Raw genomic sequence first — 72,089 nt, forward strand, 5'->3', positions numbered from 1 at the left:
AGAAAGATACAAACAAAGTTGAATGAAACCATACACAAATGACTCCAATTGTCGAAGTTGTTTATGTGTCTTTCCCCGCTGGCATGCATAAAGGAAATTCAAGAGGATCCAAAACCATATAAATAGCATGCACATGCCATTCTCTCTCAACACATCACAAAGACACAAACAAACACATTGGTACTTCTTTCCTTACATTAGTGATCCACATGGCTCGCTTGAATTCTGTTTTACTCACCACTCTACTTGTTTTGGTATGCTATTCCTCAGTCTTGGATGCCCGAAAGATTCTCAAAATTGAGACACAAGAATTGCTCTCTTTGAAGGGTACCCCACCTTCAATTGAGGCCAATGGTTATCATCACAAGAATGGTAGTGGAAGGCTCGTTGCTCATCTTTCCAATGAAGAAGTAGTATCTAATCCCAGCCCCGGTGAAGGACACTAGTGAATGAAGTGATGTCTTAATCTTATTGATCCCACATAAATATGCAACTCTACTTTTGTATCAAATAATCAATGACAAAACTAAGGGTCATATGTTTCTTTGTAACCATAAAGTTCTGACAATATCCTTCTTCTCTATGTTACATTATAAGTTTCCTATGTAACAAAAATATATTATAGTATTTGTGCAATACAATTATTCAGAGGTTTTATTGATCTTGTTTCCTAAGTTCAAGTTAATAGTGGGGTATATAATAGAAGTGTCATATCCCCATCCTCTGCCTCTCAATCAAGGCATGCTTTTTAGTACCGGAATTTTGGTCCGGAAATAGAATATGTGAGGAATCTGGATTGAAAGGTCACATCTCTCACTTTATTGTGGTGACTTTTTTTATTCTAAAAAAGAAAAAGAATGATATGTGTGATTTTTTAATCAACATGTAATGTTTTTTTTTTACTTTAAAAAATTAATAACAAATAACTTTTTGGTAGGCTTAAAACCCAAACTTAATTTAGTCGTTTTATTTTTGGGTTGACTTTATATAATCTAATTACTTAATTTACCTTAAAACACATGAAGCAAATTTCCCGTGATTGAAACATGGGAGGGATAATGATATACTTTTCCATACTTATAATCACACACTTCGCCCACTTTTAATCTTCTTAGATGGGTCTCTAGTTTACACATAACAGATCATATGTGCAACGATCAATTTTATTTTCTTTTTTTTTAAGGAATCAATTTTGTTTTCTAATGAGTCAAATATTTTGTATGCATTATTGAAGGTGTTTTTGGACCAGCTCGGGTGCAGTGGCTAGTGCTCATAACTTTTTGATAAATGCTTGAACTACAATTTCTACATTTGATCTCAAAATGTCAAATTTCGTTCTGTCTTTCTGCGGGTAAATGATCAATTTTAGTCTTTAAACTTAAATATTTATTATTATTTTAATTATCAAAGTATGTTAATATTGTCATTTAAGTTATACAATTTTTTAAATTTTAGACTAAAATGAATGGCCAATATACTTTCGGTGACTTTTTTTTATCATTTTATTATTTTTTGAGACCAAATTAACAACACCTCATACTTTCAAAAACGAAATTCATCATTTACTCGTCTTTTCACTGATTCCCTAATTTTGAGAATGTAAGACTCGTGCATAAATGATAATTTCGTTCTACAAAGCGGTGTGCATTTTCCTTTTAGATAAAGGGTTTTACTTATATTAAAGGGGTAAGAAGAGAATCTAGATAATATATGATGATGGTCTCCACAAATTGGCACCCCAGTGTATATTTTTTTCATTAATTAAATAAATCAAAAGGGGAAGCATGGCTATCAGACTTGTCTCAGTGAGAGAATCAAATCCAATTTAAGCAAAGAGAATGTGTGTTGAATGGAAGATTCTATGTAAAAAGTGACCATTATTTGTTTTAGATTTAGGACTTAGGAGGACAAACGTTCTTTGGCATCAGATAAATGGTCTTTAAGGTCACATTACCCGTCATTTAATTATTTTTCAAGTCTCCAACATTTTTTCTATATTTATATTATGCCATTTCTAATGTTTTATTTTTAAAAAAATATTTTATATTTTTTAAAATATCATTTCTATGATATGCCAGTATGGCTAAAGAAAAACAAAGGAATGGAAGTTTCTATGATATGCTGATTAGAAATCTCATTTCACAAACAAATTCAAAGTCCATCACTTGATAACCAAACCATAACAGGGGAGTACAGTAGTGATGACATGGGACACCATAAAGTCAAGGATAAATCTATTTGTATTCTCTCTTCTTCTTTTTTTCTTTAACACTCCTCTTTTTTCAGAAATTGGTTTCTAGAATTGTTTTTACATTCTGAAAACTAATTTTCATGATATAAAAGAGAGAGATGAGAAGAAGAAAAAATCAAATAGAACCTCCCTTCAATCAATGCCATCATAATGTTAAGTGGTCCAAATCCAAATTTAAAATCCACTAGGCCCATCAGCTACGGCCCTTTAGTGCTTATAATATCAAAATCTACCAATGCATTTTAACTCTTAACATTATTTTTTTCCACTATGATATAACCGTGAAATATTCATTAATTTTATGAATGACTCATTTTTATTGAAAAACTTTTCTGACCACTTTTATGAAGATTTACACTCTCAATTACTTTTTTGTTATGAATTTTTCTTTAAGATATTTAAGTTAAGTTTCATTCAATGAAGTTTCACCAAAGAAATATCAGTAATCATTATTAGTTGAAAATATATTATCATTAAGATGTCCACTATTTTTATTTTTTGGTTAAAAATTTAATTAAAAAATTAATAAAAAAATGTTTTATTGAGAATCACGGTGAAAGTGTACTAATAACACTTTTTCACAAAATTTTATTTTTATTTATTAATCAATATTATAAGGACTTAATATTTCTTTAAAAACTTCATCTATCAAAACAGAAAAGGAGAGTTGAATCCAAATCTTTAACTAACAAGGGAGACCTGCAGACCAATTGTGTGGTGTGCACAAGTTTAATTAAGTTCTTAAATTGTCATTATGCCAACAGCCTGCTCCCTTTGTTCTTTTTATCAGTTATATCTTTACCTCAATTAGAAACTGAATTATAATTTTCTCAATCTCAAGATAACATTATTTATAATGGTAAACGAAATACTAAAGGAATGAATGAGAAAGGATTCATTTAATAAAAACTAACCACTACATATTGTAAATTATAAGATTAAAAAAATATTATAATTTATTTTAAAGAGAATTAAGAAGAGATATAGTAAGGGTCTTCAAAGTTTCAAACCTCTAACATTTTATTCAGAGAGCCCATCCCATATTTACGGTAGCCATGAGGCCCATAAGCAATAAGGAACTAATTATCACCCACATCAATTATTGTCTCAAGTGTGCATACAAGTGGCTTCTTTCAACTTGCAATAGCCAATGATCTCACCTTTTCTTTCTTTTTTGGTCGTTAAAATCCATTATACCCGGACACAACTATATCCCATAAAAAAAATATGTACCCGTATTTTTCTATTCTTAAAAAGTGGAACATTATTCCACTATCTTTTATCTGCCAAACTTTTTATTTTGTCAGCTGTGTTATAGCAAAAGAGCATTGTCCTGTCACACCAAAGTAAAATCTCTATTCAATGGCCCTTTATCAAAATGTGAGAATTATGCTAAGCTGACCGTACCATTCACACAACTGAAATTTAAATAAAGCCCCCCAACATGTAGAAAAATTAAATATATATAATTATTTTCTCTTATCTAAAATAATAATCGTCTTAAATTATTTTAGTCGTATCAAGAAAAAATAATAATTAGATAAAGAAAAATAATAATTTTATAAAATTAACCTTATATCATCATTAATTCATTTATAAATTTTATTGTCCATCATTAATATTATAAAAAATAATTAATGTTATATCAAAAAAACTAAAATATTAATTATTATGAGATAGTTTTTTTCTCTTCCACAATAATTATAATAAAATTAAAGTATACATAATCACCTAAATCTACCCCTTGCCACATGGACCAAACGTTATCAAAGTAAAAAAGTTTGACCTTCAATTAATTTCCGGTAAAAGAAAACTTTCCAAGATTTTAAAGGCATGAATAGCCCCCTTAAGATCTTATGGTTCTTGCCCACTTTCCACTCCCACCATGTGAATGAATCGGAGCCCAATGTAGACATTACACAACAATCACTTGCATTGGGAGAGATATTTGCAACGGTTGGGAAGCATTACACGAAGATGCATAGATACAATACAAAACCATCAACAAGAATCACATCTCCTTTATGGGACAAAGAAAGGTTTGCAAATATTGTCTTCACATGCCCCTTCAACACCGACTTCGTTGAATAAAGTTTGCTTCACATGTGGGGCCCAGCTAGCTTTCAATACATTTGCAAAACCCAATGTACATCGTACAACAACTACAAGAGTAGTCCCCATAGAAATTAGTTAAGCCCATTAAAAGATACTCACATCTAACAAGGACAAAATTGGAAATCAAGCGATTTTTTATTTGTTATTCAAATTTAACCACGACAAAGCAGCATTCCGTAGGAGGAATGAGGAATAATTAATAGCTAAGTTGACAACACATAGATTTGGAGGCATCTAAAGGCACAACAAGTGGCATGTGAAAATAAACTCAATTGGGTCAAAAATAGGGGAATTGAGCAGAACAAAGATTAATAAAATAAAATATAAAAAAGAAAAGGAAAAGAGGATTATAAAATTCCCACCTATATATCATTATGTACATATTATAAATTATAAAATGCAGTGTTTACTAAAAGATGCATAACAGCTAGACAATCCCTGTCACCGGCCTAATAATAAAATTTTGGGGGGATGTCTCTTTGATAAATCTGGCATAAAATTAAAAAAAAAAATCCAAAGAAAAGGGCAGTTCCCAATGCAACGGTCCAATGGCTTTTTCTTTTCAAAATGACCAAAATACAAATGGACAAAGATGCCCCAGTGAGTTAGCCTATAGGCAGAGTTCAGTCCCCACAACAAGGCCCCTTCATTTCCCTCCAAAAATTTCTTTTTCACTAAGAAAATAATGAATTGCCTTCCAGTTCAATCACCTGAGTTGTGGGGTCAGTAAGTGCTTGCAGCAACTACCTTTGCTTTGTTGAAGTTATTTTTTTTTTAACCTTGGTTTGGTGCTGTGAGAGGTACACTTGACACTGTAAAACAGTTTTACCAATCCTAAACCCTGGAACTACTGTGAAAGCAACTTGTGGATCTGATTCCACTTCTGAATAGAGGAAGACTTCATCATTCACACTTTCCATGTACACATCAGAGAATCTGCACCCTTTCCCCACTTGGAAGATTGAAGCCTGAGGCTCATAGGAGAAGGCCAAGCAGTGTAGAAGCCACACCCTCTTCGCCATCTCGGCGAATGAGGCAAAGAATTCAGTGTCTGGAAACCCTCCTGCATTCACAAGGTTCCTATGACTCAGGTTGCCAAAAAACGATGACTCCATCTTGGGATGGACAAGTCTCGAATACTTGACCCGGCAAAACTTTGCGAACGATGATCTTGGCTTCTCGGCTAGGTAGTACTTTGCCTTCATTGATTTCATCTCATTGAACTTCCCAAAGAACCACTGTTGTCTCCTGTTTTTGTCTAGAAGAGACTCGCTTGAAAGGGCGAAGTTTGGAATGTGGAATGCATCAAACATTTCCCTGCAAACAAAGGCCTCGATCGCAAAACACTTGTGATCTTCCGCCATATAAACCACATTCTGCTCGATGGCGTCGACCGTGGCATCAACGTCCCAACCTGCATATCTCATCTCATCAACAATCAGCCTCACAAAGTTGCGAATGGACCGGACCGTGTGGCGAAGAACCGTGATGAAATGGCTAGGACTTAATCCTGTTATGTGAAGATTATCAAGCCCGGATAGTTGGCCACTTTGATTCAATCTCTTCTCGATTGCCTTGTTCTGCCTATTAGCTTCCTCCAACTTCTCCCTAAGAAAAATTATCTCGGAATCCTTGAGCCTCACCTGTGACTCCAACTTCTTCCCCATGATCTCGTAGGTTTTGATCACACCCAGCAATTCCTTGGATTCGGCCTCGAGTATTGCAGTCTTGGGTGAAGGATCAAACTGTTTCTTCAAGTAACATTGCTTTAGCTCAGATAAGTTCTTCAACTCAGACACTAGCAATTGATCAGCAGCTTCAATGCCATCAGGGTCAAAAGGTGACTGAGCATACTGCAACTCAGCATATGCAGCTTTAACAGTTGAAATGCTAGCAAAAAGCTTTGCCAAAAGTGCTTCATTGGCCTCTCTCTCTTGAAGGTCTTCATCATCATCTTCATTGAATGACTCAGACCAATTCAGTGTAGCCTTACTCTTACCAATGTTCCCTTCATCCTTGAGATTTGCATCAGATATAACATTCTTCAATCCATCAACTGAAGCAATTCCAATCAGTGCTTTGACATGAAGAACCTTCGCAAAATTGCGTGCCAACTTCTTTCGCGGGGTCACGGCCGACGGCTTCACTGATTCCATCTGCACAAGCAACCACCACCACCACCAAAGTTTCCAAATACAGATCAGAAATGTGATTATTGAAATGTATATATGTATATGCAAGTGGCAATATCTTTAAAGGGTTTTCACGAGGACAATAAAATAAAGTGTTATAACACGATGGTGATCATGATTAGCATGTTCAAGCAAAAGCTATTAACAAAAACAAAAGGGTAATGCTTTAACACATAGATCGAGGCCCTTTAGTAGAGGAAGGAATTTTTCTTTTTGTAATACTCCATCTATTAAAAATTTATTGTATAACCAATTTTTAAAGAGTGTCAAAAAGCAGTTTCTAACACGCAATGTGTAGGAAGCTAAGAGAATAGAAACCGAAGGCCAAGGATCTAAAGATACATTAAAAAGCTCAAAATTGTAGTTTATCCACGTAATACTAGGCATCCTGTCCATCATGGCAATTTGCAACATGATTCTTAAACACAAAACCAAGGTCTTACGTAACAAGATTGAATAATTAAAATTAAATAATAAATAAATACAGTTTAATAATACTGTGAAAAAGCAAAACTTTAGGAGTAATAGGTCCTGATTTAACACCACCTCCAAGCAAGAAAACAATATCATCATTTCAACATACTTTATTTCATCCTAATTTCGCTTCAAGGAGTATTGAGCAATAGGCTCAACCAAATGGCCCATCAATCAATTAATCATAGCCTCTTTTATTCTATAATAATAAGTAGCCGGTGAATTAGTTTTCTTTGGCATGAATTATTATATAAGCAATAATAATGATTAAAGAGGGTCTCCATCAACCTTGATTTTCCATTCACTTCCTATGTTTTACAAAGGAATGGTAAAATCAAATTATAAAATCAGTTATATTACAATTTTTGTAGGGCAATCATAGGATCTAGGTAGATCATAGTTGAATTGCGACTCTCAATGAAACCAGTTTAAAAAAACTGACTACTATTCTTCTATTGAATATATATATATATATATAGGCCTGATTCATAATCCTTAGGATTCCCTGAGTTATGCATATCCAATACCACTATCTAGCCTGCAGTAAGATAGTACTTAGCCAACAGTGTCAAATATAGAACACATATGAAAGTGAATATATACATGTCTGACATGGTATATCTAACTTTATTATCGTGACAAATGGAAAATGTGTTACTACGGAGCATGTATCAAAAGGGGGGAAAAAGTTAGTGAAATGTTTTCCCATATAACTAAGGACCTCACCAAGAAAAATTAAAATTAATAACGCAACAATTTAGGTATTATTTTTAAAAAATTGTCGCAAATTTTTTTAACCCCAAATTAGTCCTGAAAAGGTAATATTTTTAATTTTTTGTGGTGCAAGTAAAAACGGGACCATGTAAAATAACATAAACACATGTTATAGAGAAGACATTTATATCGCCCAAAAATACGTGTGCTTAGTAGGCCGGCAAGAGTTTATAGGGGAAAAGAGAAAAGGAAAAGTAAAATGAAAATGGAATGCCATTGTCTCACAAAATACCATTTTTATTTTATTTTTATCCAAGTGAAGAAAAAACTGGATTTTTGTTTTAAATAATTTTCCTTTAAACAATTAAAAAAATCTAGTCATTTTTTCTTGTCTCTTATTCCTTTGTACCCTTTTTACATCCATACTCAAAGTGTACATGTTTCTTAAACAATAATATATATTCTATAAAACAAATAAAGACAAGAAATAGTTTAGGCAAATAGACAATGTTATGATTGTACATCATAGTTAGGAGAGATAATTTAAATTTCCCGTGACTAAAATCACGGCCTCTGAGCACTTGTACTGTGTACAATTGTACCATAACGGCGAAAATTAGAAAGCTGTAGAAGAATATTACTACCACTTAATTACCACTAAATTATTCTTTTTAACTGTTAAAAATTAAAAATATAATAAGGCGTAACGTTTCTTATACAAAAGAGTAGTATATTATTACCATTATTAAAAAGTAAAGAAAGAGAGATAAAGGTGAATCCAAATATTTTTTACAGAGAAGAACTGTGCCACATACTGATATCTTTCCAAAGTTAATGTCATTTCAACATCCATTATGTCAGACGTTCACATGCCTATCATTAAAAAAGATCAAAATATTACAACATGAGAGATTCTTCGTGCTCTAAAAAAATCCATATTTTACCTTCCAAAAAAACACGGGACAAGAATTCGAGACACAAAAAAAATCATCCCAAAGCAAAAAAATTTGAAATTTAATTTGCAGTTTCACAAGTACCATACTCCCCCACACACATTACAATTTAAAGCACCCCAAAAGTCTCAAACGCTGCCAGAAATCATGCGTTAACATTGCAATCAATGGTTCAAAACAGACAAAGAAACAACTAATAAGTATGCGTAAATGAAGCATTCTTATGCCATTGCTTTCCCTTAGCCACGGCAATTTTTTCCACTAATGGTTACATTTTGCGACCAACATTACCCGCACCAATTATAACAAATGTTTTCTTTAGAAAAATATTTCATAGAATAAATAAAGGCATGAAATCATGAATTAGATTTTGTGAAAAAAGAAAAATCCCAAAAGTAGAGAGTAGGGAGAAATTAAACGTACCTTGAGAAATATCGCGAGAAATTGAGGGGGGGCGAAGCTGTCAACTTCTCGTCATTGAGAAACGTACATCACAAGAAAACAGAGAGAGAAATTAAATATGCGATTATTATTTATTTATTTTTTTGTTGCTCTCTAACTCCGAATGCGACCCTGAGAGAAACACCCTGTAACCAAACACGGAAGAACCATCAACACCATCAAAGAGAAAATACAACAAAAATCAAAAGGACTTTTCTCCAAACTTGAAAAACAACAACACACCCGAAAGAGGCAAAACAATGAGCTCCAGTAACAACAACAACAACAACCCAAAAAAAAACATAGGATCATAAAAAATGTGAGCAGCAAGAGACCCAACATGAAAAAACTCTCAAAGATGAAAACTTTCCCTTTAGAAGATAATAAAAAAGCCATTTTTTGCCTCCAAAACCAAACCAAGACACCAGAAGACACTGGGAAAATGGCATGGTAAACTGCTAAAACTAGAATGAAAGGGTTAAGGTTGTTTCAAGGTTTACCTTAATATAAAGAAAAAAGTTCCTAGAAAGAAGGGGAAAATGAAGCACTTGGGTGTGTGTGTTTGTGAGCTTGGAAGAGAAGGGAAAAGACTGTTGAGCCTGAGAAGAGGGGACTAGGTGGGGGTATTGGCAGGGACAGAAATACCACAGCTGGAGTATAGAGAAAATTGTAGAGAGAGAGAAATTAATGAGAGAGAGAGAGAGAATGAGAACTCTAGAGGGAAATAGAGCTGGCAGAAGAAAAACAGAGGAGGAGAGAGAGAAGGAGTAACAAAAAGGGACGCAGATGATCGTAATCCGTCTGAAGTCCCAACCTGACTTTTGCGAAATTAGAACGCCACGAAGGTCCAGTCATTTTTTTAATAAATTTTAATGTCAAAAAATGATTTAAATATGTACTATTTTAATAACATTTCATGGTCTGAAATTAATTTTATTAAAATTCAAAATAAATATACTTGATCTTTTGAGTTCGACTCTAACGTTCGAATTCAAGTTAGACACAATTAGAAAAAAATTAACGTAAATGTTTTTTATGTTAAAATTAATGATTGTGCATTGAATCATGTGAATCCATTAGAAATTAGATGTGTTTCGATTGCAGTGGCATCTAATTGAATCTACATCTAATTTTCTAATTCAGTGTCTGTTTTAGATGGATGTTAGTAGAATTAATTTTCGATGAAAATGATTTTGCTTAAAATTAATTTTAAAATAATGTGATTTATGTTTCAACATCTTGTCATAAAAGTAATTTAAAAGTAAAATTCAGTATAAAATTTTGAATCCCACACAACAAAAATTACTCAAAGATACTTCAACACATAATTAATTTTGAATTCATAATTTATTATGATTTTTCTTTAATGCGAAATCAAACATATAAAAATATAATTACAATTCATTTTTCAATGTAACTCAATTGGTCACTCATATAGTTTTTATGTTTATGACATGGTTGCCTATTCAAACATACTCACCATAATTGATATAATGTTTAAGATAAGAATTTTTTCATTTATGTTAATTTGTCATTAAATGACAGTAAAAAAATTACTTTAATGCATAGTTTATTTTTTTCTTTTGTTTTAAGAATTGAATTTGAGGTTAGTGATTGAGTTAAAAATTATGTTTAAGATAATTACTAAGTAGTTACGTGTTCCGGAATAGTGTTCCTTTCTTAGGTTAGAGGTCTCCTATTCTCGAGATAAAAAGTGTATTCTCTTTCTACTCTTGGGTGGGATATGGGTAATATAGAATTTATTAATAATGATAAGATCTGATTATATCTTATTTCCATATTTCACATAGACAATAGATAATTTAGATAAGATATAATTACATATGGTTGACATATAGTTATGATATGATTAGGATATAGATTAAGATATGATAAGATCTCCTAAAATTATAAGATAAGGCGTTGATAATCAAAGTGGATAGACCTTTTGTATTGGAGTGAGGTCGATCAACCTATACCTATGAGGTTGGGCATGTGATTGGTCGATTGGGATAAGCCCAGTGGAGATCAAAGGACACACAACACATTAGCTTTAAGTATAATAGTGCAAAAAACTTAAAGCATGAAATTCATAGCTCATTGAGCTCGACCCAATGGAGACTTGACGGTATAATATGTAAACAAGTTGAGTTAAACATTTACAATTTAAGATTGGTATGTGAAAAAATGGAGTGCACATGTTTAGTTTATTATTTAAAAAAAATGTTAGTTATACATTTTTTTATTATTGATTAAAATTTGTTAAAAATTATAAAAATACGTAGGTTCCACACCTTATTTAACGAGTTTTATAATTTTATGATTTTAATAAATTTTAACCAATAAAAAAGCATGTATTATATAATGTGTTGGAGAGTAATATGTTACTAATACTTTTCTTTATTTAAATGAAAACAAAATTAAAATTTGGGCTTGACTTTGTTTAAAAAAATTCATTGACTTAAGTATCTCATTTTACAATTTTTTTTCCTGTGTTTTATTTTTAATCTTTAAAGCACTTTAAATAATATTTTTAATAATGAAAAAATTTATTTAAAACATCATAAGAACAAAATAAAAATAAAAATAAAAATAATTTATACTGACTAAAAAAATAAAAAATTCTATAAGAACTAAAAATAAAAAACCCTAAATTACAAGAAATAAAAGATATTTAATTCTTATATTTATATAAGGTTTTACATTTATAGAGTTTTTGCTGACTTGAATATAAGCTGCTGGATAAGTAACATTATGTTTATGTTTTAGTGTAACTGGATGACAACAACTATCGTCAAATTTCTCTTGAATTGCCGGTATTAAGATAACTCTAGGCTCAACTAACAAACGTTAAGTCTACACTATTTTTTTTTTCGTTTTTTTTTTCTTTTCAAAAAAATATTTTTTTAACTAACTCTAATTTTTAATTTAAGCGTAAATTGTGAAATTCTTTCTTGTCTCTCTTCTCTTAACCCGTTCCGTAATCTTAACCGACTTCATAATGTAATTTCTAATTTAAGGCAATGACGAGCTTGATTAACCAACCCACTATACAAATCTTAGTATAAATAAATAAAAAATGGATCTGATCAACTAAGACTAGAGGTGTGAGTCGAGCAAGTTAGGCTGACAAAATGAGTTGAGCTTAAAATTTTGAGTGTAAATTAAACACGATAAACTGAATCATGGTTCAAAACCCCAAAAATTTTGAGTGTAAATTAAACACGATAATTTTGTATCAAAGTCAATTCAAATTAATCATGGTTAAGGTTGCCGTATTAATGATTTTCAAAGCTATACTGAACTTTTTATCTAGGCACCGTTTAACTTTTATTTTATTTTATTTTTTACTTTTAAGCTTTCAAAATCTTGTTTTTGACTTTAGTGGATTTTTTTTTTCCTTCCTTGCATCTTTCTAATTCATTATAATTAATGATGACAGAGCTACGTGAGGGGGCCATGACCTCCCCAAATTTTAAAAAGTCTTTATTTTAGGGCCTTTGTTTGGTCCCCTCATGCATGAGTCTGATCCCAATCATCTTCAACTTGTTATGCACGCATGCAACGTTAGAACTTAGAAGTTGGAACAGCATTTTTAATAATCCGATTGAGGAAAGAACTAGTACACATATATATGTCACTAATTTAATTAGTCTCCTCAATTCTCAGATTTAATGCTGCTAATTAATCACATCCACACACTCCCATCCCATCTTCTACCATCAAATGTCACGTTTTCCACACACACACACCAAAAAAAGAGAAACACTCACTGTCTTTGGTCCATCCAAGGATAAAAATTTTGTTGAATTTGGACCATACTATGATGAAGCCAAGGACAGGGTAACAAACTATCTATGAATCCTCTCCACCTTCCAAGCAGAGTCTGGGAGTCTGGTGGCGCCCTATGACACAAAAAAGCTTTGCTTTCTCTTTTTAAATGGTCAAGTTCAAATATTAGAACTCTTACCCTCTTCTTGCTCTAAGCCATTTGGCATATTTGTTGGTTAATTTGAAAATCGAGATGATACAAAATAAATCTGAAGTCGTGTATAACACTTTCAGATTGAATCAAATTTCGGGGTTCAACCAAAATTGTTCAATCGGATAAAATCAGAAGATTATAATTCAAGAGTTTTGTTTTAGTCTTGTATGTTTTTTCACACCGTTATGCTTTCTGAACCAGAATGATTATTTATGATCAAAGAACAGGTGGTTATTGGCGGTTGTTGGAAGTTTTATTTTTATAAAAACTGTTGGCGGTTAATGGAAGTTTTATCTTTTTAAAAACTGCCGTTGATGGAAGTTTTAGTAACTTCCATGTAACTTCCAACCGTTGATGGAAATTTTAGTAACTTCCATGTAACTTCCAACCGTTGATGGAAGTTTTAGTAACTTTCATGTAACTTTCAACCTTTGCCTAAACCGAATATCTCGTTATTACATTAAAACAAGCGTGCACTCTTATTTTAACATAATAAAGAGATCAATTACACTAAAATGTCCAACAAACCTCCCCCATTTTAGTGTAATTACCGATCAAATTACCAAAGTCATAACATACCACAAACTACTGCATAGATGAAATATCGTGACGATTGAATTTCATCTTAGCAAATTACACGTTTCAAATATTCGAATATCTGGGTGTCACTAAGGATTGAACCCTTTCTATTCATAATGAATACATGAAGATAATCTGCACAATAGTTTATAACATTACTCTTGCTCGACACTAGTTTTACTAGCCTGTGTCCCTATCCTTCATAAGCATATCAAAGCCAAGTCCTAGCTTCTTGAAGCGGCTAAACCTCATGCTTATATAGGTAGTCCTTTTCTTTCTTGCATCTGCAAATGCAATTTTTCAAAAGAACCATTGAGAAGTTATACTTCAACCTCCTTAACTTACAGAACCGAACACATTCCTTTTGGGATACTTTCGATGATGTGTTCCAATCTCTACATGTTAAGCTTTCCACATTGAATTCAACACCTAATGTCATATTAGATGGAAATTGGGTATCTTAACATAAGAGATTTCAGATGGACTTTAATCCTAATCCCACAGCCGACCTTTTCACGAGATCTCTACTTAACCCTTTGGTTAAATGATCGGTCAAATTATGCTGAGTTCTCACAAACTCCACTGATATCACACCATGCATGATTAACTCTCGAACCATGTTGTGTCTAACACCCAAGTGTCTAGACTTCCCATTATACACTTGACTATATGCCTTAGCCAAAGTTCATATGGGGTAACCTTATTCCTTTTGTTAGGAATTCGGTTCAACAAGTAACAAGCTATCAACATAGCCTCACCCCAAAATCCTTCACTTAAACCCGAATAGGATAACATGGAATTCACCATTTCTTTCAAGGTTCTATTCTTCCTTTCGGTTACACCATTCTGTTGTGGTGTATAGGGAGCTGTAGTTTGATGTATTATTCCAGTAGATTGAAAATAAACCGGATCATAATACTCACCTCCCCTATCCGTACGAAGAGTTTTGATTAGCCCATTTTGATGAAGTTCTACCTCTTTCTTATAAATTTTAAATTTATCAAGAGCTTCATCTTTTGTATTTAATAAATATACATAACAATACCTTGATGCATCATCAATAAAAGTAACAAGCTATTTTTTATGACTTAATGATGGAGTAGCATGCAAATCACACAAATCACTATGAATAAGGTCTGAGACTTTAGTCTCACTTTTAACATCCTTAAAAGGTTTCCTAGTGATCTTGGTCAACATGCAAGTTTTGCATTTTTCAATGTTCATATCAAAAGGAGGAATCATACTTGTTTTTGACATATCTTTTAATCTTTTGTAATGAACATGTCCTAATCTAGCATGTCAAATTTTTGATTTTGTCATATTAGTTATAGAACTACATGAGGCCATACAAACAAATTCATGAACAAAAGGAACATCAATGTTTAATTTAAACATTCCATTACAACGATAACCAAATCCAACAAACGAACCATGTCTTGACAAGATGTACTTGTCACTTTCAAGTACTTGCTTGAAACCACAATTATTTAAAACCATACCAGACAATAAGTTCTTACGAATACCAGGTACAAATAAGACATTATTCAAATACAAACTTTTTTTCCGGAAGTAAAAACTAAATTCACACAACCTAATCCTAGGATTGGTTCAGTTGCAACATTGCCCACCTTCACAATAGAGCCATCATCGATTGGTCTAAATTCCTTGAACCAACGACAATCTTTGCACACATGGCTTGTTGCTCCCGAATCAAACCACCAAGCAACGTCATCATCCTTGTTGCTTTTCAGGATCATTAGACCCACTTGGACCAGTCTTGTTCTTTCCTTTGAACACCCGGCAATCCCTCTTTAAATGACCAAGTTTCCCACACTTCCAACATGACAATTTTGTCTGTTTGTTTGGACCTTTGTTCTTATTTCCTTGAAATTTTCGTTTGTTACCTTTAGCATTGTAATTTTGCTTAACTGTTCCACTTTCCTCTACCATATTAACAAAAGAGGAACCTGCTACGTTTTTATCATTGACTTTGTCAATTTCCTGAGCCCTCAGCGACTCCTCAATCATGAAATGACTACCGAGTTGAACCAGAGTCAACTCTTCCTTCTTATGTTTCAAGGTATGCTTGAAGTCTTTCCAAGAAGAAGACAGTTTATCAATTATAGATGAAACTACAATGGATTCATCCATTTTCAAATCATGTTGATTAAACTGACCCAAAATCCGCAGCAATTCATTATATTGTTCCATAACAGGCCTCGAATCAATCATTTTGTAATTAAAGAAATTACTAACTAAGAATTTGTTACTTGAGGCATCTTTTGCCATATACTTGGATTCAAGAAAGTCCCATAATTCCTTAGCAGACTCAACATTTTGATAAATATTAAAGAGAGAGTCAGACATACCGTTTAGAATGTGTCCACGACAAATGTAATCGTCGTTCTCTCATTTCGAACGTTTCCTTGTTTGATCTAGAGTTTCGTCTTCCATATACACCGGCATCGGTGTACTCAGCACATACACCACATTCAATGTTGTCAAGAGAAAGTGCATCTTCTTCTGCCATCTTCTGAAATCCTGCCCTTCAAACTTGTCCAACTTCGCAAACTTGCTTGTCATCTTCGAACTATCGTTCGTCATCTCGAAAGATTTGATTCAATCTTTTGTTGGTTAATTTGAAAATCGAGATGATACTGGATAAATCTGAAGTCGTGTATAACACTTTCAGATTGAATCAAATTTCGGGGTTCAATCAAAATTGTTTAATCGGATAAAATCAGAAGATTATAATTCAAGAGTTTTGTTTTGGTCTTGTATGTTTTTTCACACCGTTATGCTTTCTGAACCAGAATGATTATTTATGATCAAAGAACAGGTGGTTATTGGCGGTTGTTGGAAGTTTTATTTTTATAAAAACTGTTGGCGGTTAATGGAAGTTTTATCTTTTTAAAAACTGTCGTTGATGAAAATTTTAGTAACTTCCATGTAACTTCCAACCGTTGATGGAAGTTTTAGTAACTTCCATGTAACTTTCAACATTTGCCTAAATCGAACATCTCGTTATTACATTAAAACAAGCGTGCACTCTTATTTTAACATAATAAAGAGATCAATTACACTAAAATGTCCAATAATATTTAGTTCAAATATTAGGTTAAATATTCATAAAAATAACTTTGTTGCTCGTACCGATTGTACTTTATTCAAATCAAATTGTTTTTCACATAATTTTTTTTGGAATATACAAATTATAAAAAAAAACTTAATAAAATGAACTATTCTCAGGACAGTTGGCAATTCTTAACGATGCATTAATGTCCCCTTTGTATAGGTGAATGGTCGAAATAGAATTTAATTAATGGTAGGAGACCGACAAGACAGTGTAAACAAAACAAAAATAATACATCTAATCAAATGCAATTAAAAAGCATCTTCTTATATTCAATTTTTCTGTGCAATATTTTTTTTGTCATTGTCTTGAATATAAACATCAAGTTATATCTTATTGAAGTATAATTATTTTATGTTGATAGTTCGCTAGCATCTGTCATTTAAGTAAGCCAATTATATGCGTACCAACTTGTAGCGAATTCAGATAGTTTCAAAAGATTGATTATAAATATATTAACAGAATAAGTCTAGTAAAAAAAAGAAGTCTCTCATAATAGAGTGAATAAAAGTTTTAACTTTTGTTAAGAGATGCGTTTATATTTAATAGTTCATCATAACTTAAATAAGATTATCTTTAAAAGAAAATATATGTTAGAAACAAAAAAAAATATAATTAAAGAATAAAACTCTGGAACTAATGCAAAATAAATCACCTGTATAGAATTTATTCAACAAAAAAGAGTAAAAATATACTGAAATTAAATATCAGATTAATTAGCGATTCTTATGGGAACATACTAGCCTACTAGTTTCACTTTACATATAAAATATCAGCTTATATTAATAACTGGAGATTCTTATGAGAAACTATATATTGGCCTGGTTCACTTTATATAATTACTTTCGTTTTGTTTCTTGGTTTGTTTAAATCATTCATCCAATCCAGTTTGATGCTACCAGCAATTTTTGTAACTTTGTTGAGTGGCACTCTGGTTGACACTGAAATTTTATAATGAGTGGACTGCCGAGAATGTGTTTGGTCGACCAGAACACATGACATGAAAATGGGTTGGCATATAAAATAAAATTAATTTCCTATTCAATGCATGCAAGCAATATTTAATTGAGGGTGATAACTTGAATATTCCATTCAATCGGGCAAGAGCGTGCAATATTAATAATTAGTGTACGAATATGATTTGAATGAAATGATATGTGAGAATAACGAGGAGTATGATCTACTTTAGATAATTTTTCTAATAAACATATGTAGAAAACAAATAAGAAAATAAAATGACTCCATGCATGATTTAATTAAAATGCCATGTGAGAGTGATCATATTGGTAATAATAACTGCAGCCTAATTTAGATTAATTTGTTAACAAATATTTTTTAGGAAAAGAAGATAAATAAAATAAAATAAATTTTTTATTTATAAGTTAAAATAAGTTATGATTTTAATTTTTTTATTTTAACATATTTTACCTTTTTTATTTTTTTTTCTATATAAGTATTTATCTATAAGTTTATATAAAGTAGCCTTACAACAATGATTATGATAATGTAGTAACACTTGCAATGATAATAATAATAGCGAGAGAATGAATGTTAAAATAACAACATAGATTACTATAATAATGGTTGTGGTAAAATTACAGCACTTGCGGATAATGAGGTAGTTTCTATCAACAAAATCGGTAGCGGGTAATTAATACATGTGTCCGTCCTGTTGTGATCCTTATATATACCTTAAGGCCATTCAACCAATGAGACCTCAATATCCTTGGACATTTTTCTTCAACATCAAACTAGATCAAATATATATTGTGACAATGGACTACTAAACTAATTGGGTGGAAGCTGATGCCTTAACTATTAATATTATAACCTTGACTAATATCAAAAAAAGTTTTCTTTTTACAATAGCATTAGCATGTTTAACACTGCCAAAGGTCGTCGTCACTGGTTATGAGACCTAATTTATGGATAAGGATTTTCAAACCCTACTATATATAAAGGTTGACTGTCATCTAGCATTTTACAAGCTAACTATGCGATTGTTATAACACCCCTATAAGATATAAGGTCTAAAGAAGCATGGACCAAGTACGTAGTTGGATCATGCATAACAAGTCTTCTGCATAATGCCTTTTTCACCCCACCCCCCCTCCAAATTAAAAGATGACCTTTTTGGATGACATTTGGCATTGAAGGATTTATTCGCGTGGAAATAAGAGAACCACCATAGAGGGTCAAGAACTTTAAAGAAGTGGAAAATAAGAATTTCCTCTTGGACACATAATTAATAAAAAAAAAAACATTTTCCTACCTCGTGTCGAGGCCACCAAATAAATGATTGCCGTATGGCACTACAAGAGTATCATCTTATGATCATTGAAGTCAAAGACCTTGTACTTAAGAAGATCAAAATAGGTGTGGATAATTAGGGGTGAGAATAGGTCAGATCAGACTTTAAAAGATCTTAGTCTAGCCTACGCTGAATTTTTGAGGTCTGAGTTTGACTTATAGTCTATCAAAGACTTTTATTTTTGCTCGATCTGACCTTTTTAAAAGTCTGGCTTGACCTGATAGCTTTTTTAAAAGCCTTCTTCACATTTCACATTAATATTCCTGGAATAGAAACGTAATAGAAAAGTTAAAGGAAAATGAAAACCAATAAAAAAATAATGAGGAATATAAAGAGACACATGACTCACACCTAAATTGTAATTAAAGTCTTACTTGATTATAGGAATGGAAGTTATGGAATAGTAATGTGTAAGCAAAGTCTGTTAGTTTCAAAAAAATAATTAATTGTACCCAAAAAATAATATAAATGAATATATATATATATATATATATATATATATATATATATATATATATATATATATATATATGCTGATCTATCAGGTTTATAAGGCTTTTTAATAAGCCTAAGCCTGATCTATTTAATTTAATAGGCTTTTAAAATAGTCCGAGTCTAACCTTTTAATTAAATAATTCAGTCCAGGTCAGGCTTTATGTAAGTCAGGTCGTAGGCCCCTTTAGGCCAGTCTGACTTATTCTCACCCTATAGATAATTAATGTCCAAAAAGGAAAACTAGCTTCTGAATAGGAATGCCTTATTAGGTGTTATGGAAAGTTGAGAAATGAGTCTATTGCATATAAACAAGTGTTATCATAATCAAATTAGGCATTAACACGGTCAAGGTTCATACTAGGTCAACGTGTTAATAATTGAACAAGTGCCTAGGGGTGTTTATAAATTGATTCAATCCGATGTGTATCAAAAAAATCAATTCAAAAAACTCAAAAATCAAACGGATGGAAAAATTGGAAAAATCAAAATTTTTTTATTGGATCAAATCAAATTTGATTTTAGAAATTGATTCAAACCAAATTTATACATAATTATATATTTTTATTCAAATTTATAATATCACTCATTTCTATATTTATTTCTTACAAATTTATAAAATTATCATATAACTTATATCTATTTATAAAAAAATTATTGAATTAAAGATATTTTTACTAATTATTTGACTTAAGATGCATAAATATTCTATTATTAGTTATATAATGACATATAAATAAAATATTTGATATTTTAAATTATTTTTTTATTATATATTATACCTTTTATCTAGTACTTTCTAAAAAGAGTTGAAAAGTAGGATTAAAATAAAAAACTGATTCAATCCAAACTCTTTTAAATTAGATAAGATCGAATCGAATTAAAAATTTATTACCAATTGAATGATAAATTAACAAAATCAAAATAATTAAATCGGATGAATTTTCTCTTCAAGGTCAATCCAGTTCAATCCGCAAACACCTCTACAAGTGAGTCAATGATTGACTCACATGAATTAATACTAAATACTAAAAAAAATTAGATTTTAATTCCAAGATATTTATATACATAAATTATATCTGTCACATAAAAATCAAGTAAATACAATGATTGTAGTAGTATTGGTGATCATTCTTCTAGGAATACCAAGATCTAGGTCAAAATCCCATGTTATTTTCCCTATTATGCCTATTGAACTATGTTATGAAAAGGTGTTGCATGTTGGAGTATGTAGTTTGCCAACCTAGAGTTTTTTGTGACAAAGCTAATAGATTAGAATGTGTGTCAGTGTTTGAAAAGTGTGTAAAAATGGAACAATTTGATAATTAGATTCCTCTAGATCAATCCGTCAAGTTATGATTCAGATTGATTTAGAACTGAGTTAATGATGACAATACTAGGTTGTTTGTTGCTTCCATGCCTCTACATCTACCCCCAATTGCTTAAGGCTCAAATTGTCACCATAAAGACACTCAAATTGACATAGGACCAACTTAGGTTACTATCACAATAGTGTTTAAACAAAATTAAAGCTGGTTTGATCATCTTATAATTTACAAATGCTTGGATCATCACAACAACAAGGCACTCCCCTAATGACTCAAATTTCTCATCTTGGCACACCTAGCTCTTTTGTCAATCCAGCAATCTTAAGTGGTGCCACGTATATCAATTCTCCATCAAATAGGTCCAGTAGTGTAATATGCTGAAATGGTCCCGTCTGACCAAATACCTTTTAGAACCATGGTATCAATTGCAAGATCCCATATAACCACTTAAAACTTACACCATTTTTATGTTTGCTTATGCTCAAAAGTAGGTAATCCCTGTTAGTTTCTCCCCTTTGGTCTGGGCTACCAAAATATTCAATGGTTAGGCAGACAAACTCTACACTAAAATTACCTCATAATTGTGCTCAAATATTAAAAATATGACTCGTCCACATTTGAGCATTATAAATGAAATACTTACAATTATACCACTAAATTCACTTCCTTTTAATATACTATTACTCTACTAATTCTCACATTTACTTATGTGTTAGTATATTTTTTACAAATACTCCACTTTTTATCATTTTATTAGATTAATATTTGTACCTTTTTATTTTGGGTGCAGATATTTTTGTACCTTTTTTATTTACCCGAAACAAATTCAGTAAACTTTTTTAAGTATAAAGTTCGATCAATTGATTTCAAGTATTCAATTATATTTATAATAAATTATTCAAATAATCTCAAAAGACAATTTTTTTTAGGTATACAATGACCATGTTAAACCAATATCCATGACTTCATATATATGATTCAAACTTTCACCACTAAGGTGGGGCTCGTGATTCCTCTAAATACAATCTAACAATGCCTACAATGGCTAAAAACAAAAATGTTGCTAATAGCTTACGTAGCGCCTACGAAGTGAAGACAAGTGCGTGTTTCATGCACATAACGCACAGTATGCATGGGCACAATATAATATAATAAAATATTAAGTATTGCATTCCAACTGAAAATTACTACGTAACAGAACAACATGTGCTTACTCATAATTCAAAGGAATATGTATTTTTTCTGCAAGAGCAATGTTACATAAAATCTAAAACAACAACAACAATAATAATAATATATATATATATATATATATATATATATATATATATATATATATATATATATATATATATATATATATATATATATATATATCTGTAATTATAAGGACGAAAATGTTTTTATGATTCTTCTATTATTTGAAATATCCACAAAATAAATGAAAAAGAAAAAAAAATAATGTTTTTTTTATACAATTAGAACAACAAAGTTAGAATCTGGAACCTTGTGCAAATTAACTATCCTGACCCTCCTACTACTAGCTAGACTGACTTTAGTGGGATATAATTAAAATCATCACGTGAGTAATAAAAACTAAGAAAATGAGAGGGAATGAAAGAAATCTTTTTTGTTTTTTTATCCTTGTTTGTATTTTTTTTAATTTAGTTAAAATAATTTTTTAATTAGGGACATAGTGATTTCACTAAAAAATGTTGTTTTTCTGTCTTCACTTTCTTTTAAATTCCTCTTATTTCAAAAAAATCTATTTTTACAAAAAAAATAATTGTTTTTCTTATTTACACGAGAAGCATGGCTATAATTAGGAGGGCACACGAGACATGATATATCTAGATATATCTAAATATATCATTTCATCTATAAATTAATAGAAATAAATACTATTTTTAAAACTTTTAAAATTTAAAAAAAAAACTAATGGAAAAAAAGAATGACTAAAATTAATTCATAGTATTTATCTTGACCAACAAACATAATAAACACAAATTACTATATATTATCGTCATGTTTTCTATATTAAGCCAACCAGTAGAATACAGAAACGTTGTTTCTTAATTGCAGTAGTTTCTTAGTACCATGCAATTGGGCTGGTCAAAATGTACGTGCTTAATAAAGGGAAGACACGTTATACACTGCAAAACAAAGGACACAAAACTCATTGAATTCTTTAAGGTATACTATAGGGTTTTGTTTAAAGTATACAGTATATATAGAATATATATATATAGGAGCACACGCATGGGATTATGGATTACGATAACGATGTTGGTCGAGTTAAAGGCTCTGTCTGCAGGCAACAACAATCTTCTCCTTTATTAGGTACCAACCTATATGATTTTATAGGCCTGCATCTATTCACCTTCGTTGGGCTCTGGTATAAGTGTTTAAAATATACGACCATCAATGAAACCGACGAGCTTGAGCTTGAATTAAATTATATCGGTTATCTTCTTTTTTCTAGAAAATAATGAGGGTTGATTAATGGTTATTTTTATTTTATGTTTTGGCAAATTGAATATGTATTAGTAGTATTATATTATTTACATTGCTTATAAAACATGCAAAATTAGCTGAGTCACTCATGCTGAGACATGGATATCGTGCTAATTTTTTAGAAAATTATGAGGATTGATTAATGGTTGGTTTTGTTTTATGTTTTGGCAAATTAAATAATCTTCTACCATTTAATTAAGAGAATTGTTAGGTCATTTTTAAATATTAATATTTGAAAGTCAACGTTTACTAAAGATACCTCAAGAAGATACAAGTAGCATTTTAAATTCAATGTTAGAAAAAACATCTAAACAAGACTGTGTAAAATAAAGAATAAAAGATATAAGATTATACTATTACACATTCATTATCCATTCGACATTTATATTTTATACATTAGAATATATTGATATGCGATAGCCAATATGTTAGGTAAGAACTTGTCATTTAAGTTAAAGAGAAATATATCTTTATCAAATCAACTTCGCAAGCCAACCATGTTTTATCTTATCATCCCCGCTAACTTAATTTGAGTGGTAGAAGAAACCATTTTTAGATTGTTTCAATGGTAAGAATGAAACTTGCATACCCTTTGATAAAGATATTTTCAAGTCGTTGATTTCAAGTGATGTGTTGTAAGTGAAGTTCTTTGCGCAAAAACATAGTCTAAGTCAATCTCCATAATAGGTTGGTTGGTGCAAGAATGAATTATGTATTAAATAAATGGCACTTAAGTTATAGCAATGCATCCAAATAGGAGAAAAATAGGATATTGTATATGCATATGACAAAATATTATACAACCAACATGACTATGCCATTAAAAAGTCAAAGCATGATTCTCTTCGACCCCTCCTATAGACGCTAGGCTTATTCCAACCTCCTAATTGACAAACAAAGGTTGTTTTCTTGTCTATTAACAACATATTTGATTTTTCATCTCTGGTAATTGATGCATGATAGTGGGTCGTCCCACTATACTAGGCTCATTAGAATCACTTCCAACCTATATTGGCGAAAGGACTTCCACTAGAAACGATATTGGGCCTTTATTGTATTCAGTTGCATTCGGCTTTTGTTTCTTTTATCAAAAGAAGGCAAAGCATGATATAGAGATGTCAACTTAGATAAACTCAACCCATTCAAGTTAATCCAATAAAATTTTGAGGCCATGGTAGTCTACAAGCCTAATTCAACTTCAACCCATTGTAGATTGCAAGTTGGAAATTATTTTATGCACCTCTCATATGCTTTATGCACCTATTTCGGAAAAGTCTTTTCGGTGTTAATTTTTACATTTTAGAGAAGCCTTTCCGGTATTTAATTTTGCATTCCAAATTAGGTGTTCCGGAAGTTTAAAAGAGATACAGGAAGCAACATTGGAGGTGCAGAAAGCAACTGCCCTGCAAGTCATGTTGTAATTTTTTAAGTATTACAAAGGTTTATGCCCTACGTTGCTAGGCTTAACTTATTTTAAGTGTTTATATATCAAAATTGTATTAAAAACTTTCAAACAGGTAAGTAGTAGAAGTGGGCTCACGCCCATAAGATATTAGGCCTAGTGGGTCTAATGAAGTGCAGTTTTTTTTTTTAATTTGCACCCCTGTGCATACAATAATGTTGGTGATCTTTGACATTGCAAACAAGCCGAACATGTTGAACAATAAACTTACTTTCTTCATTTTTTTTAAAAAAAATCCAAATTTATACCAATAATAATATAATATAAATATAAAACTATTAATTTACTATTGTATATATATATATATATATAATAAGGAAAAGGGGAGTGTAAATGGTAACTGCCCATGAATTTTTTAAATTCGTGCACATTAAATAATGAGTTATTTGGGTCTGTTCATCACAATCGGCCCATTTTAACACATCTAACAATGTGTTCTAACGAGACAAAGCAATTTGTTTCTCAGAATATAAAGTTTTTATCCAAAAAGAAAAATAACCTGTAATGAAATGTCGAGTAATCGGATAGTCAGCCTAATGAGTCAAAGAAACCTTCAAGATTTGATACATTAACGCAATATAAGTGTGCAAAATAATGAAAAGGTCTCTTACTCTTTTAAATTGATGGGAAGTCCCATCATGTAAATAATGCAGTATGAGAAAATATATAAATTGATTGAACATATTTATATAACCCACAATAACACGAAAAGTGCATACTTAATGTCGACGCAAGAATAAACCAACGAATTAGATTTAACGTGAACATCTAAAAACTAATAAATATCACTCAAGTCATTCACGGCCCATTCTTAAATAAGTAATGTTAAAAACCCTGTTAATAATAATTTAGAAACTATAAAAATAATGTCACTCACATGTAGAAGAAGTAATAACCGTGACAGCCACGAATAAATTCAAATAGAAATTTATCTTTTTCTTATTAGAACACACACACACATAATATATATATATATAGAATGAGTCGATCCGGCATGTTATTACCATACTTTTTAGATTAAGCCAATTCCAATCGTTGATGCATGATGGCAGATTGTGGAGAAAAATACTGAACCAACTTATAATTGGACAATCCTTCCATGCTAGGTGATCATTAAGAATTGCAAAATAAGAATAAATAGAATCATATATGTAAAATACTCTTTTAAGATTGTTACCTATTAAAAAAATTGATTTTGTTGCCTAACATTTTCAAATTTTTGAATTTGATATTTATCATTAGTCTAAATCTATTAAATGATGACATAATATTATTTATCTGTCACATCACATGTTAGCTTGTCATCTCATGACTTAATCCAGACTAACAACAAGTATCAAAATATAAAAATTTGGAAAATTTAGGTAACAAAATAAAATAAAATAAAATAAATAAATAATAATCTACAAAAGAAGTATATTATAGGTATAAACATATTTAAATCTAAAAAAAATTTACATAATATCTATCCAGTGGCAGATCTTGACAGAGAGTAGAAAAGGGACAATTACCCCCACAAAATAATTTTTTTATTTGAATATATTGAATAAATATTTTGTTACCCCCATAAAAAATAGATATTATTCTCACAAGATAATTTTTTTTAACAAGACAAATGTAAATAGTTGTAAAAGATAAATTAAAAATTGATACTGATTTTACTTCCTTTTTCCTTTTAAATTTTACTTTTTCAATTTTTTATTATCATTTTTAATAAAACTTACATAATTTTTTATTTTGAAAAAATATTATACTACATTTTGTTCTGCCTTTGTACCTATTCATAATGGTGCAAATCATCTTAAAAGGATCGCTTAACTAATCACGCAAAAAGTTGGACAAACTTTACAGTTACACCAATTGGTAGTTAGACGAACTGTTAATCCACATATATCCATCCTCAGCAACTAAACGATTTCTTAACCATCTAGATGCAAGGTCGAGTAAAATGTCGTTTTGGGAAGCACTCTTAAGTTTTTACTTAACTTTAACTAATTGATAACCTCTAATTTAAAATTTATCCAATTACAAATTATCCTTGAATTACTTAAAAATAATTATTTTAAAAATCAATCAACTTATCATATATGATATAATATAATTAAATAATAATAGTTATGTAAAAAAATTTACACCATCAATATATAACTTTTATTTTTCTAATTTTAATTTTAACATTTGCACATTAAAAAAGTTTAAAATCAGTTTTATATAATGTCAGGCTAGTCGAGGAAATGTACAACGCACTAAGCGATTTCCAATTTCCATCACTAAGCAGGTGAATTTAAGATCCAGTTTTTTAAACATTGCTATCAGACTTTAATATAGATTCAATCCAATGATAAACACAAGTATATTTTGAGGAAACCCAAAAATGTTAACGATGTACTACATACTTCCTCAGTTGAAAGGGGAAAAAGAAGTAAAAAAAATGACAACAAACTAGACTATGTCCTCCCTTACGATGTTAAACGACCTACAAGTATAACGATCCCTCAAACAAGGGGTGTGGGAGAGCTCATTGGCAGAACTTAGAAACCAAAGAAGCCAAGCTCGCTAGCTCTCTCCTTCTCAAATGTCTCAAAGTACTGATAGATGATGGTTACTGCAAGCAATATTCCTGTTCCTGAACCGATGGCCCCCATGAAATCTGCCAACACTGTCAGGGCACCAATACAGATGCCTCCAAATGCTGCGGCAGTGGGAATGTATCGATTCAGCTCTTTCTGCAAGTTTGACTCACGGTGTCCGGGCATTACCATTTGTTGTTCCTGCAAGTTCAAAAATGTACCGTGACCAACAAAATTTGCCAACATAATAGAGATACAGTTTATTTGTCTGATATCTTAATACATATGAATTTCCATATGATAAAACATTGTTCCTGACAAGAAATTCAGATTCAGAACCACCTTTTACAAAGAGGTATTTTGCTTTGGAAACCAAAGAAGGTTGCCCAAAACATTGACACTGGCCCTAACCCTAACCTAAATTTGTAAACTAAATGGACATTAAAAAGAAGTGATCGAGAGGAGACTTGGTGACATATAATGGATAAATAGACACATTGGTTTCTTATTTGTTTTGTTCCCATCCCAAAAAAGGAACCCAATTAAATTCTGGTACAGAACTCAAGTCAGTAAAAGCACAAGTCTATATTTTGTGCCTGTCCTAAACTTCTAATCAATCCATATGCTTCATTAATCATTATTTGGAAGTAATTCCAAGAGAACAGAGCATTTCACAATCACTATTTCAAGATTTACAAACTCGTAAGTACACCATGATACAAGTCCAAGATCCAGCAAGAATGACAAAGTGCAACTAGTCATCTATATTCCAGTCCATTGGCCCCATACACAACCTTTCATTTAAAGTTCAATTAAAATTTATGTTGGTTTAAAGCTTACAAAAAGAGTTGGGTCGAAGCTCAAAATAATAGTTGTTTAGACACAGTATTACTTGCTTCTAAAGATGGCTAAAACCCAAGCCTAGCTAATATTCTGCTGCTTTACTTAAGAAATATATCGTCAATAGGGAAATGGTATGCAAAATGAATGCCAGTTCGTACCTTCAGCTGCTTGGCAACATCTCTAGCAGATGAACCAGAGACTTCAATCCATGTTTTTGAGAACAAGGCACAAGCTGAAAGCATAAACACAAGATAGAACAGTGCATGGAAAGGATTGGCCGCCATATCAGCTAAGCTGCAAAACATATACAGCAAGGGCACAAATTAGGGTTATCAAATGAGAAAGATGAAAAACATATACAGCAAAGGCACAAATTAGGGTTATCAAATGAGAAAGATGAAAGCAGTACATAGCTGGCTGATAATTAGTATATATACAGCATACAAAGCACTGAACATCAATTTGTCAGCAATTCTCCTACCTGGATGGTGCAGTGATGTAGTATGCAATACCACCAACAGGAACAGACTGACCACCTCCATATTCAGATTCCTTCCATTTTCCCAATAGATCTACAAAGAAGTTTCCGCTGTACTTACGGTGGAGCAGCTGAACACATTGAATAACATTAGATTGTTAAAACAGTGAATCTGAAAACATGGAATCTGACCTATCATACAACTATAATTACCTGGGAGATGAAGTAGAGATTGGAAACAAGGGCAGACTGAAGAATGATGGGCATATTGGAGGTATAAAACAATTTGATTGGATATGAACCCTGCTGCCCACGAGCATTCTTTGACCTTACAGGCAAGACCACCCGGAAACCTTGGAAGTATATGACAATTAGGAAGATCAAGACAGTAGCAAGCAAATTTGTCACGTTGGGAAGATTCTGCCGGTAAAATGCCTCACGAAGAGCACGGACCTTGTCTGTTCTAGTTATCAGCAAATGGAACAGAGCAATAACAGCACCTTCAAATTCAGCTCCACGTCCACTGTTAATAGTGGTGGGACTAAATGCCTTCCATATAATGTTTTCACTGCAAAATGACAAGGGAATTCCTTTTAAGTATTTGATAAATGGTTAAACATTCTGGTTAGCAGTTGCTAGAAGACAACAAGAACATTATAGATTAAAAGCTGGAAATATATCGTTTGGGTAGAAATTTACCAGATATTAGTTGCTATGAAAAGGGAAATTCCAGACCCCAGACCATATCCTTTTTGAAGAAGCTCATCTAGACATATCACAATTATACCCGCAAAACAGAGCTGGATAATGATGAGGATAGCATTTCCTACTCCGAGTTGCCCCACACTACCATACATCCCCGAAAGAACGTAGGCAACTGCCTCACCAACAGCTATCAAAATACCAAGTAGCTTCTGTGCTCCGTTTCTGGCAAAGAAATGGAAGTTATCTCAATATACAGTCTATAGCAAATATGCCACCATAGAGCAGTGCCATCATAGAGAAATATTACAATGCAACAAATACTTATTTTACACAGTTAAATTGATGGCCACAAATGCAAAATCAGATAATATTAGACAGAGAAAAAAAATATGTTCAGCAAAAGGAATATAAGTACAAAGAAAGGCACTTACAACAGGGCTCGATCCTCTCGTACATTGTTGTCCACTTCAATGATCTTTGACCCAGCCAGAAGTTGCATTACAAGCCCAGAAGTCACAATCGGAGTGATTCCAAGTTCCATGACAGTTCCACGGTTTGAAGCGAGAATAACACGCATCCAATAGAATGGATCAGCACCTGTTGTTGAGTGTATCCCATATAGAGGGAGCTGACTACAAACCAGGAAAATGAAAAGAGAGATCACAGTGTATATGACCTTCTCTCTAAATGGCACTTTCCTGTCAGCAGTTTGAACTTCAGGAAGAAACGAGAGAAATGGCCTAACTAAGTGAAGCACTCTAAATCCTCCTCCCATCTTACCACACTACACCAATTTAACCTGTACCAAAAATTCAGCACGCATCTGTAAGAGGACTACCAAGAAGGGACCAAAATAGCGTACTTCTAAATAATATCGCAGCATCCAAGACACAATTCATCAAATAGCAAAAGCCCAAATCAAACAAAAACAAGAAATTAAAAACGCTGTGCACTGCAAAGTTTCTAATGGCATGATTTTAGATGAAATATTCATATATTTAGTTCTGTGTTAAAAAAATGATCCAAGAGTCTAGAATTGATTTTGCGATGAAGCAACTATAAATAACTTCTTCATTGGATAAAAAATTGCATCCTGCTTTTAGAATATAAACTTCGAAACATAAATCACATTGCTTGAAAATCAATTTTGCAAAGTCAAATTCATTCAAAACCAATTTTAAAAAGCTCACCCAAACACCACACTAATTAAAAACGGTTCTCACCTACATTAGCAAACCTTTTCAATTTATACTCACTAAAATCACCAGTTTACTGAGAAGCATACGAGAACAACGAATGCCCAATTTTCACTGATTCAACCTTTTGATCCTAAAACTGGTATCATGTAAACAAAACTTCATTTCAATTAAAAAAAAGGTACATCAATCATTCAGTTACACGGCTACATAGAATTACACATCGCCTGCATTTAACCTAAAAAAACAATAAACAAAATCAGCGAGCTACGCAATTCCAATGCATGCAATACAACTAGATCTGGTCTCATGAAACGGCAAACGCGAATTGAAACCCTAATTCGCACGTGCCAAAGGCGAGAAGCGAATCGGGGAACATACACGGGGGTGCAGAAAGAGGAATATGCAGATCTGGGAATCCGGGAAAATGAAATGGAAGCAGCGATGGAAAAAGAATTTTACCGTAGATCTACGATTTGGGGGAGAAAATTTGCGATTGAGAAGTGCAGGCTGCGTTGGTGCGTGGGGACGCGTGTTTATATAGAGGACCAGGACTATGATTTCTTTTTTTATTTTTTTTTGAACCAAAGAGGAAAAGTCCTCTATCTCATTTTGTGCACGCGGGATTGCGAGGATATTTTTCTAAGGTTCAGGCACTGTACTACTTTTCGGTAGAGTTAAATGAAAGAAAAAAAAATTAAAATTAAAGTCGAATATTAGAGTATGAAATTTATATCAAATTTTGAAATTTTTACTCATTTCTTTATTACTTTTTGCACAACCAAACAAATCCTTAAATTCTTATAAATATGTTACCAGTTAAAATATTTTTAGTTAGCCGAATAAATTATGCCAGAAACATAGTCAAAGGAAAATTATCTTATTTCAGATAAATGATAAGATAGACCGTTGGAAGAAATAATTCGGCCAATTTTTGAAAATTCAGAGGATTAAATCAAAAACTTCGAAGATAAATTGAAATTGAAGCTAGAATCACAGGGTATTGGATAAAAAAAGTTTTGTATGAGAAGAATCTCATGAACTAGGAGCAGCTCCTAAAGAATTGAAACTTGGAAAGTGCATTGTGTTGCTACTTAGCCGAAATGCGTGTAATAGCTGAAGCAGCTGAAAAAAGAAATAATGCACAAATGTGGATGAGACATAATTTTTATTTAGTTAGCTTAGATTTTACAATATAAATGTATGTTTCAGAAATGTTTGTAAGGACCTTTAACTAGAAACAACCAATTGATCTAATTATTTTTCAATTAATTTCTAATTATCTTTGTTGAATTTAGTGTTTTCTTTTGATTTCAGCTTTTAGTTTATTTGTTCATATTTTATTTGTTCATATTCTCGTTAGATTCACCCAAATCAAGTGTGTTTTTTTAGTAACTTAAAACCCACAAAGGTCAAGAGGTAGATTTCCCCTCTTGACAATTAAATCATTTGATTCTTCATTCTTTGGGATCATGTTGAAGTAGTTATAGAAGAATTCAATTAGGTTAGTTATTAGTTATTCTCACAATAACAAAATTGGCATGCCTGGTGGGACCTATGTGGATGAATTGATCAAACAGTTTCAATCAAGGACGAAGTTTGACCAGTCTATGCATTTGCGTTCTTGTAAGATTGTTGTGCGTGAGATGGATCAACAAACCAAGAGGAAGAACGATTCGAAATAAGGGGAGAGTTCATTGAGAATGTTTGTTTCCTTAATGACAAGTCCTGTGACAACTACTTCGCCTACTTCTTCAAGTGGCACTACGTCAACTGTGGTGCCTGCTATTGCAAGTATGTTTGAGGAACTGCCCGTTGTGATGACTATCTAGACAATTAGCCGAAATAGTCAAACCTATAGTGCAAAAAGAGATGCAATAGTCTAAGGAATTGGAAGCAAGAAAGCCATATATTGGTGAGAATTTTGTTTCATTTGTGCCTAAAAATCCAGAAGTGACGAATTAGGTAATTAATCTTGATTCTCCACATTTGACTGGGCCAATTTAGGCGTGTGATCAATTCCATTGGTCCAGTCGAATATGGTTTTTATGTCAACATGGCAAGCAACTCTGTCAAATACAGCATCAGCAAAGATGTTTAATATAGTCTAATCAATTGGCATCCAAATAGGATTTATCCCTAGACCCGTGGTAGTCAATATAAGTTATATGTCTGTCAATGTTAGTTATTTGTTTGCTGCTACACTCAGGGGACAAGATAGTACAAATGATTATACTAACCGAGTTTTTCTTGCACAAGTAGGTTTAGCCAGAAGGCCTCCAAATGTTGTTGGCCAAATTGGTTTGTCGAAAGTGATTTTACCTCCCTTCGGGAAGTCAATCATACCATAAATGGAGGAGTTAACAATGGAGAGCCCTCATATGTTAATAACAATGTTGGTTTGGGACAAATGATGTGGGTCGTATTGGTTACCAACCATTCAGGACTACTACGATGCCTTGATCCAAAATTGCTAGCCAAAATCATGAAGAAGTATTTCAACATTTAGTTAAAACTACTGGAGAGACCCATGTACAAGAAACCATATTCAAAATGGATGGACCGTATGACGCCCCTACCAAAGGGGTACAAAACACCAAATTTCTCCACTTTTTCAGTGAGAACAACAAATCAACTATGGAGCATATAAGATGATTTATTGCTAAGAGTGGTGAAGCCAGTCATAATAAGTTCCATAAGTTGCAACTTTTTCCTCTTTCTCTGACAAGGGTAGCTTTTACTTGGTACTCAAATTTACCGCTGAATTCAATACAAAATCGGGTAGACATGGAGAGATGTTTTCATGATAGATTTTATAGGCCTCAACCTAAAGTAACTATAATCGATTTGATGAACATGAGACAAATGGTTGACGAATCCACAATAGACTTCATAGAAAGGTTCAGAAAGGCTGGAAGTCATTGTCCAATGAAATTATCACAAGTAGAGTGTGCAGCCATGGCAGCTGGGAATATGCATCCTTAGTTGAAAGAAAAATTAGTGGCTTAAGAGTATGGCAACCTCAGTCAGCTAGCTTCCAAGGCTAATCAAATAGAGTAGTTCATACATGAGAAAGAATTGAGGAAGGCTATTAAAGGACAAGGATCCCATTTGATCTCATTAGTTAATGTTGATGAGGATAATGTGGAGGCCTTTGAAAAGGAAGCCAAAATCATGGTTGTTGAGATATTAAGAGGGGAACCTTATTCATGTCTGGCCTTGAAGCCAGGAAAGAATAAAGGTGTTGTTGGGGAAGGAAAATTTGAGAATGATTTTGATATATCAACAAATTTGAGAATTCAATTCGATTATTGCTCTTTCTCTAAGACACCACACTCAGGTTATTTCCCCTCTACCTCCAAGACACCACACTCAGGTTATTGCTCTTTCTCTACTGAGAGTGAGAACTTTTCAAGTTATATATGAGTTTGTAGTGTAACATTCTTATGGTTAAGGTGTTTGTGTATGTGTATGTGTGTGAATGTGATTTGTTGTTTCTTTCTTTTCAGATGGGAATGTTCTTCAATTTGAAAATGGTTACGTGGTGGAGACTGTTCTGGAAGGAAACAAGATTGGGGTTGTCCCTTACAGGATCCGTGTCTCAGGAGGACGGTGAACTCTTTGCTGTTGATGCAATTAACAGCAACATTGTTCGGATAACTCCGTCGTTGTCCCAATGTATGGTTGCTCTTGTCCTCTTGAGATTTTGTAACTGTTATAAGCAAATTTGATTGGTTAGGATATGGTAATTTTGACATACGTTCCTGGTGGTTAATATTTTTGTCATAATGCTTTCAAATTGGTTCTGAATGTTGCTGGCGAACGGTAAGAATGATGATAAAAATTAAGGAAAAAAAGAAAGAAGGAATCTGGGTTTTAGTTACTTATCTGGTTCAAGTTAACAGGGAATTGACATTTCTCTAGTAAAGGTGGGGGATTAAAGAGGGGAAAAAAAGAAAAGGGGAAAATTAAGTCTAAGCTTTATGTTACATTGTCCATGGGTTTCTCTTAACAGCATTGGTAGGTAAAACTGTGAAAGTTATATGACAAGTCAAACAGAGTTTTGCATTAATTGAAATTTTGAATGATTTGATCTTAATTCATTGGGATTACATTTATGGAATCCTAATTATGTTGTCAGCTTATGTTATCTGGCTGCAGATAGTAGAGGTAGATTGGTGGCTGGGTCATTTCAGGGCTACACTGGTCATGTGGATGGAAAACCAAGTGATGCACTTTTCAATCACCCCAAAGGCATAACCGTCGATGATAAGGGGAATGTTTATGTTGCTGATACTCAGAATCTGGCCATCAGAAAGATTGGAGATGCTGGTACGTGATAACTGATGATTGAGTTGCAACTTACAATAATTCAAGATCTAGTCTGTACTAACATGGTATATTGGTATCTGACAATATAGAATGGAATTTGGACATAAAGTGTATAAATAGGAATTCAACAGAAGTGTTACTAGTACTCTAAGATGCAATTGTGGTACTCTTTTTACTGGAAACCTGCTAGAGTGTTTGGCATGAGAATCCCACAGTTCAATACCATGACATAATTGTTAATCCCATCACTTAAAAAATACAACCAGTGGTTATGGGATCCTAATGTATTGGTAGAATTGTCAGTGAGAATGGTGAAAAAGGATATTGTTAGTGATCTTTGTGAGTATTTTTTAGGTGTGACAACCATTGCTGGAGGAAAGTCAAATGTTACAGGCTACAGAGATGGGCCTAGCGAGGATGCTAAATTCTCAAATGATTTTGATGTGGTATATGTTTGGCCCACCTGTTCCTTGTTGGTCATTGATAGAGGAAATGCTGCTCTTCGGCAAATCGCCCTTGACCAGGAAGATTGTGATTATCAGTCTAATTCAATTTCCAGTACAGGTTTATATTCTTATCTTGTTGATTATAGTTGATATTATTTGGATTCTGTAAATATCCTTGTATTATTTACTAGATTACCTAGTTTCCTTGGCTAGTTTATTCTTTCCTTAGGTGATTCTAATCCCTTAACTTTGGGGATTGATCCAGTGGGTATTGTATAGAAATATACAAATATTGTGCAGTCTATTCGTATAAATCAATCAATAAGATATTCAGATTCAAGTTGGTACCAAAGATCTCTGGTTTGACCCTAGTCTCTGAGTTGTCCTGTGCCTTGACCATCTGCTTCAGAAGTCACTCTAGGCTTCTGTTTCATATGTGCTATCATTGAATATAATCATTTCTGTTGACATAGGATGAAAATACAGTGCTACAAGATAAAAACGTTTTGAATGCTTTATACTCCACTGGAGAAGAAAAACTTCTGGCCTTTGTAACATGTGATTCAGATGTTGAAGTTATGGCTTTGAATTTGAATATCATCTATAAACAGGAAAAAAGAAGGAAAGTTAAGAAGGAATAATGGCATCCAATATGTAATTTGGGTTTCTATCACAATATGAGTTATGAAGAAAGAAAAAAGTAAAATACTGAATGTTGATTGCATTACTGTTTGTCACTTCATAGTTTGTCGACTACTATGAACACCATTTGCTTGCCTCTCTCTCATGGCATATTTTTAGTTAAGCTGGGAGAGGAGAGGGCAGCTTTATTGGATCCTTCTTGATATGAAATGGTCGCTTCATCTAGTGTGATCCCATCTTCAAATTTAAGGGAACATCTCTTGCCCTCATAGACTAGACTTGTGAAGAAGATGCATTAAATGATGTCACTGTATGTGGATTTATAAATGAAATGGAAAATTCCAGTCAGACAAATACTATTTAGTTTCACTATGCTATTCTTGGTGCATCTGCTTCGTTCTTTATCAGAAGATTGTTCTATAAATGCTTTTAGTACATAAAATATTTGCACGTGTTGGTGTTACTGAATAATGTGAATTTGCTGTATTTAGCAGAGAAATGAAACAATGGGGAATATGTAAATGTGAAAACTAATGATGTGATTGCATCTTTTATCAAATCCTTTAGATTCTCTATTGGCCAATCAACTTCTTATTTTAGTTCATTTTGTGGGTTTTCCTGCAGATATACTCACAGATGTTGGTGCTGTTATCGTAGGATATGCTACATGTATGCTTCAGCTGGGATTTGGATCCACTTCTTTCTCAAAAACGGTATGTTTTACTTCAATAGGTTTTGTAAAAACAGAAATTTCAAAATTATGACATTTTGCCTGTTGTAACCATATTATGTCAACATTATTCTGTTTTATCTTGGATGCTTACTGCATGTTGTTGAGCCAGAACATGAGCCCAAATTTACTTAGTTTTCAAAATCAAGACTTCAAATTTACTTCTTATTCAGTTTTTAAAGTGGAATATTTTCTCTTTTTTAAATGTCTTTTTACTTGTGAGGGTGTGAGGTGAAAAGGCAGGCTTCCTTCATTTAAGGGTCTGTTTGGTTTAATAAAATTTTTTTCCTGATTTTATAGGTAATTACAAAAAATATACATTGTTTTTTACACTGTTTTCTATTTTCAAATATTAGTACAGGAAGGTAAATAATGCAAACATGTTGTCTTTATCACTTGTATAAATCTTTAAAATCGAAAATGAAGTGAAAAAATGTAGCACCTTTGTAATTATTTGTGAAAAGAGGAAATAGAAACGATTTTTTTTTCTCAAACCAAACAGGCCCAATTTCATCCTTTTGCTGTAAAATCTTATTTTTCTTTGGGCTTTGGTATGTATATTTTAGTTGTTATGTGATGCTGTTCATTTTAAGAAAGTACATCACCCTTGCTGATTGGCTAATTACACTACACAAATGCAGCAGCAGCAGCAACCATAAGAAAACCAGTTCAAAGGGCTAGCAAGCAATGAGAAACACATGCCAATCCTGGAGAGCAGTAAAGAGGAGCCTGGATGGCCGTCTTTTGGACAGCTCATCATTGATCTTTCTAAGCTTTCCCTTGAAGCATTAGCTAGTGCATTCATTCCCTCACATTTCAGACCTGGCAACTCCAAGAGGGGCCTAAAACCTCTGAATGATCGTCTTGTGATGCCTGAAGATGATGTGCGGCCTCCATTGGTCAATAGGCAAAATGCTCAAGGACATACTCCTCTTACTGAAAATAGGATGGCATCACAGGTTCATACTCCAACCACAGTTGAGAAATATTCAGAAATGAAGCCCCCAAAGATAAAATCAAGCAGTTTCAAGGACCCCTCTATGTCAAGCAAACACCGATCATCAAAACGACCCGAGTATGCCGAATTCTATGGTCTTCTGAGATTCCTCCATACACCAAATCTAAGAGCCAGAAGGAAAGGCCAAGACACAGGCAACGAGAAAAGAGTGGAGAAGTTGTTATTGGGGCAGTTGGAGCTGAGGCCAAACCTGTTGAGACAAGGGTTGTTGATCATAATAATAAAAAATTTGACCATTACCGTATGAGAACTAAGTATGCATCTGAGGAGACCTTCCCATTCAATTCTCAGTAAACGAGTTTTGCATTGATTTATTTTTCACTAGCATTATGTTCTCCATTATATTGAATATGTGCACCTACATTAGTTTGAAGTGTGTCTGTACTTGACCAGTACTCGAAGCTATGTTATAAGCAAATACTATGTTATAAAGGATTAAAATGAAATTTTTAAAACATAATATATTAAAGAAAAATAAACTGGGAAATATAACCAAAAGCGACACTAAACTAATTTAAAATTTATAAATTAACATAACTTTAATATTTTTAACAAAAAATTGAAAAAAAAAAGACTAAAATAATACATTTTAAAAATATAAAAAATCAAAATAAAAATTTAAAATATAATAAACCTAAAGTGACATTGAATCTTTCTTTAAACATGTCAACAATTTTTGATATACTGATATGGTAGAACTCATCGATCCTTCCAAATATCCACATTCCTATCATTTCCTATCTTCCACAGTGCACCTCTATGTTTTGGAAATTGAAATATGAAAATTCGTGTCATCATGAGTCTATCTTTTCTGTAACTAATACTCTAATTTTGTTTGCCTAAAAGTATAGGTAGGTACATGGATTAGTCTATTTCATTTTGATCTGCATTTAAACGTACTAGACCGGGTTGATTCACTTATTAAATGAATTATGTTTTTATTTAGTCTAGGTTTATCTCACTTAGCCTAGGAACAGATTGTAGGGTGAAATATTAATTAAATGAATTTTCAATCCACTAAGATTTAAAAGAAAGAAGAAGATCAATTTAGGGATAAAAGTTTTTTTTTTGCCGAGTTAGTGATAAGAGTTTGGGTAGTTCGTAATCTAACCTCAATGTTATCATTATATAATAATAATAATAATATAATTAAAATTTATTGAGATGTCAATATAAGTTTATTGATATGTTACGTAAGAAATTTTGTATACCGTCATTTAGTCATTATTATATAATTAAATATTATTTTATTAATAATTACTTTAATAAATATGTATAAAATAAATTTTCATTATTTAACTGTATAAAAAATTTGTACTGACATTTATAGCAAAATTAAATTTTGCATCAAATATTTTTTTTCTTAAAATAGTTACCAGAAAGTTGTACAAATAAAGAGGGTTAATTAGGAGGGTGGTTGTTCTTCTGATTTGTTTGCTACTATGTATTTGTCACAGTCCATTTGTCTTTTGTTTCAATCGTCATTTTCTTTCTCTCTTTTAAAGGTTAGGTCGAACTATCCACCAACACGAGCATCTTGCCAAAATATGGCAACTTTTATCTGTAAGACGCAAAACAAACAAGGAAACCTTATATAGTAAAAAAAGATAATGGATTTCTTACTTTTGCTTTAACTTATACCATGATTTAAAAAAAAAGTGACTAATTTAGTTTTTACTTCGTTTTTATTCCATGAATAATTTTAGTCTGTAATTTTCAATATTTATAATTAAAATTTCAACTTGTGTTTACATGGAATGATGGAATAGATAGACATCATTTGTTATCTTCGTGATATTCAATATTTGAAAGTATATTTTCTCCATTATTCATTAGGCTTTAATAGCAGTTTAGCTACGAGTACAAACTTAGTTCATTAAACAAATATCTTATTTGTAAAAAATAAACTTGGTAAATTAAGTAGCGAAGCGAGCTCGGCATGTTGGGCTTTGCTGGTTTCCCAGATACAGTCACAACAGTGTATCAAATTTCAATGATTATAAAATTAGCCTAAGTTTCTTTTAATCAATTTCAATATTTGAATATTAAAAAAATATACTATATGTAATTTATTACATGAATTAAATTAGTATTTACATTATTAGTTAATCACAGGTTGTTATACATGGTATCTGTCAAAAAAAAGTTGTTATATATGATAGATTCGTTAGTTTTTATAATTATTTTAAAAATCATATTTGAGATTATTTCTAATTAATAGATAATTTAAATTTAAAATATAAAAAATATCAAGCTAATGTAATTTTTCACAAATGTTTAGTTGTTCTTGTGGATTCTTCATGGAATAAATATAATTTGTTTTAACCAAATGAATTTATTATATAAGAAAGTATCATATTTATTTGTAAATAGTTAAATTTATTTAATTAGGTCTATTAAGTATTATCCATAAAAGTGACAGATGTAAATAATATTCTCTGTTTTATTTTTTATTTTTGCTCAAAACAAGACATCCCATGGATGAAATATGTTTTATATCTGTTAATATAGTCTTTTCCATATGATCATGGAATGTGATCCTTGCCAAGATACTTAAAGAACCTACTTATTAATTAATTGTGCTGCTCAATCTTGTTGTTGCTATTTTTTTTTATTGTTTTACGAGTCTCGTTAATAAGTACTTAAAAGTATAAATTAAGGGCCATTTAATACATTCTATTAAATACGGTTAATTACTTAAAATATTTATATATTAAATGAATTTTGTGATTTTAATATAATAAATATTTTTAATAATATTTTATTTATTTACTTAATATTTTACTAACACTTGTTAATATTTATTCTATTTATCAAAAATATTAATAAAGTATTCATTTCAATAAGCCACATATGCTAGGTTTGTGAGAAGGGCCTTGTGTAGATTGTATAAGATGATAAAAAAAAAATTCTTATATAAGTAGATAAATTTAAATCCCATTATCATTCTTTGTATAACTTAAAATTTATTTCTTAGTCTTCTAAGAAAAGTATTGTTTGGTATGTAATAATAACGACATGTTTAAACCTAGAATTTCATACAAATTATACATATGTTCCACTACTAATATACTTTTTAATCCATCATTAGGCTCCTAAAGATTACAGCTAAGCGAATTACAAAACCCCTAAATAATATAAGTCTTATCCTTTACTTAATGGTTTTCATTTGTTATTTGATAAAATTTACATAATTTTCTTTATCCAATCTAATACTTTTAATATTACTTGGTAGCATCTTTCTATTTTAATATTGTCACATATTTCTCCGCCATAGTGCCACGCAACATGGAACATTGACAGCCAGCAACCACTTTATCTGTTTCTCCCTATCTTTTCTTTTTACTTTTGTTATCAGTAATGCTTATTATTGAGCCATTATGATTCCCTCTTCCTTACATTCAATAATGTATAGTACATAACCATTTCATTTCCACTTTAATAAAATATCTACACACAAAAAAAAAAAAAGAAAAGCCGCAGCAAATTCAGCTCTGAATTGAACTCTTGATTATTCCTTGTTACCTTTTTGATATATTTATGTAACTGTACCTTTTCTCAGTGGCCAATGGACATATGCCATATTCACACTATTATTAAGTATTAACCTGTTGCACCCAATTTACACTCGTTTTTTTATTATAAAAATTTAAGGTACACCCTTTAAAACCAATTAAACCGGGACCTAATGTTTTTCACTGAATCATAGCATCATTTTTTTTTCTCACAAGTTTTTTTTCCTTTCTTCCTTTAAATTTCGAGACATGGTCATAATATGAATATCTCTTTCAATAAAAATTTAATCTTGATTAATTATGTTAGAGCAGACTAATTCTTTCGGCAAGATTCAACCCGTTAGTCATAATATCACTTTTTATTAGTATTTTAGGTTGTAAGGTAAGAATAATTTTTTAAGTTAACTTTTACCTATTATGAACTTTAAAAGAGACTTTCTCTCCAACTTGATATTGATTTACTTTAAAAAGTTTCAAATAGTTTGAGAAATTTTGATATGTAGTTACTTAAGAATCAAATCTAAGAATCAATAAGTTGAATAAAAATGTTAAGGATAAATATAAGAATCAAGAAATAAAAAGAAAATGCAGCACATAGTTATGGCATATTTGAAGCGCAACATAAAATAAATGAAGGGTAGCCCGTGTTTTACCCACCAAAGAGGCAACCTGACCCGAGAGAATAACGGAGAGGGGAATCGGGGATCCACACCTTATTTATGATGTTATCAAAGAGAAAAATATTAAAAAATTATAATAAAATTTAACTTTAAACTTTTTTCGTCCATTTTTTTTATTCGGTATAAACTATTTGCATATAATTTTCGTCTATCATCAAGGGATTGTTTCTAATAATAAAGTTTTTTTTTACAGTATTACTTAGTTAAAATTGGCTCTAAATATGACTTTAAACTAATAAAAATAAATAATCTTATCATATGTAATAATATCTGAATATATATATATATATATATATATATATATATATATATATTCTTTGTCATCACATTCTAATTCATTTCAAATTATTGTATCGGATTACTAATATTATTAAAAATATACTTTTATACAATAATACTATAATCTTAATATGTAATTTGTCTATTTTTTTAGATAACCTTTCAATTATTCATCTATCATATTATCACTTACCAAAATATTTATCCAATGACAGATTTTTTTTTAAAAAAAAATATGTGTTTTTTTATTATCTAGCAATATATTAAAGACTAATTTCTCTAAATATCAAGATTCATTTATTTAATGACAAAGTAAAAAATGTTTTTTTAATAAAAATAAGAATAAATAATTTTTTATAATTACTACTTCTTTCATCCTTAATTATAAGACAAGTTCGAATAATCCTTAATTATAATTGATTCTCATTAATGTTTGGAGAGAGGATATCTAAATAAGGATATGTAAAAAAAGTAAAAATTAATACATCTAAAAATTAGAAAAAAAATAATGTAAAAAGGAACAAACAAATTTACTAAAGAATCTCATAATACACAAAAGAAAGTATATTATAAAACTAATTACTAATATATTGTTGGTTTGAGTAGAAATTAAACTCAAATTCTTTAAGCAAAATTTTTGTCTTATTTGACTTTCAAACCCTTTGGTTAGAATACTAGAGATATGGACATATCTAGAAGTCTATTAAAGGGAACTATTTTTTTTTTCCTTTATAATTTTTTAAATATTTAACTTATAATAAATATTTTTTAAAAATATATACTATTTTTACACATAAAATTAAAACTAAGTTTATTTTAAATATTAATAATTTTAATTGTTATCAACAAACACATAACTAATTTTATATATTTTTACACTAATTATCACCACTTTAATCATTATCATAATAATAACAAACACAACTAATTGTATAGTATCTAACCTTAACAATCATTATTTTGTACCATATAAAATTAATTTGGCATAATTTTACACTAATCAACTTAAAACAAATATGCATACCAAAAAATTAATTCACTATTGATAGATATTCCTTATTAATAAGACAGTAATAAAAAAATAATATAATGATTAATGATAATGCTAAATTTCATATAAAAATAGTTTCAAACTACTCATAAATAATTTTTTTTTTAATTTTGAAATATATATGACAAAAAAATTAAAAACATGGATAATATATTTTAAATGATTTCTTATTATATTTATTATACATATTACCATTTATTTATATTTTTAAAAATAAGATTAAAATAAAAAATAATCTAATCCAAACGACTTTATATTAAATTGAACCAACTTAAAAATTTTGAACCAAAAGATATTGAATTAGATTATTTTTTTCTTCAAAACCGATATAATTCATTGTACAAATACCCAACAGTTCTACTTGTAACGTAGTTGAAAAAAATACAATATTATTTAATATTTAACTTTAAAATAAAATAAACTTAATATGGATATGGATTATGGGATGAGAGTGGTGTACAAAGTACAAAGGTTAGAGTGTAGCTACTACCGTTACCTACTGCAGTGGTTATCGTGCCAAAGCTACGTCATTGACTTGGCATCTCAGTGAGAATTGGCTTTCTCTTCTCTCTCTCTCTCTCTCTCTCTCTCTCCTTCTGCCAACCAACTTCTGCTCCCTTTTTCTGCAATGGGTTGTGCTGGATCTTCACAATCCAAGCCTGATGGTGAGCCACCCCTTCTTTTCATTCCTCTCAAACCTTTTCTTTGCATTCCCTTTTCATTAAATCTTTACCAATTTCATCACGGGTCGCTGTCAAAATCCATTCTTTCTTGTTCTTGTTTCATGGGGTGCTGATATTTGTCAACAATCATATGTAGTGACTCTAAAAAATTGTAATTTTGAAGGGGGAGAAAATCAGGAAATAAGGTGCATAGAGCAAACAAATTTAAAAATCTTTTTTTTGGGTTTTAGATATTTTGCCTCATTTTGTATTGAATAATGAAAGTCCTACCATATGTAACCGTTTGGAGCATTTTTTTGTGTGAGTGTGTTTGTTTTTCAAAGCAATTTTTGTCATAGGTTGTTTTTTTAATCTGTTGGATGTTGCTAGTGGCTGTATTTGGGGTAAGAGTTAGGATGGTGTGCCAAACTAGTAAACTCTACATGGTGCTGTTTTTAAGTTCAAGTGATTTGCGTGGGGTGTGTTTGAGTGAGTGTTGGTAAAATTGATTTTGAATGAAATTGGTTTTCCAAAATTGATTTTGGGTCAAATTGATTTTGAAGTCATGTGATTTATGTTTATTAGTAAAATTTAGTGTAAACTATTTTTGATCCAATGCAAAAGTTATCTAAAGTAACTTTTACTCAAAATTAATTTTGGACCCAAAATCAATTTCTCAACACAGAATCGAAAATGTAAACATTTATCTAAACTTAGGTTAGCTGGTTTTTTGACGTGATTCTGGATAAGTCAATGTTAAACCAAACATGCACTTGGCCTGTCCCTCTTATTAGTTTTGAAAATTTAGTCTCTAACGGGGACACTGTTGGTGGGTTTTTGGTGATTGAATTGAGGTTGGAAATAGTTGGTTTTGGAATGGGCCCTACAATTGGGGTTAGTTTAGATCTTTAAGATTTTAGCTGGATTGCAGTAATTTGGTATGAGCATTTGAAAAGTGCCTGAGAAGCTTATAAACTTGTTGATTTATGAATTTTAGAAACCAAAGAAAGTTAAATTTGTAGCAGTTTATTGATGAGTTTATCTTTTAATGTAAAGTTTTGATGATATTGATAATACCACTTAGTATCCTGACTGTTAAGTTAGTAAAGCCTAATCTTTCATTTCCCACTTTCGCCTAACCTGAATGTGTAGCTGGGTGATCTTAAGCAAGTGAAGAAGGGTGAAAGGAAAGGCTTATTTATCAGTTATCACTATGATGTGTTTCTGTGTCCTTTTTGTTTATGTGTTCGTGGAGACTGGAGATAGTGCCAAAAAGCATGAAACTGAAAATTTGCCTTGCAATTTTGTTCCCCTGGACACAAGATAAAATGTGGCAACATTATATGAATATGCCCTTTCCTTTCTAAGGTACATTGATCTGTGCATTGTTGCCCATTCATAGTCAAGCATTACAACATGCAGGAGCCTCTTTGTTAGTCTTACCTCAAATTTGTTCTGTATTGGCAGTGTTGATATAATATCGTGAAAGGAAAAACTCTTTGCAAATAGATGATTTACATTTTAACCTCAAAAAAGGATATGTAGAATAAAGTGGTGCAACATGTCACTCTTATATTTGTTCCTTTCATAATATAGTTTTTTATTTTATTATGTTGCTACTCTGAATTCTTGTTATTCATTATTTCAAATGCTTGTGATTAGATTTTTCATTCCTGACATCCTCCAAAGTCCAAAGTGTTAAACTATTTTTTTAGTGGCTTGTTCCTGATGACAATGCACAGGTTTTAAAGTTTGATTTCATTTGCCATTTACACCATATAACAGGGGCAGTAAAAAAGATCCGGAAACCTAAGCCTTGGAAGCATCCTCAGCCCATAACAAAGACTCAGCTTACACAATTACGTGATGAGTTTTGGGATACAGCTCCTCACTATGGTGGCCGGAAAGGTATTATCACAATTCGATAAATAACCATATTTGGAATGTTTAAAGGCCTGTTGCAGATTAAATTGGCTTTAGAAGAAAAGGAGTTTAAGTTGAAGTGATTGCTTTATATGAATCAGTTCACTTCCCAAAGTTTGCTGCATTTCTTTATTTTAAATTAGTTTTCTGACTGATTAAAATTAGTTATTTATAGCTTACTATTTTGCTTTGATCTCATCTAGCATGGTCATCTTCTAAGAAGCCTCCAACTTTATAGCTAGGATGTTGTACCATAGGGTTGGTAATTGTTGAAGATGCAAATTGACAATAACAAAAGGTTGCTACATGTAATCTTAACCTAAACTGGTTATTCCATTAGTTCACATTTTTGAGTTAGAGAATGCATAAAGCTGATCAATTATGGTTGTCATTTCTTTACAAAGAAAATTTTGAAAATGCTCTTTGTGGAAGAATTTTTCAAAGGGGCTGTAGACAAATGTGCCCTCCTTATTAGAGAGTTGGTATTATTGATTGTTCACATGAAGGTGTGACTGCAGCAATGAGAGATTGATGAGTGTTTACTTGGAAAAAAGTTGGACAGGAAACTTTAACTTGAGGGGAGTGGATGGCTGGCTGAGGCAATAGAGATTGAGCTTTGTAGGTTGAAAATTTTGCAGTGCTTCACGTTGGGTTAGAAGTTAGAACAGGTTTTCAATAATTTTTAGGCTTTTTTTTTTGGGCATCATTATTCACTGAGGCAATAGAGAGTTCTTGTATTCTTACAGATTTTTTTTTAGCTGTAGGCTTAGGTTTCACAAAGTATAAAGAATCTCATAATGATGATGTTCTTAAAGTAGAGAGTTACATTTTATCTTACTATTACATTGCTGTTTATAGCTAATTTTGGAAAGAAGGACAACGAGTTTACATCAAGGAAAAAATTTAAAATTTGCTTTTGTAAGAGTCCTGTTTGGTTGTTGGTGATTTGTGCATATATAGTATAGAATAAAAACATAGCCCCAAGGAAATAAGAAAAATTTATCAGAGTTCTTTTGTATGGCTGACCATCTGTTCAGAATGACTTGAGTTAAAAAAGTGAAATTTGGCTTCCCTAGGTCTGGTGGCAAGAAGTAATGGTTGATTTCCTTTGGGTCTACGTGCCTTGGGAAGCCAAATTTCACCTTTGTAGTAAAAAAAAAAAAAAACTTAAGCAAACAGGCTATTAGCTAATGCATTTTATTGTATAGAACTAATTTCTGAAAGAACAGAATCAATGATATTGTAGTATGTTAATATGTTTAACAAATGCCATAATTACAATTGTTTTAGATTAGTTAATTGAAGTGGATATGTTTTCCTGCTTGCCACTAGAGATTTGGGATGCTCTTCGAGCTGCTGCTGAGGCTGATCTAACTTTAGCACAAGTAATTGTGGATAGTGCTGGGGTCATTGTCCAGAGTTCTGATTTGACAGTATGCTATGATGAAAGAGGTAATTATTTCATGTTGCATTTCCATTATCTACTATATTGAACAAAATTTTCAAAATAAAAAGGAACAAAAAAATTGTTTTGGGATACAGTGTGATTTCAATTCTATAATCCGAGTCGGTCTTTAATTGAAAGTTGAAAAACTCGATTCAGTTTCCTTTGATTTCAAAATCATAATACGGCTTATGAAATTGGAAGTTAAATGGATTTAAAAGCATCTAAATAACTTTAATGCCATGAGGCATGAACCACCATGTGAGCGTTCTGCTGCACTACCCTACTTTTCCTCTTAATTATCCAACCGTGGTCCATGCCTAGTTGAATCATGTGACACCTACCTTTGTTGTGGATTATGGTGGAATACAATGCACTGTTGTTGTAGAAAGCTCTTCAACCCCACAATTTCTCTGCTCAACTACCCTACCACATAAACATGTTCTCTCACATTGTTTTTACTCTAATTCTAAATTTATTACCTCAAAAAAAAAAATTTCTTAGAAAATTGTTGGGGTCCGTAAGATTTATTTACAAACCTTTCTAAACATGCATTTGAAGGGCATGGTACATGGGAAATGCTGTAAACAAGTTAACACTAGCTTAGCAGCATGAGATACCATGATTATGCAATTGGAAATACTACTAGACTTAGTTCATGGAAATCAGAGACTAAAATTATGGGGCTAGAATAGCATGTTCATTTCTTGCAACATTTGCCTTTATCCTTTCTGCAATACTTGTTTTGCAGGAGCAAAGTATGAGCTACCCAAGTACGTTTTGAGCGAGCCAACTAACCTGATTCGGGACAGTTAATAACAGAGAATATAAATAGAAAGATTCATGGGCGAAAACATTGTAAATCATGTATATTGGTTATCTCATTGAATTGGTAACTTGCATAGGGTAGCAACTCTTTTTTCTTTCCACCTTTGAAATCTATCTGCCGCTATGTTTCCTCAATCAATTAAACAAAAAAACGTTTGTTCTGTATCTGATGACACTATCCCTCTTCTTTGGTAAATACAAAACTCCGTTATCTATTTTCAGTACTGGACGAGTGAGGTCCAATGTGGCAATTTCTCAACACCGGTTTCATATATATATATATTGGTTTGAACCAAAGTATGCTAAGGAGTAATCCTCCAATATACTAAGATTAATTTAAAGGGTTGATATTTTTTAATAGATATTTTTTATACACAAATTAAGAATTGAATGTGATCACATTCTTATCGAATAATATTATATATTAATTATGTCACATCATATTGGTTCATATTTATGTTGAAAGATCATTTGAACAGTTTTTTTAAGAATTTTTATCCGGATTTAATATTGTACTCCTTTTAAAATTTGACAACAATTCAAAGTTGACTTTGAACCCAAAAAAGAAACTCATTTGATATCTTTCTTTTTATCATTATTAGAAATGCAAGGTTTCAAAAACAGACAAGGTGGACTCCTATATGATCAGACTAGTTAAGTAAAAGACCGTTCCTTTTAAATAAATGATTTTTATTAAAATAAATTGATTTACTAATGTGAACAGAATAGTTGGATAAGTTTCCCAATCCTTGTTTTAAATATGCATTAAAAATTTAAAATGATAATCAATTATTTAATGAATTAATTATATTTTTAATCCTTGAAATTCATGTATTTATATTTTTACTGCCCAAATAATTTTTTTAAATATTTTTTAGTTCCTCAAATTTAAAAAATATTTTATTTAGTCTCTAAAAAAATTAGTCTCAAAATCTAGCGAAGGAACTACAGGAATAATTTTTTGAATTTGAAAATTAAAAAGTGAACTTTTTTATTTAGAGGACCAAAATAATTTTAACGGACTTAAAATAAAATTATATTTTATTTCACTTACTCTCAAATCACAAGTTAGATACGGCTATAAATCAACTATACCCTTGGAAATTAGTAACAAGTTGTAAGAGGGTCTAATGATATCATTCAAAAACCTATAAAAACAAACCTTTTTAATTATTTATAAAAGCACCAAAATTATTAGACAGAAAAATTCAACTATCTCTTTTACATTAAGCAGTTACATCAGGGCTATTATAATAACTAATTGATTTTTTTAGAAAACAAAAAACTCTCCTCTCCTCTCCAATCTCACGTAACACTCTACGAACACTCTTATTGATGACCAGGTGCTTAAAGTATGATTTAATCCAATTAAATCCATGGCCATTGTAACGGAAAGCACTCACGAAAGTTCATCTATTTGCACCAGTCATGCCTTTTTAATGACTCACTTTTCAGTTCTTAGAATTCTCGATCTAAGCTTCATTTTTTTTTATTCCATTCTAATCTTGCTATGGATGCAATGCTTACAAATTCCTGCTTCAAGAAATGAGTAATTTGTTGCTGTAGCTTCATGAACCATGAAGGCGCGGTGGAGCTGAGGCCGGAATTGGGTTCTGGAGAGGGAGCACCAACCTAACAAAATGATTAAAAATGCATCATCCAGATTCATCTGCAACCTAACAACTAAATGATTTAAAAGTCAATCCTGATCCCCTTACTACGTAATTGTGTTTATACATAAGATTTGTACATTAATAATTGCATTAGTACATGTTTGATTTCACATTGAATGAATTGATTTTATGTTCAAAATTAATTATGAATTCAATTAATTTTTTATCACTTTTGCATTGGATTAAAATTTGTATACTGAGAATAGCAACTAACTTACTTTTATAATAACATCTAAACATAAATCATATAACCTCAAAATCATTTTTACCACAAACGGTAAGAATTCAGCAAAATCAGTTAATTGCTTTCCAATCTAAATTTTATTGCGGATGTACCGTGTGTTAAAGCAAAATATAAATTGTCTTAATTCACAACAATTTTGCTCACTTTAAGCAAAAATAGATACATAAAACCTATGCTTTGTTTCATAAAAAATTATATTCTCATTTTTAACTTTATTTTACAGACTTTCACTTAAACAAAGCATGACCTAGGATTAGAACCTCAATCAACCGAGATCAAGAGTTACCCATCAAAACCTGTTTCATTGTACACGGACCTCTAGGTGAACTATACTTTTTTAGGCAAGAACAGGATCAGAGTAATTAGTTATATTAGCAATAGAATGCGTGAGGAAAACACAACACATCAAGGTATTTCAACCAATCCTGCATCCAGATACAGTGAAATCCTCAACTAAAAGAACCAGAACTGCATAATGCAATACCCTTAATCATGAAGGAACTAGCATTACTGAATGATCCCGGAAAAGGATCATCTCTTTTGAACATTGTGATTCTTAGTGTAGTTCTCAAACTCTCTTGAAAAATGAAAGAATATTGCCCTGTTTGGGATCCTTTGAGTTTCCTGCTTTCTTTCCTCCTTTTCCACTAATGGCATTTGAATTGGCTGGTGGCTTCTTAGTTGCTGGAGCACTGGAATTGTAATAAATAAAGTTAGTCATGATCATGAAGTGTAAACCCCATATTAAAGTAGTAATCTTTTGTTTTAAAAAGCAGAAAATTGAGATTAAAAAATAAAACAAGATTAAAAGGGGAGTCTACAAGCTTCATATGTAAAAAAAATGTTATTGCTGGCTAGACTGGACAACCATTTTGGTAAGCATGTGATGTGAACTACTTATATAGTTGAATTTCAGGTAAAATTACAGTGTCCATTTGACTCCTGTTCCCAAATCAGTATTTCGCTTTTTGTTTGTTTTAATAGGATGTTTGGTGATATATGTTTTGTTCATCTTTAAAAACTGTTTCAAACCCAAAAAAATAAGAACAATTATTGTTCTCAAATGTTCTACTTACTGTTCTTGACTGCTGGCCACTTTGTAGATAAACTGGACACTGGTGTAGCAATTTGTAAATAACTTGGGACAGTGGTATTTCATGGCAATTTTCTAGGTAGTTAAAACTACAAGTAGAACACATAGACTACTGTTCAAACAGGTCAATTGTCATGGTTTTAGTGAACTTTTTTTTGCTACTCAAGTTTTTTGGTGAACCTAGATAAGGCCAAGGAAATGAATATTGGTTTACACAGTCGTGTATTTTACCTTCCAAAAATACGACATGCCCAAATCCAAACAACTTTTATATCCTTATTCTTGAAAACTATTTTGCAAAACAAAAAACAGAGGCCAAAAGCAAACAGTAATTTACGTTTCTTAAATTGTTTCCATAATTTAAATCAAAACCTTCAAGTATAGCAATGTCCATTATCATATGGGATCTACGTCAAACAAGCATAAACCTTAAAATGATTAACTGGTTAAGTACATTGACCACACTAGTTTCAACCCACAAATCCTGGCAATATTTTGCATTAATTCAAATGAACCAACTACATATTTCAATATCAATAAATCAAATTTTTTCTGTCAAAAGACCTTGAAGTACTTCAAAAATACCTAGCAAGTTGCAAAGCAAACCTAATGAAGTACCACTTTATGCTTCATGGAACAACCAACAGGTGTCATTCATCTCAAATGTATGAAGGATAAGGAAGATTAACACTAACCTATTGATAGCTTTGGTAGATGCGTTACTGTCAGACTTCTTTGTTGTAACCTTATCAGGTTTCTTCTCTTCTGTCTCCTCCCCATCCCAGACTACTTCAGTTACTGGAGAGAAGAAAACAACATAAACAAGAGAAAAATACAAAACATAACATAAAAAACTTTATGATTAATGAGATTCACCAAACATTTTGATACAAATCACCCTAAAATCATGCAAGTACAGAAGAAAAAGTTGTATATAAATTATAAAGAATTAAGTTCAAAATAGAAGTTCCAAAGTAATCTATTATAGTTATAGTCATACATAAAGTTAGCTTGTATGCTATATGGAAATAAAGAAGCTGCTGAGTGGGAAAAAAAAGCATTTAAGAATGTAAGTACCTTCTCTCCCTCGTTCATCAATCCTGGTCTTCATCACTTTTCTCCTCTTAGGTGAACATGGAGGGGCATTGTTTACACTATCCTTATTTAAATGTACTTCAGGAGCACCACTCTGCAACTTCTCAGAAGATGATTTCCCAGTATTTGTGCACCTGCTGATAGCTGATACATTTTCTCTCAGTGGAAGGTGAGCTTTTTGCTCAGTTGCTCTTTCTTCCTTAACCCCTGATTTATTTTCTTCCTGCAAATCAAAATTCAGAGTGGTTTTCTCTGATGTTTTTTTGTCATTTTGTCTAGAATCTAGAGATGATTGTTTATTTGGGAGATCAGGTGATGCTAAACTGACAACATCATCTTCATCTTCATCTGAGAAATCAAAGACAACCCTTCTTTTCCTATTGGACGACCTCCTCAAGGAGACATCTTGATTATCATCATTACCACTGTCACACTCTTCTGCTTCACAAGCAGCAGTTTGTCCAGCTTCAGTAGATACTGAAAGAAAGTGTAATATATTGGAGACACATTGTTATGTTACTTTGCAGTCACCAAGAAAAAAAAATGAAAATCTAAAACAACACAAATAGAATAACTGCAACGAAACCAACCAAGAGGATTTGAAATTTTGTTATTATTTTCTGCTGATGAGGAGCAAGGCTTGGGTTTTGCAGATGCACGGCCCCAAAGGCTTGCTAATGAACCTCCATTAACAGAACCACTTTTATCAGCTTGTACTTTCTTTTTGCCTGTGGGTAAGGGAGGGGCCTTTTCTTTATCTGCAGTAGGTTTGTTCATGTTATCATGAACTCCAGTATTCCCTATACCATTGCTTTCACTCTTGACTTCTTTTACCACACTCTGTGGTTTGGTATCGACTTTGTCAATCGAATCACGTGATATATTTTTAGGAGGTTGCTGAACTATGTCACTCTTTGTTGGTCCCTCACCTACAGATTTTGATTGAGGAGCTGCAAAAACTACTGTTGGGCCATCCACATTCCGCTGCACAAAAGAATTAGAGATCCCACAGAACCTGAGAAGTAAGCTAGTTAGCCACAAGGAAACCCACAAACATAATCTCTAATTCTCTATACAGTAATGTAAACATCACATCATTTCAATACAAGTATAGTGATGTATGCAGGTCCGTATAGAGATTAGACTCAGCACATGACAGTAGAAGAAAATTGATATAACCATTTTCATTGACTACATTCTCGACCATTGAAGAGATTCTGGAAATTAAATCTTGCAGTTAACTTACAACAGTAAACAGGACCTGCCAGCAGTTTGAGATCTATGAAAAGACCAACATGCACATTGATGCAAAAAGAATTGAGGATGGCAAAATCAAATCACCACTTTTTACTGTATAAAAATCAACATATTTTAATGCCAAAGATTCTCCAATTTGAAAACCATATCTGAACCACTTCTAGTTTATCTGAAACAAAACCAACCAAAACCTTTTCCACTAATTTTCAAAGCAACTTTTTCCCCTCTTTTAAAATGCTCCATTCTATTACTCATCCCTGATAGATACATCATAATATCATACCATTCTATCTTTTACCCTTTCCTAACAAAAATAGATACCAAAATCCAAAACATAAGAAAAGAACATGGGGACGGCAGGGAGTCTTGCTATTAACCAGAACCATTCAAATTCAAATAATCAATGAATAGACTTCTGATCTCTCTTTATAAACCCTAAATATTTACCATTGGTATTGAAAAGTAATTTTTCCAATGTATATAGTATGTAGAGGAGTGCTAGCAACAAACTCTTTAACACTCCTAACACACTCTACTATTGGTTGAAATTTATTGGAAATTACAAAATCATGAGTCATTAAATAACTAGTGGAACCCACAACTTATTGTGATTTCCAAGAAATTTCAACCAATAAGAAAGGGTGTGTTCAAAAGAGTGTGTTGCTAGCATTTCTCTGGTATGTATGAATATCAAGGATGTTAACTTGCTGAGTACTCCCACTCAAGCATTTCACAGAAACCTTTCCTAAATATTTTCTAGTCTCATGTCAAATGTACACATACAGAAATATGAGTGGCACCAAACCTCTTGGCAAACATAACAAAAGAGTAAACAGAAACACTCATAAGTGAAATATGAGTGGCACCAAATCTCTTGCCATAATTTTGTAAAGAATCGGAATAATTCACAAAGAAAGTATTCCAATTAATATCAAGACTTGCTTGTTTGACAATTTTTTTTTTCTGAGGAGAATGTCTCACCAACATTTTTCTGCTCTGTTTCAGTAACAAAGTTCATATTTCTCATGTAAGAAGGAAAAAAAATTATTCTGACCTGCTATAGGTATAAATGATAAGATTCATGCACTTGAAAACTGAAATTTTGCCCCATTATTTTTTATTTTTTATTTTATATAATCTAGAATCTTAAACCATCCAACATCATTGAACAAACAGACCATATACCGCTACAGATTCATTAATTCTGAAAATAATGAACACACAACCTATCTAGACTAGAAAAAAGATAATTTTGATTTGTTATACAGATCTACTTGATGTGCTACATACTATTACCATACAACATACACAGTTTCTTCAATTGATCTAGAAATAGCATTAAAAAAATATAAATCTTCATGTTAAAATGCACATAGATATTTTAAATGAAAGTAACAAATGAACTGAAATCAATAACTAACTCCAAACTCTGGACAATTTAATACTTTCACACTGTACATCTACCATCACATGAGGAAACTACATAGATATTCTGCACTTATGGAACCTACCTATTATCCCTCAAACAATTGTCAACCGAGGAAGGTTGCTTGAAGAGCTCCTCTGCTTGAATGAACTCAGCATTCCAAAGAACAGCTGGATCCTTGGGAATGCTAGCTTGCACACTATATATCTGAACGGAGCAATCACCATCAAATTCTTGTTGTGCTTCTGCATAAAAAGTAGGAAACAATTTCATGTTACTCCTGTTTCCATCTGTTAATAAGCCACTTCATATCAAAGAATGGCACGCAAAACTTTCTCAAAACCCATTCACTAACAATGTCTCTCAAATTATAAACTGAACAGGTTAATTGAAATGCACACACCATATGACTAGTGAAACTTCTTGACAAGCAGTTCTACCACCATAGACAAACTGATCATACAATACAAGTTGACAGTTGAGTCAGAGACATACCAAATTGATCCATATCCAAGTTTCATACAAGAGAATTACAAAAACAAACAAATTCAGTTTTTATAAAATGATACTAAATTAGAACTGCCACTTCACTAGAAAATGGGATATCTGCCAGTGGCCCAGTTCTGCTTGTTATAAACATAGCAATGAAAGCTGCATACCTTAAAATTAAACAAATATGCACAAACTAATGTGTGACAAAACTATGAATATAGTGCACTAGTTTTTTTGGTTTCCCACAAGTATCATCTTTTGGAGACAATCCTATTCGAGACTCAATCCTCAATTGGGTACTAAATGTAGGCACCTCTGCCAAGTCTCTTCCCACTAGACTGGAAAATACTACCAAGCCAAATGAAAATATCTTACGACAATGGTTCAGAAGCATATAACAATTTTCCACTATGGCAAAGTTAAAATTGATTTTTTTTACCCTCTCATATTCTCACAAATTCCTGTATGTCAACAGAGTGGCAGTAAGTAAAATACAGTCGAGCACCCAATTTCTTATTGGACAAAACTAAGACACAGTTCCTTGTTCCTTAGATGTTATTGTTCTCCAATCAAAATTAGAGTTTCACCTCGATAATATGTGTTAACATTTAAAGCAAACCTTTTATTACACAAAATTACCAAAGTGAAACTCCAATTCAAAATTGGAGAACTGCATCTAAGTTTTGTCCTTTCTTATTATTACTATTATTTTTACAAAAGACCCAAGTACCTGCAAGCTTTGGCCCGGTAACAAGCCTTACGTGGTAACTAGGATGGTTGCTCTTTAACCAGCCAGACAAAGCATACACCACCTCCAACCCACCCTCATGTTTTTGCACAAACTCCTGAAGCAACCTACACACATAACAAAAACTTGCAACTTTGCATAAAACCATAACATAAAACACAAAATAAAAAGCAGTTCCACGTGTAAAGCTTTTCACCCAATTTTTCTTCGAAGAAAACCCTACCTCTTTGCTTCATCGGACGATACCATATAATTGCGACTCAGCCATTTGTACGAAACCTGAAAGAGGAAACGACGCCGCGCGAGATCAGTTATTTGCCATAAAATGAAAGGAATTTGGGGGAATTCGACAAAAACCCTCCGAAATTGAAGAGAACAAAAAATCACGCCATAAAAATAAAAAGTTGGAAAAAAAAAAAAACGGAAAATGGTAAGTATGAAGTTGCGAAAGTACGAAAGGAAGAGAGGGGTACCACTTGAAGTTTATCGGAGACGAGAGATTCGATCTCGTGAATGAAGGATAGGGTTTGGGTCTGCGCCATTGGAAGTGAAGAGTGACGAAATGAGTTAAGGGTTTTCTTTTTTTCTTCTTATTTCCCTCCGATTTTGTTTTCCCGCCAATACACGCATATCTACTTTTTTCATCCACTTTTCTGCTAAGAGATTGTGTGCATAGAACGTATTGGTGCAGTGTAGGTTAAATTTTTAACACTGATCTTCATATTGTTCTTTTTATGTTTATTTATGTATGGAAATCTCAACCTATTCATTTATATTTTAATTGAAAAAATATATAATTTCTTTCTATATATATATTTTTTTATATATATAGGAGAAAGCATATGATGAAATAGCAAAAGAAGTTTTTGAAAGGTCTTTTAAAAAGAAAGATTTGTCTGTCAAAAAACAAAAAAAGAAGAAAAAGAAAGATTTGGGTGAAGAGTAAGTTAACTAACTATTGACTATCTGCACAGTCACAGTTACTCATTAACTAAAATACACTACTCCAGCACATAGTTACGAATCTCGGTTAATTGCCTCGGTGAAGGTGGGGAAGGTTAATAGTTCAACCGGTGCACTAGTGGCTGGTTTGGTTTAATACGATATATATTAAAAATTTAAAATTATATATGTATTTATTATATATAAGTATATAACTAATATTATTTGAGTAAGAAAAATTCATTTATACTATAAAACAAAAAAAAACAATGATTAATAATGAGACATTAAGACAGTGTTGTAGAGGTGATTTATTTTTTTCATATATAAAATTAGCTGGGTCGGACTGGTCCAATCGGGATCCATTGACTTAACTGTCCTGGTCGAATCATCTTAAATCAATTGTGTGACCAATCTAATAATAGAATCGATCCTATTAGACTATCAAATTTTGATTGGACCGATCCGATCGGCTGAAGCGAATCGGATTTCACAATTATGCTCTGACAATAACAAAAAAAAAAAGTGGATATAAAATGTTATCACTAACAATCTATTTTTTATTTTACTTTTCATGAAAAAAGTGCTATGAAATTATTATCAATTAATGATCATAATTTTCCATGATTATATTCTTGTATTAACATATTCTATATATAAATTATATGTTAACGTACAATGAAATGCTGCAATGCAAGCTCGGTCACAGGATTTCATATATATCCTCACTGACCTCATTCATTAGTTGACTGTTTCAACTTCAAGTCACAGGCCACAGCTACAAATTATTTCTTTTATACGAGTACGTAGATTCTCATTATGGGAGTTTCTCAAATCCAGCTTGCATTATGGTTCAAGTTTGATTATTATATATCGAACAGTTAAGTCAACACACTCACAAGAACCAGTATATAGACAAGGGCACTCTAGCTAGTATGAACATGGAGTTAAATATATAGGTCAAAATATGGTCAGAACGAAAAAATTAAAAAACATAGGATAATAAACATACATGTGAAGCAAAACGGACTCATCTGAGCAAAACAATACAAAATAAACAAGAACAAACAGTTTAGTCCAATGATTCTTGCTTGAATAAAAAATAGGAAAAATTTTCCCAACAACCATGGTCCTGTTCTATAGAGTATAGACTAATTTAGTCACTATTGTAACTTATTTACATCCATTTCTCTGTCCACCACTAAAAATTTAATTTTCTCCATTTCATTCAAAATTCATACAAGAATTTACCACGAAATTTTTTCTCGATATGTTACCACACCAAAACTTAAAACATTTTATGATCCTTAGGGATGGAAAAATTATCCGAATTCACGGATATCCATAAAACAAAATCTGTATTGGATAGAACATGAATAATAAAATGATATTCACGGATAATTTAAATAGATATAATGGTACCCATTAATAAGCAGGGATAAGAGCATGTAACAAAGTACTCATCCCGTGGATATACGCTTTAATAAAATTATTTAAATGCTCTCATTTAAATATAAGAAATTGAAGTATTTTAGTTTATTGACTTTAATTTGCTTTGGATTAAAGGATTGAAATATTTTAACATTAGTTTCTAAATTGAAATATCTTGTTTATTATAATTATATAGAGTAATAAAGTAAAAGATTTTAATGATTTTAATTTTGACCTTTACATTGTTTTTTTTTAAAGAAACTATTAGAGCAAGTAACAATTTAGTTAGTGTTTTAAAAATATTTTAAGCTAATTTTTATTTTTTTTAATAAATATCCACGGATAGTTGGCATTGCATATGAGTATACATATAGTTTGAATGTGGTGGACCCTCAACTCAACTTAGTGTTGAAAATGTCAAATAAATCTATAAAACAGATTAGTAGACAAATTCTTAGAGGTAAAGGTCTTTAAAGTAAAGTAAGTTGTTATCAATACTCATCATTTTTTTTATTTTATAAAATTACACTTTTTTCATAGTATTAATTTGAGTCTCTTCTATTAGAGAGACAACTATGGTAAGAAATGCATTTTGATTGATTACTCAAAAGGTGAAAATCTCTTTTGAGTAAGTGTCCGCATGAATATCATGATTCATGCATATGTGCATTTGAACTTATGAGGTGAGAATGAATTGATATTTGGTGTGATTGTGGAAAGGTTTTCATATCAATGGTGTTGATGATTTTTAAACCTCTTTGAAATGAATTTATATTACTTTAAAGTACTTCCCTTTATATGTTGTTTCTTTTTAAAATTAGTTTACCCTTGTATTTTTTTGTTGAATTGTGAAGGCATCTCCAATGATCAATACTTAAGATATTCACTTTGAGTAGCTAAGGGTATATTAAATTAATTTAGTTGATTCCTACAATATCACGTCACATTTAAGATACCCATACACAAATTTGCTAAACTTGGGTTAGAAAAATTATCTTTTATTCTTAAAAAACTTGAAAGAGGGGTTGATAATATAAAATACGAACCTTAAAATAAAGAAACACATGTTGCCACCTAGACCTACCCCAACGACGATAAAAAAATAACTAATTATTTCTTATCCTAAGAAACCACCATTAGATAGTACACAAAAAAATCGGTTTAGAGACTGGAATTTTGTGATTGAACGGCATCGGTCGCAAGTTGCGAACGGCTTATTTTAAATACAAAGAAACTTTGAAACTAAGCGATGAATTTAGCGACTAATATATCAATGGCAAAGTAAATAGACTTGTGCCAATCACAAATCCAATAGCAAAAATTATTTTGCCACATGTTTGGTGGCTAAACTTATTTAATATTTCGCAACCGAAACATCCCATTGCTAGCATTGTAAACACATAACAAAATAAAACAAAATTATTATCAATTATTTTGTGACTGAACTACATGTGCTAAAACTAACATAAAGGTAAATTGCGACTTACAGACTTGGTCGCTAATGTTATTATAAAAACCAATACAATAAATATAAAATATAAAATTTATTATTTAAAAAATATCAAATATAATAATAATAATAATAATAATAATAATAATAGCAGCGTAATGATATATATGTATATATATATTGCAATTTTTTACATTTTTATTTAAAAAAGAAAGGGAAACATAACATAAAAGGGTTTTACAATATAGTTTAGTTTCTATTTTAGACACTTAAAATGTAGACGTTTTATTATAATAATAATAATAATAATAATAATAATATAAATTTAAAAATTAATATTAGTTATATAATACATATTTTATGTAATTACAAATGTAAATAATAATTTAAAAAACAAAGGTAGGGGATCAAGTTAGGGAATGAACTTTATGTTTTTTATTATAAGGAAACCTTGCGATTTATTTTAACTACATTGAGATATTTTAAAGTTGTAGTGCTCTAAGACACAACACATTTATCTTTTATGACTTAATGACATTTTATCTATGATGATTAGATTATATATTTCGAATTTAAAAAAATTCATAAGTATTTTTATTAATTAATTTAAGAGTTTTACAAAAAAAGTCATGGATGGAACAATTTCATGCATTCCAATAATTATTTTTTTATTTACTTAACCAATAGCCTAAGAACATTGATTAACATTTACCTTAAATTAATTAAAAAGTTTTAAAATGACTAAAAATGAATCTTTATGATTCGTGTTCATAGATTCGTGTTGATGTAATGACGTCTCGTGACATGATATGGAGGCTCCCATAGCGAAACAAGTAAAAAATTATAATAGGTCGAATACATAAAATTATTAATTTTATGCAACAAAAAAAAAACAAATGTTACTATCTTTTGAATCAAATTATGCATTTACTCATTTTATATTCTATGAAGAAATAAATTTTAAGTAAATAAGATAAACCTAGAGACTTAATTTTATGGACCATATATAAAATAAAACAAGTTGTATATATGTTGTGAAAAGGAGCTATAGACAAAAGCATTTTAAAACAATAAAGAAAAAGAAAAATAAATGGTCAATATTGGGAATTATTCACGCTTGTTGGTCAAACCACAAGTGCACTTAATTGGACCATCCATCCCCAGACATATGTAGAGACCCTTTCCATACTTTGACAACTTCAAACAGTTCTAAGTTATAATTTTCTTCCATTACTGCATGCGATCCTTTTTCCCAATATATATAAATCTTATCCCACCTTTGTACCAAAACACAAACACTAACGATTTGGGCTTTGAGCAACTTCTGCATTAATTATATTTGAGAAGATATAAATTCATATATATCTACTTTAATATTTGGTCTCTATTGTTGTTCATGGCTCTTCCTGCTGTTAGCTCCATGCACATGCCACTGCTGCAAACGTCGTCCAACTCTAGCACACAAAATTCTATGTCGTCGACGATGAGCCAAAGGAGAGGAGGAAGTGTAGTTCTACAAACGAAAAGAAGACATGACGGAGGAAAAGGACGTGATCCACAAACGAACAGCGTAGGGCTACTCAAAAGCACAGCAACGAAAAACAAAGGGAGTATTCTACAAACTGAAAGAAAACACGACGGAGGGAAAGGAAGTGATCCACAAACAAATTAAATAGTCTAGGGCTACTCAAGAACACAACCAATAATCTTCAGATTATTTGTATTTTTCTTAGAAATTTTAGTTCATCGTTATCTCATCAATATATAACTGTATCCATGTAATGATAAAGGTTTTTGTTACATTATTTAATTACCATGGTTTCATATGGACAAGCTCAGACTTGTTGTTAACAACATTTATTTCATATAGTTACTCGCGCTGGTGGAATAATTATTGACTTAACTGTTGGGGTTGTCTTGTACAAGTACCCACCCATTTCACAGAAAGTCTATATGTATGTATCACCATAGATTATACCACCACTTGAAGATCTCAAATCTTGGTCCACTCAAAGTATATCTCAGTTAACATTTGCTAGAGTAGTCTGATCTCAATAAACGATCTACTTTCGACACACATAGCCCATCAACGTTTTAAATTGGTTGTGGTGAGTAAAATAATCTTTACATTACAAGTAATTATAGAAATGATGCGACTGATGTGATCGTAGTTATGAATGCACTAAAAAAAATTGTTAGGTTGTGATCACAATTACCATTGTGGATCGTAATTTAAAACCATCTTGGACACATCATTTTAACCATGTCCTTGTGGTTAGGGTTATTCAAAATCCAACTAAACATTTGTAAATTGTCAAACCAAAAATCTCTTAAATAAAAAACTATGATAGATTTAGTTAATAAATTTAAATTAAGATAATAAATTAAGAAAATACAAAAATCATAAAAATGAATCAAATCAAATAAAAAAAAATTGATTTGATTTTGTTTGAAATTAATATTATATTTAAATTGAATCAAATTAAATCACATATTTATTTTATGTTTAATTTGAATGATTTTTTTGTTTAAAATTTAGATTAAATTCAACCGCAAATATTCCTAACTGTGATTGACTCCATCGATGAGGCAATGATGTATTCGAGATGGATCGTGTTGACGTGTCTAAAGTTGCTAATTAACTAGCACCATAATCTAGAGGACGTTAATTAATTGATGCAGACTTTAGAGTCGACTGAGATCCGAGATCTTCATGTGTTGGTAATTAAGCTAAAGAATATAAATATATATCACGTATCCTATTTTGAAATTAAGGGGATACCTTATTACATAGAGGTATTGATGGACTTATAAGAACCTTGATAAAGTGTTATAATTTTAATAATTATAAAACAAGTTATGCGTACGTTGTTATATTAAGAGAAAACTGAAAATTTCAAAAGTAGTAGGTAAAAGGAAAAAGGGTGAAGAATCCTTGGTCAGTCGAACTATTCACTCAGTCAAACATCAAGTACCGTAGTATTTAGGTTGACCATTGATCCTTAGAAATAAAAATACGCGTTGATAAAGACTTTGAGATCTTCAAACCAACTTTTCGTCCAAATCTTTTAGTACTTTATGTTAACTTATTCCCTATAAAACTCCACCTTCAATTAATGCATGCACCACAGCCACCACACCACTCTGCATTAGTACTTCTGAAAGCAAGAGTTAATATATAATAACTAAAGTTTGGTCTGTGTTCATGGCTATTGCTTCTGATAGCTTCATGCACATGCCAATGCTGCGAACGTCCAATTACAATTCTTTCCCACAGAAACCTATGACAATGACCATGTAAGTGTCTCGGAGAGATGAGAATTCATTTAATTTTGAAATATCTATAAATTCAACATTATGTTGTCTCAATTAATTTTTCTATATACTTCTCCTATCTTAATTATTTCAACTAATTCACCTCTTTCAAAAAAAATAATTAATTTAATTAATTATATTAAATATGTCAATTATTTATATTATTATTTTAAAATTATTTTTTTTCTTATCTTTTTATCCATTTAATTATTTTTTATTAATATTTGGAGAGAAAGTAATTAAATAAAAATATCTAGAAAAAAAATAATTAATACTCTAAAAATTAAAAATAAATTATAGAAAAGAACAAATAAGTTCTTAGAAAAGATCTTATAATTAAGGAGGAAAGGAATAATTGATTAATGTAACAGTACTTAACACGATCGAACTTGATATAATATAAAGTGAGATGAATTAACCATATATTGGTTGCATTTTCTTTGGATTTCAGTGCAATAGTAATAAAACAGAACAAGCCGGGACAAGAGGGATTGCTGTCTTACAAGCTAAAAGTAGTGACAACCAAGGGAAAGGGAAGGGTACTCAAACAAATCGCGTAGGCAATGAAGAAGTGAAGAAAAGCATGGAAATTAAGGAATATTGGTGATATAGTATAAGTTTAAATAAATCAAGCTATATATGGAGTCTTCACAGAGATCCTTTGCTATTCCGTACCAAACCTTCATTGCACGAATTCAGTTTTTAACCAACAACATGTATGCAGTTAAGATTTGACAAGATACATAATAATTTAGTTTATATGAAAATGTAACCAATAACCGCGATTCCTATATAAAATCATCTGCATGAATTTGTCTTTTGGTTCCATGGTGATGCAAAGGTAAACATACCGCTAGATCCACTCTGCATGAATTTGTCTAATTCAATTCAATTATGTTCAAATTTCAATACACCTTCAACGGTGGTTGATCCCATATATAGGTATATTCGGGCTATCTAACTCCCCCTCCCCTCTTTTAAACTCTTTAATTTAAAGCAGATATGTTTTAAAAATGTGTAATATTGAGTGGAACATGCATATTTATTTCTTAAAAATAATTATAAATGTCACTATTAATTACATAAGAATTTCATCAAAGAGTTAAATAATTTTCATGCATATGTAAACATCATTAGATTATAAACAAAATTAAAATAATATGATTTTTAAAGTAATTATTATCAAAATAAAATAATTCATGAATTTTTTGTGCAAAAATAAATCATGATTTGATGACAGAGTAAAAAAAATATATTTCTTATACAAATGCATTCTACTAATTAAATCAATTATTTAAATGCAAAACTAGAGTTTAATTAAAGACTTTAAAATAAGTGCTGATTTATTCACCTCAGGCCCTTCTTAATACTCCATCCAATCCAAAATAATTGTCGTCCTCAATTGTTTTTCACAGATTAAGAAAAAATAATAAATAGATAAAAATAATAATTTTATAAAATAAATCTTATATCATCATTAATTTATTTATAAATTTTATTATTCACCATTAATATTATAAAAAATATTAACAAAAAATAATTAATGTTATATTAAAAGATTAAAATGACAATTATTTTAAAATATTTTTTTTTCTATTATACCATAATTACAAGGGAACTGAGGGAGTATAATTTACTATTATCTACTTTTTGTCTTAGTTTGGAAACCTCTAAATTATATTTTATTTGTGTACACTTATGTTCTCTCTTTTTTCATTTTTTATATATATATATATATAAAATAAAACCACAACTCCTTTGTTTCCATACATTTACTGTAGGAGCATTAATTATAGTGGTTTATTGCTTAATTTTTAAAGATAAATCTTAATATAGAATAAATTAAAGTTCAAAGTTAAGGAAACAATTTTTGATCATTTGAGAATTTAACCCCCACACACAAATATGTAAACATGTCTCTTATTTTAAAATAAGATTATATTGGTTTTTTTATTATATAGAAGCAGATTATGAGTGAATTAGAGGAAAACGTAAATTGAGATTTGAGAGCTATTATATTCAAACTCAATTACCTAATTTATGAAGATTAAGAAAAATAATTTATTTAATTAATAATAATAAATTTATTTTAAATTTATATATATTTTTTAAAAATATCATTTTCATTAATTAATGTTTCTTTCTCTTTTTTAAATGCATGTCAATATAGTATCTCTCTTATTTAATTAGGGGTAATCTTAGTCTAAAAATAATTAATACATGAAATAATATAAATTTGATCTTATATATAAAAGAAAAAGTTAAATCTTATAAATTGGAATAGAGTAGTATAATTTTTCAACTATAAGTTGTGCGGTGTGGAAAAGAGATCGAAAAAGCCCATTTGAAAAGATGGAAAAAAAGAAAAGGACACATTGAATTGTTATCTGATCAGTCAAACAGAAAGTGGCACTTAATTATGTGTTGAGTCAGTTGACCATTAATCCATAGTAAAAATACGCGTTCAAGAGACTTAGAGGACTTCAAAAATACGTGAAGAATCCACTGATCTCTGCTAGTAGGTAATCTGATTCATCAGCCATGTTTAAAAAATTAGAGTCCAGTTTAATTTGAGAATAACACATATTGGTAGATTTACTTTATAACTATATATATGGAGTCGCAGCTATATCAACAAAAATAATAACTGAAAAATGATTGGTCAACCAATTAATTAATTGTCCTGCCATAGAAATATAAAGAATTCACAGTACGTTCAGGTCTTCTTTCATAATATTATTCTATTAAAGGACCACTCAAATGTTTATTATTTTATCACATGATCGATAACGATGCTCATCACAGTATGTGGGAAAACAACAAGCACGCTCACATGGTTTCATCCTCATGTACATACCTCATTCAATAATAATTGACCTCTTCAATGATAGCAACAAAATGCTTATGTACTTTACCTAGACTGTCATTTTCGGAGTTTCAGAATTAAGTCCAGTTTGTATATTGTTTCGACTTTAAATAATTATAGAACCAAAATTGTTAGAAATATTTTCTTTTAATTATTCTTAACTAAAATTTATTAAAGATTATAAATTTTATGGGTCTCAATTTTTATTTATTGACGCATGCTCCTACTTTTATAATTTTCAATAAATTTTAGCCAATAATAAAATACTCCATTTGAAATTAAATACATATAAAAAATAATTATTTTAATTAAGGAAGTTAATTAATATTATTTAGTTTTATTAATATTATATAAAAAATCTTTTCTAAACCATCATTTTATTGAAACTTGATATCTAAACATCAAAAAAATTATTGAAAATAAAATCTTGATTAAACATAGATTTTTTGAAGATAATATCATTGAATTAAATAAAATATTAGTTAAAATCTGATTATATTTTAGTTCATCATGCACACTAGGGTTTTTGTTGCTTTTATTTTAGTCACAAACAGTTTAGTCAAGAGCTGCTTGAACAGAAAAGTAAGAATTGATTATTAGCTAACAACCATCACTTGCACTTGCTGGTTATTCATTCATTACCCATCATGCCTCGCATATTGGGAAACCTTACACCTAAATTCCTTGTTCAAGCACTGAGATCCATGGCTCAATTAACTAGTTTCTTCTTTTACTATATGTCTCCTTTTACTGCATTTTTTGTTTTGTTAGTTTAATTAAACCATTACTGTTTCAGTGTTTCGGAACTATTTCTTAACTTTCCAGAGTATTACTACTCTGATATCAAATATTAAAAAAACATTTTTTTTACCTAAGAAAAATTTAACTAACTTTACTTCATTTAATACTATTTATATTATCTCTAAAATATCTTTCATTTAATTGAAATTTTAGTTTTAATGACTATTTTTATACCTAATAGCAAGTTCTAATGAAAAATAAATTTAAAAAATTTTAATTTTTAATTGAGATTGATAGAATCAAGTGGGATTAACTAACGTTTTCTTTTTATATTTAAAAGCCCTAATATTCCTATAGATACTAGTAATATTTACATTTACTATCCAAAAGATATCATTACTAATACTATACTGTTACTAAACCAGAGAGAGTATCATTTAAATAACTTATTCAGAATTAGGAAGAAGGTGTATAAATATGGTCAAGTTAAACACTTTTTACATTCATAGTTCTTAGCTAGCTTGATGTTCTGCATATATATATGGAGTTTTTTCCCCATAAAATAGAACTGACATGATTGTTGTTTAGACTAACAGGAAGAGGGTCAGGCATCAGTGATGGGAAAGGTGGACAAACTAATAAGGTGGTGCAGAAGAACGATCTGGCCAGCAACTCAAAAAATTCAGAATCATAACAATATTGGAAGCTAATAACAATACGAGGTTGAAGTTAGCTTCTAATGTAGCAAAGAAAGTTAGCAATTACTTAGAAATTGTAACTTCAAAGTTTCAGAATGCATATTATTAGCAATTTAGCAAGTTGCTTTAAGATTAGTGAGTAGTGATTTTGAGTGTTCCTTATTGCCAGTGATTGTATGAGTGATATTTGGTAGCATAAGACAGTAATGTGTAGATTCCAGTTCTGGTCATGCTATTTGCTTTGTGCTTCATAACGTGCATTTGTTCCGTCTTCTGCTGTAATTAATTACCTTTTTTTGGTGAAAAATGAAGTTGTACGGTACCAATTAATCTAATCATTGTAATTAAATATTCTTATTACAAAATATTCTTATTACAAAATGCATTTGTTCATAACGTGCAAATTGCATATTTTATTACAAAATTTCACATGACTGCTGATTTTAATCTAATCATTGTAATTAAATATTCTTATTTCTCACAATAATCGAGAATACTTACCCTCTCTCTTGCGCACGCACGACACTTTTGGTCTTATACTTCCACATAGTTTGATAGCAGTGCCCTTAGTTTTAGTAGCAGAATGTTGCCCTTATTATCCCCGAGTTGATGCAGTTAAGTGGCATACCCTTTTTGCCATTGGCTTTGCAATCTTTTTGCTAATGTGCACCATGATTTTTCTTTTGTTGGGGGGTAAAGGGAAGGGAGTCAAACAGGACCCGTGTTCTATAGCTAGACTGGTTGTTTTATCAGCAAATCAAAATAAAACTGTTTTCTTGCATTCAAGATATGAAAACATCGAAATTATGTTTATTATCATAGTGATTATTATCTTATAATATGGAATATATAGTTATATACCTTAAAGCATGATTTATATACATGTCAGAGTTTGTATCATTTTCATCACAATATCATAAGTTGTGTTATATTGTGTATATTAGAGATACTTTCATATTGACGAGTATCTTGTAAACAGGAAAAAAAGATACCTTATAAAAAATATCATTTTTACCTTTGGTGGTTGGTAGGCAAACAGATGTGTTAGGAGCAGAGTTTGCTAATGTAATTTTGCTTAAAGTGTATTTGCAATGAAGTGATTTATGTTTTGTTTGAGTATTGATGATAAGAATCCCAGTTGAACGAGTAATACTAATTACCAAAAGGAGTATGAGCACCCTCTTGGATGAGGTTATAAATAAAGTGATGAAAAGAACTGCTTCACAATTAACTGCATATTTCTTCTCTTTTTTTCTGAGCAGAGACCAAAACCGATACTTGCATATGAACCAAATAACTGAGCATGAGAGGTGTTGTAAAATACAGATATTGCAAATCCCTGATAACAAATGAGCATATAGTGTTAAGATCTTCTTAGATATTGAAGGTCTTGTCCTTTAATTTGTTTTACTTATTGTTTGATGTGTTAGTTTGGCAATCTAAAACACAAATAACACAATTAGTTTGGTGTTGGTCTTCCAAACACAAGGAAATGCTTTAACTATCAAATAGTATTTAGCTAATATTTTATTGTTGTGGTGATTTAATATCTTATTTAAGGATTGGGTTCATTTTCCTCATTTATTTGTTCCAAATTTGTTGGATGATTTTATGGCTTATGAAAAAGAATCCATAGAGTTTGTTAGTGTCCATTAGGCTGTCATCCATAAATCATCAAATTTCTGATTTGATTTATCTGACATTGTCTATGCAAAGTTGCAAGTGACTCAATTTACATTTCCCTTTTGATAACTTGGTAACCTCGCCTGTTTTGAAATTGGATTGGCAGCATGATAAAATTTTGATTTCTTTCTTTTTCCTTTTTCCTGGTGCTTATGTTTTACAGTTTTCCTCAAATTATTTATTCCTAACCTGAAATTGGATTGAGAGATGGCTATCAGGAAGTGCCTTGAAGCAACTGGCCATGTTTGTTTGCCCCTAACCCCACACGAGTGGTGTCTTTCCTGCTAAAAGACTGGAATTTTTTTGAGGTTCCTGAAAATACTGTAAGGCGTACCATGCATGAAGAGTACTTTCACTACGTTTTCTAATTTATTTGTGGAGAAACCTTAGATGTAGTTCCTTAATTGCTTTGGTGTTCTTCAATCAAAATTGGACTTTTACTTTGGCAATCTACGTAATAAAAGTTTGCATTATAGGTCACTAAGATGAAACTCTAATTTTGATTGGAGAACAACACCAAGAGCACTTAAAAAATTGCATCGAAGGGTCTCTTCTGGGAAACAGCTTAATTTTAAGCAATTGTTGAATAAGTACTCATCATTATATGTTGTTTTTATAATCAAAGACAAATAAGATTAAGGTTGAATTGTTTTCATATATATAACTTATAAGTTGTTTTCACAAGTTAAATAGGAAAGCTTATTGAAATAAATTGAAAACAACTTATGCAAAGATCATAAGCTAAGCCATTTTCATAAGCTTAAGCGCATATATAAGTGTTTATGTTACAAGTCCAAATAAAATATAAATGGGCTCTTCTAAGTTTTTTCCATTATATATAGGCGTATCTGTTTACCTATGTTAATCTACATTTTCGTTTTCTCCATAAGGTTTGCTGTGGATGCGCACTGCAGCAATCATGCAAGTTTGGGAATCAAAGTGTATGGAAATGTAAAGATGCCAATAATTTGGATTCTGTGACTGTGATGAAGGTTATTACTCCATATGCTTTAGAGTCAGTGAACCCCCAACTGGTAGTGCCTGATGAAGTAAAGAAGTCAGTAAATTAATTGCTGAAGGAGGTTGTGAAACTGAGTCAAACCACCTGAGATTGCTTCTGCTTGACCACATATTGTTATAACTTTTTCTCACAAATGTATGGGAAATTGAGACACTCATCACAGATTCACAAGAGGGAAAATTTGTGAACATAATCAGGCCTTGCAGACCATTGTTGGAGATTCTCTTTCTCTCTACACAAGCCTAGAAGTTTCAAAGTCATGCTCAGGTAAAAAAAAGAGAATTCATAAGGACAACCTACCTCTCCTTAATGCAGAATTTCTCATGAGTGACAACGTTTTCTTTGGATAAAGTGCCTGTATGAAAATGACGAAGGCCATCTTTATGGGCTTTCAATAGATTGAATTCTTAGTTCATCTTATTTTCAAAGAATAGTTGTTTATTTTTATCAATTTCTTGAATGAATTTTTAATAAATTAAGCAATTTTTTTTTACAAAAAATGTTACCAAACATGCACTGCTATGAACTTTGGCTGTTCATATTGGAAGAGGTGTATCTAGTAGGTTGAGTGTTCCTCTTTTTGTTTGTCTTTTCATTATAGGCTGAGTTTTCTGATATGCCAATCCATTGATTTTAACCCAACTTATACAAAAGATGGGTTGTTTAGGCTCCCCAGTCAAGATTCTAATCAAGTTTAGGATTATCCTGAATCTGATGCCTCTCAACAAAGTTTTATTTTATCTCTGTAATATTTATTTTTCTCTCTTCGATTCGATCCTTTAGCCATCCACTGCAAAAAAACAAACAAACAAACATACCTTATTAGGACATGTTATATTTTGATTATTTTCTAGTGTCCTTTGAAGAATGAACATCTACCATACTCCATGTCTATTTTTGCTTAAGCATATAATTATGGACTGAAAACATAAATCCAATCAGCCCAACACACACTAAGCAAGACCATCCAAATTCATGTACTAGCCTTCGCATGAGGACAAAAATATATGTACTCAAAACAAGAGCACATGCACAATTTTTCCTCCTAGTTTTTTTTAGTGTCTAATAACAACACCAAGATTTGAATTTAGAACATATAATAAATTACTCAAACATTATTATTAGGCCGACAATAATATATTATAATTTCTCTTCCTAGTCCCAACATTGTTTCTTATACAAAATTACATTCTCAAATTTTTTGACGATTTGGAACAATAACAAATTAAATATTTGCCTCTTGTATATATCATATTATACCATAGGACCGACCATGCACATGAAGGCTAATTTTGGATAAAAGAAAGAAAAAAAAATGAAATGTTATTAGAAATTTAGAACTTAGAAGAAGTTAGTAAAAGGAGGACAAGAAAATCGGAAAGATATTGTGATGACATGAGGAAAGCGTAGGTGTAGCATTTGGCAGAAGTTGGCGTTTGTCTGTTTGTTGATGTCGGGAGAGGGAAAGCAAAATATGAAAAAACGCATTGGTTTTCTTTTTCTACGCTGACTGGGTCTTTGGGTCTTTCTTCTCTTCACACCACTCTTTTGCACGTGCTTTGATTCTTTTCGAGTTGTTCCATGGGAGAGACTACTCTCACTCTATTCTATTGCTCCCATTTCATAAC

At 31.2% G+C, this 72,089-nt stretch overlaps 4 protein-coding genes, 1 long non-coding RNA gene and 1 pseudogene across 8 annotated transcripts; 2 read left to right on the top strand and 4 right to left on the bottom strand.

Moving 5' to 3' along the window:
• Positions 1–4,658: 4,658 nt before the first annotated feature.
• Positions 4,659–9,951, bottom strand: LOC114379804 (protein GRAVITROPIC IN THE LIGHT 1-like). 3 transcript variants are annotated; one of them, XM_028338536.1, is made up of 3 exons: positions 9,641–9,951; positions 9,123–9,286; positions 4,659–6,522 (listed from the first exon to the last, which is right to left on the bottom strand). In XM_028338536.1, exon 3 carries the CDS (start codon positions 6,520–6,522, stop codon positions 5,110–5,112), a length of 1,413 nt encoding a protein of 470 aa, XP_028194337.1. In that variant the 5' UTR covers positions 9,123–9,286; positions 9,641–9,951; the 3' UTR covers positions 4,659–5,109. The 3 variants fall into 3 exon arrangements, with proteins under 3 accessions (XP_028194337.1, XP_028194338.1, XP_028194339.1); XM_028338537.1 differs by lacking the exon at positions 9,641–9,951 and adding an exon at positions 9,384–9,615; XM_028338538.1 differs by lacking the exons at positions 9,123–9,286; positions 9,641–9,951 and adding an exon at positions 8,562–9,033.
• A 17,276-nt stretch (positions 9,952–27,227) lies between these two features.
• LOC114379346 (protein transport protein Sec61 subunit alpha-like) lies at positions 27,228–31,351 on the bottom strand. Of its 2 annotated transcripts, none has more exons than XM_028337989.1 (7): positions 31,199–31,351; positions 29,972–30,339; positions 29,535–29,762; positions 29,049–29,403; positions 28,839–28,966; positions 28,516–28,651; positions 27,228–27,715 (listed from the first exon to the last, which is right to left on the bottom strand). In XM_028337989.1, the coding sequence occupies exons 2-7, from the start codon at positions 30,313–30,315 to the stop codon at positions 27,476–27,478; spliced, it is 1,431 nt and encodes a 476-aa protein (XP_028193790.1). In that variant the 5' UTR covers positions 30,316–30,339; positions 31,199–31,351; the 3' UTR covers positions 27,228–27,475. The 2 variants fall into 2 exon arrangements, with proteins under 2 accessions (XP_028193790.1, XP_028193791.1); XM_028337990.1 differs by lacking the exon at positions 31,199–31,351 and adding an exon at positions 30,764–30,860.
• Positions 31,352–34,223: 2,872 nt separating this feature from the next.
• Positions 34,224–38,347, top strand: LOC114379543 (annotated as a pseudogene).
• Positions 35,763–36,533, bottom strand: LOC114379544. Its single transcript, XR_003659519.1, has 2 exons — positions 36,243–36,533; positions 35,763–36,115 (listed from the first exon to the last, which is right to left on the bottom strand). It is a non-coding gene; the product is annotated as an uncharacterized LOC114379544 (long non-coding RNA).
• Positions 38,348–43,907: 5,560 nt separating the features above from the next.
• LOC114379805 (ubiquitin domain-containing protein 1-like) lies at positions 43,908–48,510 on the top strand. Its single transcript, XM_028338539.1, has 4 exons — positions 43,908–44,094; positions 45,877–45,999; positions 47,347–47,466; positions 48,210–48,510. Exons 1-4 carry the CDS (start codon positions 44,058–44,060, stop codon positions 48,272–48,274), a joined length of 345 nt encoding a protein of 114 aa, XP_028194340.1. The 5' UTR covers positions 43,908–44,057; the 3' UTR covers positions 48,275–48,510.
• Positions 48,511–50,485: 1,975 nt separating this feature from the next.
• LOC114379806 (DNA polymerase delta subunit 3) lies at positions 50,486–57,015 on the bottom strand. The gene is made up of 8 exons (XM_028338540.1): positions 56,788–57,015; positions 56,538–56,593; positions 56,297–56,421; positions 55,160–55,319; positions 52,982–53,406; positions 52,374–52,868; positions 51,992–52,094; positions 50,486–50,895 (listed from the first exon to the last, which is right to left on the bottom strand). The coding sequence occupies exons 1-8, from the start codon at positions 56,854–56,856 to the stop codon at positions 50,772–50,774; spliced, it is 1,557 nt and encodes a 518-aa protein (XP_028194341.1). The 5' UTR covers positions 56,857–57,015; the 3' UTR covers positions 50,486–50,771.
• Between the last annotated feature and the right edge of the window lie 15,074 nt (positions 57,016–72,089).

This window comes from Glycine soja, chromosome 12 (genome assembly GCF_004193775.1).
Source record: "Glycine soja cultivar W05 chromosome 12, ASM419377v2, whole genome shotgun sequence".
NCBI lineage: Eukaryota > Viridiplantae > Streptophyta > Magnoliopsida > Fabales > Fabaceae > Glycine > Glycine soja.

Coding starts and splice junctions, on each gene's coding strand:
- LOC114379346 (XM_028337989.1), bottom strand. CDS start 30,315: ATGGGAGGAGGATTTAGAGTGCTTCACTTAGTTAGGCCATTTCTCTCG. Junction 29,404..29,534: donor TTCATAGCAACTAATATCTG/GTAAATTTCTAC, acceptor GTCATTTTGCAG/TGAAAACATTATATGGAAGG. Junction 27,716..28,515: donor ATGTTGCCAAGCAGCTGAAG/GTACGAACTGGC, acceptor TTGAACTTGCAG/GAACAACAAATGGTAATGCC.
- LOC114379804 (XM_028338536.1), bottom strand. CDS start 6,522: ATGGAATCAGTGAAGCCGTCGGCCGTGACCCCGCGAAAGAAGTTGGCA.
- LOC114379806 (XM_028338540.1), bottom strand. CDS start 56,856: ATGGCGCAGACCCAAACCCTATCCTTCATTCACGAGATCGAATCTCTC. Junction 56,422..56,537: donor TCGTCCGATGAAGCAAAGAG/GTAGGGTTTTCT, acceptor TTATGTGTGTAG/GTTGCTTCAGGAGTTTGTGC. Junction 53,407..55,159: donor AATTGTTTGAGGGATAATAG/GTAGGTTCCATA, acceptor CTTACTTCTCAG/GTTCTGTGGGATCTCTAATT.
- LOC114379805 (XM_028338539.1), top strand. CDS start 44,058: ATGGGTTGTGCTGGATCTTCACAATCCAAGCCTGATG. Junction 44,095..45,876: donor TTCACAATCCAAGCCTGATG/GTGAGCCACCCC, acceptor ACCATATAACAG/GGGCAGTAAAAAAGATCCGG. Junction 47,467..48,209: donor AGTATGCTATGATGAAAGAG/GTAATTATTTCA, acceptor CTTGTTTTGCAG/GAGCAAAGTATGAGCTACCC.